General features: G+C 40.7%; 1 protein-coding gene across 2 annotated transcripts; it reads left to right on the plus strand.

The window, feature by feature from the left end:
* The first annotated feature begins 2,881 nt into the window (after nucleotides 1–2,881).
* Nucleotides 2,882–31,101, plus strand: TIPARP (TCDD inducible poly(ADP-ribose) polymerase). 2 transcript variants are annotated; one of them, XM_063442577.1, is made up of 6 exons: nucleotides 2,882–2,926; nucleotides 11,165–12,123; nucleotides 22,264–22,432; nucleotides 24,088–24,269; nucleotides 27,585–27,860; nucleotides 30,400–31,101. In XM_063442577.1, exons 2-6 carry the CDS (start codon nucleotides 11,183–11,185, stop codon nucleotides 30,845–30,847), a joined length of 2,016 nt encoding a protein of 671 aa, XP_063298647.1. In that variant the 5' UTR covers nucleotides 2,882–2,926; nucleotides 11,165–11,182; the 3' UTR covers nucleotides 30,848–31,101. The 2 variants fall into 2 exon arrangements, with proteins under 2 accessions (XP_063298647.1, XP_063298646.1); XM_063442576.1 differs by lacking the exon at nucleotides 2,882–2,926 and adding an exon at nucleotides 8,818–8,993.
* Nucleotides 31,102–72,089: the final 40,988 nt, after the last annotated feature.

A 72,089-nucleotide genomic window follows, 5' to 3' on the forward strand; every position in this document is an offset into this window, starting at 1 on the left:
TCAGCCAATAAGTGGCACCCCTGCCAAGCGGCACTCCGCGCTTCCTAAATCTGAAAACTCAGAACCCACCTGGAAGGGGGAGTGGACATTGAAAACGTTTTAACCCCTTAAGGTAAGAGTGCCTCCAGAGGCCTCCTGATACCATAACAACTTCATTAATTTGACGTTGTTTTTGGAGAGTCCCTTTAAAGGAACACTATACAAACATGTATTCCTAATGCTTAAGTGCTGCAGTAGCTGTTGAAGTCTCACCCACCTCCCTCTGTTGAGTTACAGGGTAGTCAACTAACCTTTTCTCCATTGCTGCACCAGTCTTACCATAGCTGGCCCCTCCTCCATGGCCAAGAAAGTCAATCTTGATGATCCCAGCCAATGCAGAGCATAGAAAATCATTAGGAAGCTATTGCGCATCTGCACCAGTATGTCATGCTGCGCCAATCTGCATCTTGGATCAATGCATCTCTATGGGGAACTTCAGCATCTTCATGCAGAATCCGGAGACACTGAACAAAGGTGTTGTACACAGTGCAGCACTGAGATAGGAAGCACCTCTAGTAGCTATCTGAGATACTGCACCTAGGGGTGTTACTAGGCAGCAATATAAAGGTTGCCTTTTCTCTGAAAAGACGGCATTTACATTGAAAAGCCTGCAGGAACATGTTATAGACAACAGAACAACTACATTAACCCCTTAAGCACCGGCCTGTTTTTGCGATGTTGTACGTTAAGGACCAGAGCAGTTTTAACACTTTTGTGGTGTTTGTCTTTAGCTGTAATTTTCCTCTCTCTCATTTACGGGTCCCATACAAGTTATATATTGTTTTTTCAGGACAAGAAGGGCTTTCTTTACATACCATTATTTGTATCATGTCATAGATTTTATTTAAAAAAAATAATACAATATGGTGAAAAATGTAAAAAAATGTTTTTGGACTTTTACTTGAAAAATATTTTACTTATCTACAAAAGCTAATGAAAAAAACTGCTAAATATAGATTAAAAATTTTGTCCTGAGTTTAAAAACACCCAGTGTTTACATGCTTTATTGCTTTTTTTGCAAGTTATAGGCCTATAAATACAAGTAGGAAATTGCTGTTTCAATATATATATATATATTTTAAATTTATCAATAGTGACATTGTATCACCGCTATCTGTCATAAATCCCCGAATCACACCTCACATGTACATATTTTTTTAAAGTAGACAACCCAGGGTATTCAAAATGGGGTATGTCCAGTCTTTTTTAGTAGCCATCTAGTCACAAACACTGGCCAAAGTTAGCATTTATATTTGTTTGTGTGTTAAAAATGCAAAAAACTTTGGCCAGTGTTTGTGACTAACTGGCTACTAAAAAAGGCTGAACATACCCCATTTGCAATACCTTTGGTTGTCTTCTTTTGCAAATGGTATGCCATCGTGGGGCTAATTCTCATTCCTTGACTACCATACGCTCTCAAAGGCAACCCAACCAATCTGACAAATTTCAATAAAAGAAAGTAAAATCAAGCCTTATATTTGACCCTGTAACTTTCATAAACACTATAAAACCTCTACATGTGGGGTACTTTTATACTCAGGAGACTTCGCTTTTTACACTAATTGCTTTATTTTGTAACTTTACTTTTGATTTTCTACTTGCAGGCAGACAGTCCCCCTGCAGGCAGATACACAGACACCTATTGCGGTCATGTGATCGAGTGATCACGTGGCCGCAGGGTCCTGATCTGCCGAGGGGAGACTGCCCGGGCAGACAGGCAGTCCCCCTGGACCGGGAGGAGCGCTGATCGCCGCCAGGGCACCGACGGCGATCAGGTAAGTAGCCCCAGACCGTTATGACGGTTCAGGACCGTCATCGGTCCCCAAGGGGATTTTTCCGATGACGGTCCTGAACCGTCATCGGTCCTTAAGGGGTTAAGCTCTAGTGGTTCTGTGACTATAGTGTCCCTTTAACTATTCTAAACATATCCCATTTACCTGAGTAAATGCATGAAAGTATTGTTTCAAACCATTACTTATTTAGGAATAGGTACTTAATAGTGTGAGGTATTATACAGTCCTTAGTATGTATTTTCATAGGTTTCTTTCAGATTTCTTATAATATCAGATATTTCTCGTTTATATTGCTAGAGTGCATTGCCATTTAAAGTAAAACTGATGCACATCTCATTTTAAATTAGCTAATACTTTTTTTTTTAAACACCTTTTAAAAAAAATAATATATATATATATATATTTTTTTTTTTCTATAACCTTAAAAGGAATTTCCAATCCAGGACGCATACAACATCCTGTCAGGCAACACATCTGCACATGAAGTTCTAACGATATGGCCTAAGATTAGAAGGGAAATCAATGAATCAATCAAGGTGGGACACAAAATGAATTCCTTTGATTAACTGATTTCCATCTCACAGCATATATGAAGTCTTTATACTGCCATGAACATTACAATGAAGAGATTAATGTATTCAAGAATAATAAGGTTATTTACTATAGTGAGAATTGCCAGGAATAAAAAGTGATTACAAAGTGAATGTCAAATTTTAGACCAAAATAGCTGACTTGGAGAATTTTTCCAGTTCAGCTAATTTGGCCTTACATTTAAAATTCACCTTGAATGCCCAACAATTTATCCCTCTAGTAAATATCCCTGTAAGGATAAGACAAACCTAACTTCTTGAACATTTTTAATGGAAAAATAGAAACCCTATTAGCAGGCTGGGAGGAGCCATAGCTTTGATTCTGAAGTTCCATAAACGCAGAATACGCCCCATTTAATTCCCAAAAGTCTACAAGAAGAGGGCAGTGCTAGGCCCAGAAATAAACAGATCTGGTTAAGAAGCAGGTAGAAGGTAGGTTTTGAGAGTGGAGCTAAATATTCCTCTGAGCAGAGAGTAATTATTTGCAGTCTGACAAATTCCCAGGTATGTGGGGGGCACTTTGTTCCTTACAGTTAACTAGTTATAAAAAGTAATAAGTTAATAATGTAATCGCAGAGAACTGGCATATATTGTAATGTTGTAACCTTCTCTGAGGAAAATGTAAGTTTTATGGAACACATAACATAAGAGAGCGGGCGTGTGTGGGTGTGTGTGTTTGTTTGGGGGTTTTTGGGCTGCAAAAAGCTAAAGTTCTAAGCACAAGTGGCATTCTATATAACTTCAAACTCTAACCACTCTATTCACTCTACGTCTCTCTCCTAGATGTGTAGGCTGCAATTCATGTGACCTGGTTTTACCTTAGAAAGCCCTTGTTGAAAAATAAATCTTGAGGGGCAACAATGATGTTTAAATCAGAATGTTTTTCCTTAAACCTGTTTAGTTAAAAATAACCCATCTGCAGCGTACCATGGCGTAACTTTCCCAAAATACACTGCTTGGCCTAGCGCAATCCCTAGTCTCCCCATTACACTATGTTTAGGATTGTTGTCCACAACCCTCGGTAAAGGTGTATGTTAGCGTATTTTATCTGCCGTTTCGTTCAGGTGTGATTTAAGCAAAATAACCAACTCGTATAATATTTGTCTTACCTAGAATGTGGGGGTAAATGTGTAGTTTAGCGTATTTTATTATTTAAAGTGAGTTATTTTGCTTATTGTGCCACTTAATCAATCCTGAACGAAACGGCAAATAATAAAATACGCTAAAATAAACCTTTACCCCACCCTCAATATCCGCCAGACACCATAAAGTATCTAATAATTTATTAAAAATGTTTCTGCTGTGTTTTAGGTCTGCAATTTTAAATGGTCAGAAAACAATAGTTGATCCAATCCAAGGTGAATTTTAAAAAATGGCACTCTGTCTCCAGTGCCAGGAAAACAATCCGTTTTCCTGGCACTGGAGGTTCCCTCTCCCTTCCACCCCCCAATCCCCGGTTACTGAAGGGGTGAAAACCCCTTCAGTCACTTACCTGAGGCAGCGACGATGTCCCTCGTCGCTGTCTCCTCCTCCGCTCCGCTCCTCCTTCTTACTCCGTCGGCCGGTTGGCGAGACTGATCCCGCCCACCGGCCGAGGAGACGTAATGCGCATGCGCGGCTATGCCGCGCATGCGCATTAGCACTCCCCATAGGAAAGCATTGAAAAAGATTTTCAATGCTTTCCTGTGAGGAAATGAGCGACGCTGGAGGTCCTCACACAGCGTGAGGACGTCCAGCGACGCTCTAGCACAGATAATCTGTGCTATAGAGCAGGAAGTTCCCTCTAGTAGCTGTCTAGTAGATGGGCAGAAGTGGTCTGGGTGCCTGGAGTGTCCCTTTAATGAGGCACATAACTGATCTGTGGATTGTGCTGGTGGAATTTCAAACAAATGTGTACAGTAGCAAAAAAAGTCAAATACTGTGACATCTCTATATAAATGGATTGCTATTGTATAAAAGTAACTTGCCTAGGGAGACACTTGGTGATGTAACAGTACAAAATGTATAAACGTGGCTGTTTTTGGTGTATAGATCATGTTTCTGCAGTCTTACTGCTCAGTTCTGTCATTTAGGAGTGAAATCACTTTGTTTATGCAGCCCTAGTCACACCTCCCTGCATATGATTTACACCGCCTTCCTAAACACTTCCTGTAAAGAGATCTAATGTTTAGACTTTTTATTGCACATTGTTTAATTTAGAATCTCCTGCTCTGTTTATAGCTTGCTAGACCCTGCAGGATCCTCCTGCGTTTTATTAAAGTTCAATTTACAGACCAGGAAATAAACCCTTCTAAAGTTAGTTGGGGGAAAAAATTTCCCCATGAAGCCTGTGATAAGTGTGGTTAGGGTTGCATAAGCAGAAACAAAGGTGATTTAACTTCTAAATGGCAGAGAATTGAGCAGTGAGACTAAAGAGGTATGTTCTGTACACCAAAACTGCTTTATTAGATGAAAATTGTTTTGGTGACTGCAGTGTCCCTTTAAGCAAGCCTCACTAATAAAAAGGTGATGTATATTAAAAAAAATAATAATAATAAAAAAAAAAACTTATCTGATGCTTGTGATCGGCTCCTGTGATATCCCATTATTTTTTCGGCAGTATACCACTGCTTACTGGACACCACAATATTGCAAATACCCCCCCAAAAATCACTGTTTAGGATTTAGTCTATATACACCCAATTAATAAATATATTCCCAATGAATATATCCTAAGCGCTTTTGGAAGTGTTCTACTCTCTCCCACGGAGGAGACTTTAATTCAGCAGTGCCCAAAAGGTAGATCTCCAGATTTTTTAGAACTACAGCTTCCATGATGCTTTGCCATTCTAAAGGCATTTCAAAGACATGCAAAGCATCATGGGAGTTGTAGTTCTACAGCATCTGGGCATTTACCTTTTGGGCAACCTTGCTTTAATTGAGAACAAATTATATTTTTGGTTTTTGTTTCCCTCATAGGGTGGCAAATATTCTTGCACAGACCCTGAACTACCTTCTTCATATCCAGGGTTTCATGGAGTAAACAGTCCACTGGATCCTCAGCCCCTTGCAAAGGGTTTGGAGGGTATTTGGTTATAACGACATGCCATTATAAAGAGGCTTTGATAATACTACATTGGAAGAAACCTGCTCCATTACGCTGGTACAATGCATTGTCTAATTTCCTTTTTTCAACATTTTGAGTGAATTGGAGCTTGGTATCAGCCTAAGCAGGGCCGGATTAACATAGGGGCTGATGGAGCTGCAGCTCCAGGCCAATGCCCATAGAATAGGCCTATAAAGTTAAAAAAAAACAATTACTGACTCTTTACATGCTCTTGCTTAAGTATGGAAACTTAAGGGGGATGTAGAGGAACAAAGCTTGTGTGGACTGGCTGACAATGAAATTAGTTAAGGTAAAGCTGACTTTGCACACTGTGCAAATGCTCTTGTTGCTGCAGTCTCTCTAACATTGTGGCCTTTTCCCTTTGTTCTACACTCACTACATACATCTTATCTCTGCCCCAGACTGTATCACAGGAGCTTATGCCTGCTAGTAACAAGGTTAGGAGAGGATTGGACCAGTGAGTGCTAGGAGACAGTGCTTAGAAAATGTAGAGCTAGCGCATCATTCGATGCATTTATGCCAGGCTCAGGGTGCTGTCTGCATAGTATGTACAGTTTGCATGATTGGCAGGAAGCCTGACATGCATGCATTCAAGGCTGGTCTTCCAATTCTTCGGGCATACACAACCCCCTTATGGGCATATTAGCCCCTTTGGGAGGTTCTGGTTACATGATTTGCGTCAGTGGGCCCCCCCTTTTTACTCTGTCCAGTGACCTCTTGCTTAACTGGACACTGTTAGGGGTATGGATTTACTTGAAAGATGAAAGTGAGATATTAGCATAAGGTGTTTTCTTATAGCTATATCCTGTGAGTTTCCCTCCAGAACCAGATACATGATGCTTGGGAGGTATAACTTTTAGTATTTTCTGTCTGTAAACAGGCCCATCATAATTGTCAGAACCAGGCTCAATGGGCTATTAATCCAGCTCTGAACCCAAGTTATAGTAAGCGGTTGACTTAAGCTGTCATACACCTGTTCTTGCGCTACAGCTCTCATCCTCCCGAAGACCATAATAACGTGGTGTAGTAATGACCATTAACACAAGGAGTTATTTACTAAAATCAGAATTCCATGTGAATTTCATATTTAAGGCCACAGTAACCAAACAAAGTTGGCATAGTTCTTTTTTCCCCTCTTGGCTATTTTGACCTTAAATGTGATATTCACTTGGAATTCTTATTTTGGTAAATAACCGAGAGAGTGTTGTTAAAGCAGAATTGTAATAATTATTGGTCTCCCGCTCAGTCAGTAACGAAGGCTGTGCCAGTGGCATCTGGTACGCCAACTGTTGTGCCTTAAAGCTCAGACTGATAGTATGGCTAATCCTTGAGGGAAACATTGTCCATACAAGCTGGTCTGCTTTGACAAAGTGCTTGTTGTCTCACAGGATTATTAACTAAAACTGACAATTGTCATATATTTTAAATTGGGAATCTGATAAACTAGAGAAAATAATGGCCTCTCGGGTATATTTTCAGTTCAGAGTGCTGGCAAGAGCGATTAAGGACAATTAAGCCCCATGGAAATTCAGTATGGGAGATGTGGCAAGGGCGATGTGTACCGCACACTGTTCTTTTGTGGATTAAAAATAGGTTCATTGGGCTATCTATCAGCAGAGCAATGCAGGAGTCAGGGCCGGCCAGCAAGAATTGTGCAGGGCTTTTACTAGCCTGGCGCTGTGCGGGTTTGTGCAGGGCTTTTACTAGCCTGGCGCTGTGCGGGTTTGTGCAGGGCTTTTACTAGCCTGGCGCTGTGCGGGTTTGTGCAGGGCTTTTACTAGCCTGGCGCTGTGCGGGTTTGTGCAGGGCTTTTACTAGCCTGGCGCTGTGCGGGTTTGTGCAGGGCTTTTACTAGCCTGGCGCTGTGCGGGTTTGTGCAGGGCTTTTACTAGCCTGGCGCTGTGCGGGTTTGTGCAGGGCTTTTACTAGCCTGGCGCTGTGCGGGTTTGTGCAGGGCTTTTACTAGCCTGGCGCTGTGCGGGTTTGTGCAGGGCTTTTACTAGCCTGGCGCTGTGCGGGTTTGTGCAGGGCTTTTACTAGCCTGGCGCTGTGCGGGTTTGTGCAGGGCTTTTACTAGCCTGGTGCTGTGCGGGTTTGTGCATGGGCATTTACTAACCTGGCACTGTGTGGGTTTGTGTACGGGCATTTACTAACCTGGCGCTGTGCGGGTTTGTGTACGGGCATTTACTAACCTGGCGCTGTGCGGGTTTGTGTACGGGCATTTACTAACCTGGCGCTGTGCGTGTTTGTGTACGGGCATTTACTAACCTGGCGCTGTGCGTGTTTGTGTACGGGCATTTACTAACGTGGCGCTGTGCGGGTTTGTGTACGGGCATTTACTAACCCGGCGCTGTGCGGGTTTGTGTACGGGCATTTACTAACCCGGCGCTGTGCGGGTTTGTGTACGGGCATTTACTAACCCGGCGCTGTGCGGGTTTGTGTACGGGCATTTACTAACCCGGCGCTGTGCGGGTTTGTGTACGGGCTTTTACTAACCTGGCGCTGTGCGGGTTTGTGTACGGGCTTTTACTAACCTGGCGCTGTGCGGGTTTGTATATGGGCTGGTGCAATCACAATCTTAATCTGGTTTGGACAGGTGCACCAGAATATTTCCTAGGGTACAGCAGTGTCTGGCATGTGCTAGACATTGTCTAAGTTTATATATTTATATATAAAACACCATCATACACTGCAGTGCTGTATGGGGGTGAGGACAGATGGAGTGGGGTAGTACAGTATAGACAAATACATAAAGAATAGAGGATCCTGAGCTGAGATCTAGCATTTACAGCCTTGTATGCATTAAACAATTGCCACCGCTGGTGACAATGGAGTCACAGGAAGCAAAGGATTTGTCGCTTAGGCATTCAGCACTATTTGTGAATGATCAATCCTGCTCAGGTCATGAGGGTTACAGGAATATATGATGTCACACCTCACAATTCCATAAGCCTCCCTTTGTCATATAGTAACTGCTATACACGACTAGGACATGAGTTCCAAGGCAATTTATTTGTACTTGTCTAAGGTTAACAGTTGCCAGTCCATTGTCCTCCCCTAGTTAACCATTTTTAGTAAATACTGTGAGTGTTCTATATAATAATAATAATGCCATTCTGCTCACCTGCTGCTTCCCAGCTATAACGCAGTGTTTCCACTAGGTGGCAGTGCACCCTCTGCTTGCTGTGAGTCCCACTCTCCACCCTGAGTCGTGCAGGCTCCTCTGGGAGTGGCTCCAGGAAGCGATATTTAAAACAAGCTAATGTAACATGTGAGGGGCAGGCAGAGCTCAGTGCTGGAGCTGCTGAAAGCAGGAATGGGTCGCTTGTCACGTACAGAGCAGCAGGCGAGAGCAGGCTAGGAAATCCTGCACCCCCACCTTCCCAGAAGCTCATCCACCTCTCATTACTGGAGGCTGTTGCTAGTCCAGGACCTGCACCCAGCTCCACTCTGTCTGCCAGGCAGGTAAGTGCTCCTGCCCCAGGAATCTTGCTCCACTGCTCCTTGCTTTATACATAAAGTGCTGGATGGGGAACTTTTTGTCTTCACTCTGGATTTGGGATTATTTACAGCCTGTCTGGGTATTACTGGAAGAATAGGGGATCCTAACACATCGCCAGCATTTCTGATGGACAATTATTTATTTTGAATATTGAAATTTTTATTTTGTTAAAAAAAAAAATGTTTTTACTTTTTTTGTGCCCATTGTATATGTGTTCTGCAGTGCTGTGAAGCTCTCTGGTGCTGTGGGGCTCATTGATCTTAACCCTTCTGGGTGCCCAGGATTTTGTGCGAAGGAAGCATTTTATCGATCAGCTGTACTGGCATTGAAATGATTTCTAGAAACACTATTTTCTATCAGTGATTTACATTTCTTACAATGACTGTGACTCTTCTTGTCAGGAGAGTATGTAGTGCAGGGATACAATGTATCCCCCACTCCTGGTTCCCTTGGGTACTGCGAAGTTTGCCTTACATTTTTTTTTCTCTTTTCTTCTTTGTGTGCTAATCACAGTGTGTTTGGATCTGATAAGTAGAGTTTTAGCATTTTATTGTCCGATAGCCCTGCTGTGAACTCATCGAATTCACACCGGCAGAGCTTCATTCCATATGGTTTTATTGTAATCACTTGTCATTAGCATATTTACAATTACATCAGTTTTGAAGACCCCCTTCTCCCTCTGCACAGCGACAATGGGGTAGATGAAACTATAAAATCTGCATTGTGAGATTGAATGTCTTGGAGATCCTGTGTGATATTGTCTCTTGTGCTTGCTTTACTTTTACACCATGGTGTGTAATGGAATTAAGAGCTCACATCAGCTGAATAAAAGATTCTCCTTGAAAGGTTGTACATGGGGCTTGCATATTTATGGAAAATGTCACTGTTTGCCTAATTAGTGGGTTTTTTTTTTTTCTATGTTATATTCCCTTCCTTGTAAATCCTGTTTGCAGTGCTTGTGTGCAGATATAGATAGGAGACAAAAGGTAGACACTATAGCAGTTGGTCACACAAGGATATGATGGGATACATTAATTTGATTTAATTATATATTAGCAATATTCACCGAACGTGTAATTTATTTTAGGTGAAATATAGGGAATGCGGGCGAGCAGCTGATAAAACAAGATCACTAACCACAGAAAATATATTTTTATTTATTTTTAAATTCTGTAACAAAGACATTGCTTTGTGCTTGCTATGTCGAGATAACCCTTCAATGTATGTACAAAGTATTTGAAGTCTTTTGGTTGCCAGTGAGGAATGTGTTAACTGCTATTATGGAGGAGTTATGTACATTCTGTTAACATGTGTGCACATCTCAATGTTTTTTTCAATTCATACCAAGTCCTTCTAGTTTTATATAACTAGCAAGGACATTTAAATAGCTTGGAGGAAAGTGTTGGCTTGGGAACAATATAAATATTTAGCATTGTAAAATATGACCACTTCCTTTCACATTCCCCTCATTTTGTTCTTCTTGATGCAAGCCTGTAGTGACTTTAGATGTTTTCAGTTTTACCTGGGTTTGTTAGTTGTGATGTCTTGTGATGTTTTTGGTTTTAGACCTTGTGATTTGTTGCAAACTTGTTTTTTTTGGGTGGTCCCCTGAGTAATTCGGTTCTTTGGAACTTGCAAGTGTTTTGTTGTGAGGTGATATGTGGTGCAGGGTGTGTGTGCGCGCAAGTCACCTTAGGGCTGAGTGGAAAAGCGAAATGGCCATGTGAATGTCAGACTGGGTGTGTGTCAGAGCACAAGATAGTGAGTGAGACAGGGTGTGTACCCATGTGACCTTAAGACTGTCTGTAAATCTGTTTAAGCCTGTGTAGTTTATCAGGCCTGTTTGTGTATAATACACTGAGCCTTCTAAGATGCCCCTACACAAACTAATCTAGCTATGAGATTGAAAATGTGCTTGTGGCGTAAACCATGTTGCACAGCACTATGTGGGGAAACTAAACAATCCTGTAAAATGTATATATGAATGTGTGCTCCTTATAAAACCGAATTTTCTTATTTTCATGCCTGGGGCTGCCAAGGACTGCATGTTAATAGATTCAACTGTTGTGCTTACATGAACAATGACTTTGCTCAGTTACATCTTTCCATTGAGACTTGTCTGTTTTCTTTCCAGGTTTGATTGGCTATTTTTATGGTCCCTGACATGGTGGAAGAGTCTTCAGAGATGGTTATGGATACAGAATCTGAAGACCCGAGTTCCAATGCGACGCATGCAACAACCATTTCGGACCGGCACTTTTTGCGACACTCCGACAAAATTCCGCCAGTAAAGCCATGTTTCAAAAAAAAGCAGACTTCTAAACTACTAGACGCAGACACGCTTCATGCATTGCGGCCAATATTTAGTAGTTTTTTAGGATCAGGGACTCTTAATGAAATATTTGTGCCTGGGAATGCTAATAATTTATGTGACCCTCATGTGAAGAAGGCATTGGAGGTTGAACAACAAGATCCTCAGGATGACTCTCTAATTTCTGCAAATCAGAGTCTTGATCCAGCAATGGATCATACACCCTCTGTTTCTTCTACACAGAAAGACATTACAGAAGAACCTCCAAGCGTAATTGAAACCGAACCAGCCTTCCCCACTGAAAGCTCTAGTGTAATTGCTGCTAACACTGCCAACGAGGCTTTCGAAGATTCTCTCTTGCAGGCAAACCCAAGTGATTCTGCCAGGCCTGACTGCTTGGATAAGACCGCTGGAACCTGCTCCGAAGGGTTATTTCAGAATATCGCCTGTCTGGACCAATACAACTTGAACCAAGCTAATTCAAACACTGGAATATTTCAGGACAAAACGGACGAGGCTTCTCTTCTTTTAGTATTTGAGCTTTTAAACCAACTGCAGTACCATGTCCATCTGAAAGATGGGATAGAAATTTGTGTGGATTTCCTACAGGGATTATGTTTTTATGGTAAAGATTGCCCAAATCATCACACAGTATTACCGTATCACTGGCAGGTTCGGAAGAGCGACACCGGCGTCTGGCAGAGTTTGAACGATGATTCACAAGAGCATGTAGAAAGGCTATACTGCAGTCCTGACAGTGACCGAATTAAAATGAGATATCAGTAAGTATCTGAAGTGTTTTTATGTAGTTATAGTTGTTGCTCAATTTTCTGCATAGCTAAGATATTTGTTCCAGAATAATTTGCACTACATTTTAATGGCTTATTGCCATTATTTCCCCGGGGTAGGCTGGGGGTAGTTCTGAGAGAAAGGAATAGAATGTGTGCTTTGATTTCCTTGGGGCTCTGATAACCTTTAGTATGCACTGTTCTATCGTATTTCCATGATAAACCTTCCTATAGTCTCCCTGCGTAGTGCCCTTTCCGTAGATCAGCACTAAGTAATCAATTAGCTACTCAGTGTTTTTAAGACCTGGCTTCTTTTCCACATGTAAAAAAAATTTTAAAAAAATACAACAAACTAGGAGCATGTCATAGGATCGTTTATCTGTGGAGAATAGACAAGGCACATTTTTTAGGCTAAAATAACAAACATGAACTCTTCAGTTTGGCTGCCCTTAGCTGAAATGTGCATGTTCCCAGTAAATTGACCACTAATCCTAGTTTAATAGAAATTTACCCCGTTTTAAATCTCCCTGATGTTTAAAGCTGATCTCTCAGAGAACACTTGATGAAATTGGCCGCAGTGTGGCTTTTCGCAAGGAGGATCAAGTTCTGGAAGTTATTGCCCCTTTGGGAATTTCTAAAACTGTCTGTTATTTCAGCCTCATTTCCCTAGAATAACAAGCTTGTAATTGGATTTTCTACCATCCTTTTATTGTACATCTTAAAACAAGGCCCTTTGGATTGTTTTGGTGGGGGGAGGGGGGAACCTGTACATTTTAATGGCTCTTTTCACTGCTATAGTTATAATTTTACCAAACCCCAAAAATAATGATATCGATTTTCTTCTGCATTTGTTGTCATTATTAGCACAATGTTGGCTAACTAGGAAGCGTTTCGTCTTGGTTGGTTTAGTATCTAGTCAAATGCCAGGCATAAATTTACTTGCATTTCCTCATACGTTCCATTTACATCAAGGGGGGTGTCACGAGCTATGCACCCTTGGGGCCCCAAACTCATTGGTTGTTGTCAGAACTAATGAACTGCTGAGTTGCACCGTTGAATAACACTTAACTGTGGACACTGTTGTAAATCAGAGGTTAGTGATAAACTTTTCTTCATGGTCACTGCAACCTGTGTTTCAAAGCACTGTTATGTCTCCAGGCAACAAGGCATGGATAACAGAATGCTGATGCTTTCTTGGTGCTGCACACGATTTGCATGGCAACTACTTTCTTTAGCCAAAGCCATTAATCTCGTGTGGTCAGATTAGCTTTGCAGACCTGTCCATACACTGCACACAACAATGACTTGTCTGTTCTGCACGCCATTGAGTCAGGAGAGGTTAAACAGAGTTAGCTTCACTAGTGTCTTGGATATATCCATTTATTTTTTTGCTTGGTTTTAAACGGTTTCCTTGGTGCTAAATGCAGTTCATGTCTCGGTTGTCCTGAATATCTCCTTTTTGTTATAGAATTGTGTAGCATGCTGAAACAGTAGCTGGACTTGGTGGGACAGGGGTTGTCTAGTTACAGCTTTGGATTCATTTAATGCTGGCTTGGCTAAATGGAAAATACCAGACTGAATTCAAAATTAATTTCATGTAGAAAAATGACCCAAAAACACATGCCTTTTTTCCTTAAATTTATACACTATTTAGTATGCCTCCCCTTTAATGTATACCCGTCTCGTTCAGATAAGTGTCAGAATTCTATTCTAGGATAGCAATCACTCTTCAGATGATGTTAATGCATCTTTTGCTCTTTGTAACTTTTTTTTTAATTTTTTTTCATGTATTCCTAAAATATTATTAGAGCGAATGCTGCCAAAACATTATTGCAGGCACCTTTTTAAGTCTTGTACCTTTTTGTTTTTCATTTCTATGGCAATACGTTTAATTTGGCTAAGTGTTTAAAGTACACATGCCATGGGAGAAAATGACCTTGTGTCACTTTGTTTGAAACTAATTTAATCATCAGTCTAAGAAGCTTGGAATGTGTTGGGCATCATGTAGGTTTAGCTACTGTATACAAGGCATGTTTCCTCTTGACTTTGAAGAAAATTCCCTCTAAGTCTATATATAGAGGACTTGTCTTGGTAGCTGAAGGTGAACTTGCTGTAGACCTGTCTTATGGGTGCAGAGTCGAGCTACAAAAAAACGTCCATTTTGTAAGTGGTCCTATGGTGGTGTATATTTTAAGAATGTGTGGGTTAAGGGACCTGGGACTATGCACCCAGACCACTTCAGATAATTGAAGTGGTCTGGGTGCATAGTCCAAGGTCCCTTAACCCAGCAAAGGTAATTATTGCAGAATTACCTTTTTGAGGGTTAACTCCACCTCTAGTGGTTGTCTACTAAACAGCCACTAGAAGGACTTCTGGACCGTTAGGCGACTTTTGGTCACCTGACACTGGACATCCTCATGCTATTCATGAGGAAATCCAGTATCATGTAAAACCCCAAAGAAAAGCATTATACAATGCTTTCCTATAGGAAAATACTAATGCGAGTGTGGCCATTGTGGAGGAGCGAAACCTGAGCTAGTGCCAAAGGACATCAGTGCTAGACTCAGGTAAATGTTTGTTTTTTAACACCTTCTGTACCGTGGGGGGCTATCGTGCCAAGAACACAACGGTTTTCCTTGCACTATAGTTTCCCTTAACTTCTGGAATAAAAGGGAATCATGACATGTCACACATGTCATGTGTCCTTAAGGGGTTAAATGCTTTTTACTTTGAGCTCAGCATTACTCTAGTGTTCCAAACAGAGATTACAAAACCTACAAAATCTTTTAATAAGCAGATTTGAAGGTTGACTTCAGTCTAAGGCTAAACTGCTAGTGAAGTAATGGTTCCCTATGGAAGGATTTCTTTATTTACACTTGGTGACCTTAGAACATCTTTGTCCTAGCAAAACTCAAACGTGCGGCACGCATCGAAATGCTCATAGGAAACCATAGAGTTCAATGCTTTCCTACGATCTGCATCCTCATGTGACCAAGTCTTACTGTGTTGTAGAGAAAGCGTCTCTCGTGGCTACTGGTGGACAGACACAAAAGGTGTATATTACCCTGCAATGTAAGCATGGTTTCTACAAAATTCAGTGATGTGGATTTTTTTTATTTTTTGCAGTGTTAAAACATGGCCACTGCACTCAGTCCACATCATTGAGATGGGTAACTTTAGTGGTATTTTAACCCATAATGTAAAACGTTGCACAGGACCCCAGAGCATAAAGACTTCATTGAGCTATAGTAATTATGGTGTGTTTTTGTTTTTTTGTGATTTTAAATAAAAAATTAATCGTTGTTCAATATTGGTTACCAGTTTTCATATCGGAAGCCATATTTTCTTTCATTATTTGCATGTATATTGCTCAGTAAAAACAATGGAAACTGAATAAACCTGAGGAGAGTTGTCAAAGTTAACAAAAGTTGTTTGTGGAATGTGTGGTGGTTTTTAAATGTTTGAATGTATAACATTTGGATGACTGAACAATGGGAAGGTGCTGTGAAACCTTCCAGTCATGTGTCAAATATTTCAATGGTATTGTCACACTTGACCTATCCAGCTCGAACATATTTTTTTTTTCTTTGCACAGCTAGCAATAGGCCCATTTTTTCGATCTGTTTACTGAGGGTGGTAAAAGATAACATTCCTGAGTTCCTGCTATCAAACCTAGTCCTGTAATAAGAAGTTTAATCATTTATTATGCCAGATTTCAAGAGATGAGAGCAATCATGCCGATGACTTATCTTTTTAAAGTTCTTACATGAGAGAAATGGGGGGTGGGGGGAGACTGCTTATTGACTAAAGTAAAATAGTAACTTTATCTAGGATATATAAAGACTTGTGCATAAAAGGAAGTTTAAGGTCTTTTGTTTCCCAGTGATTCTTCTGAACAGCCTGTTTGGTTTGGATGAGGGATGGAATACTGTAAATTCCAAGCAGTATTCCCCCACCACCACCCTCTTGCATGTACTGAAAGGACTGTTGTTTTGATGGCACAAGTTCTAAAGATTAGATCTGTACCATTTAAAGAAACACTATAGTGTTGGTAATACACATCCGTATTCCTAATGCTAGACAAACGCCAGGTTGCCATGGCTACTAGGAATTTTGTCCTGGCACATGGGATTTGTCAGTCCGTTAAGCAGGGGTGGCCCGGCGAGGGTGAATGCAGGCGGCAAGGGTAAAGGATGCTACCCTCCTGGAAAAAGTGCATGCCTTCTGTCTGCAAGTCATCCTTGCTGGCCTCCCTAAGGCCACTTAATCACCCACTCAGGATGTGCAGAACGTATCTGTTAGGCTCTTTTCATGACAGGGAATGAAAAGCATCCCCCTTACTTTAAAACCTGTATTATATGAAATGGCTTGCATTAGTAGATATTTTTATTTTTTTTCCTCCTTTACATGTGCTCAGTTCTCCATTTGTAATCTAAATGGAATTAATTTCTGAAGTCAGACGTCAGAATCTGTTGTAATGCGTACAAGGAAAGCCCAAAGGTTCACATAAGGTCTGTTTACAACCAATCTACGTATATTATGCTGTAATTTCTTGATTGGATTGTCTCCCTTGAGATGATGAAGTGCGTGTAAGCTAGTTAAAAGAAACCTTACACCCTTTTTTTTTTTTCTTTTCTTTTTTTAGAGCAGTGTGCTTGTAATATCTTAGTATGATGAAGAATGGAAAAACCAAACCATTAACAATCATTCTCCTTTTCTCCTTTTTGCACATAAAGCAGTTATTAACTTCAGTTAATTACAAGCTATGTCAAATAAGCCATGATTACCATTTGGCTGTTTCGGCCTGTATTTTGCAAACTATTTTGGTTTGATGTTTTTAAAACTTTGGGTTTTGAAGGACCAATAAAGTCACCCAGGCCACTTCAATGAGATGAAGCGGTCCGGGTGCAGAGGTTCTGGAAGTTGGTCCATTCAAGGTAAGACCTTGCTTTTCTGACAAAACAGTAATGTTTACATTAACCCATTAAGGAAATATTCCGTCATGATTCCCTTTTATTCCAGAAGTTGTGTCCTTAAGGGGTTAAAGGATTAAACACCTCTCCAGTGGCGGTTACACTGACTGTCCTATAGAGAAGCTTGGATGGACTCTTGCACATCATGTCCCCAATGCTTCTGAGGAGGATGGGACATTATGAAAGAGGCAGTATCTCCTTCATGACATCGTGGCTGAAGGAGAGGCAAGTTGCACAGAGTAAGCCTTAGAAATCTAAATTGACATACACACTAGGGGCAGGCGTACTAAAACAGAGTATCTTGGCTTTTTACTAGTATGAATGCAAACTCAATCTGAATTTGTTGCAAAGTCAATCGGTATTTTTCTCCCGTCTGGGAATTTTAGTCTAAAAAATTGCTTTGAAATCTCTGCAACTGAAACTCCAGGAAATAAGCCGGTCACTGTTTAGTGAATGAACTCTTCTATTGGTTTGTCCATTTTTAAGCTACTTTTTACAGATCACACGTTGGACTTTTTCTAATTCAATTTTGTTCTAAAATGAGCCGTTCACTTGTCAATTTTCCAGTTTTATTTTTAATGAGTATCCTTGCGTGGACATGTAATGCACAGGTTTCTATAAAACCTGCTTGTGAAATTTAAAGTTTTTCTTTCTCTATGCTGTGAGGTGTACACCTAATTATTAAATTACCATAAATTTATACGTTAGAGTTATGTGAAAATATTCCAAATAACCACCTGAGAAATTAGAGCACTGCCAGTCTGGTGAGAACTTATATATTCTAAAGTACGGTAGCTACAACTTGTTCCTTCGATACACTAATACACTAGCTGTGATGTACAGTACACTATGCTCCCTTTTCGTGGGGAAGAAGTGTTCGGTTTATGGATGCCTTGCCTGTTTTGGTTTTAGTGGTAGTGTTTACATCTACTCGTTTTGTCGCATCACATGTGTGCCTCTGTTTACCAATCACTTTCATTATTTTTACAGGGTTACAACATATCTGTCGTAACCCACAGTACGCTTCTTGCGCATTCATGTTGTACATTTATCACAAGAGATGCAGCTTTATTATTTAGGACTAGGGTTGACAAAATCACTCATGGGAGCCGCTGTGACATGTGATTTAGGAGTTAATCAGCTCACTTTATATCTGAAACAATTAAAGAGTACAAGACATACTGTATTTGTGGCTTCTTCCTGTTCTACACCAAAGTTCAGTCAGATTCGTACATGTTGTAACTTATGCTAATGATTATAGAATCTAAATTTGTATAGGTGGCTTATGACTGCATACTTGTTCACAGGGGAGGTGTATGTATATGACACTATTTTGTTTGTTTGGGTTTGTTTGTTTTTTGTTTTAGTTTTTTGGCGACACAATATCCATAGGGACACTTAGTGGGCTGATAGGATTTTTGATTGGACAGGTGAAAGAACTGGAAAATGAAGAGGGCATTTTAGAATTTAGGATATTTGTTCTGGTCTGTGGTGCTAATTGATATAAACCATCCGAAGATGGAAATGTTTTTTTTTGTTTTTTTTCTTGTTTTGTTTAATTCCCTAAAACTTACTGAAATTCTTATAGCAGAGTTGGAGAATCTGTCCAAATCTATTTTAGCCTTGATCTTCCCATGCAGAGTTTAGTGGATATCCCTTTAAATTATATAAAAATGTCACCTCAGCCTTTAATGCTTTCATCTTGGTTACTACTTCATTTAAAGCGCGAGAGCCACAAAGGTTGCAAACTTTGGCAACGATCTCTAGAGTACACGTTTGTGTTATTTTATTTTTTTTGGGAGGGGGGGGGGGGAGCAATTTTATATTTTTTTTGCCTAAATTTTAGTGTGTGTGTGTGTGTATATGTATATGTATGTGTGTATGTATATGTGTATATGTGTGTGTGTATATATATATATATATATATATATTTTTTTATTTTTTTTTTTTCTCCATTCAATATCCCTGAATAACCAAGGAAGCCATAAAACGTCCTGTGTGGTACATTGCTGTCATTTACATGTATTGAACAACCTAATTATACTTCCAGTCCTGTTATTCTAGATGTGTGCTAGGCATGAGGATGCAAAATAGTACCAGGCACGTCACCCTTTAAAAGGACTTAATGAATGACTATCTGAGACGTCCCACACCCTCACAGCCCTTTCTTCACTCTGCCTGCTTAAAATGCATGTGTCCTTTTTTATGTCACGCAGCAGCCACAGTAATTATGGGCTACACTCTGGAATCAGTGTGGGTGTTAGTTCACTATGCATTGATTAAAAGGTTCACTATAAGATCGCATTGCATTACAGTCAGATTCCCCAGTTGGTAGGAAGACAGCCATGTAATGAGGCTATAGCAATTTCTTTGTGTTGGGATTAGAGAAAGGCACTCTGTGTAGGGTTTTTTAGATCTTGCTAGATATTTTTTTTTTTATATATATTTGTTTATATGATGCCGTGGGCACAATCCACAAATGAGCACAACCTAGATTTATTTTGCAAGCACTTTTATTTTTCTTATTTTTTTTTTCTCTGGCTTTAGCAGTTGGGTAAATAAAATAAATTGACACTTAAATGTGTTCAACTAGTTTCTGTTTGCTGGAATACATGTTTAAAAACATCCTACGGGCTTTTGAGTTGGTAAAATCCTGGAATCTCCTGTATGCTATGTGACAATGTTACATTGTGTATTTTGGTCAAACCAGCCTTACAAGATCTAGTTGAAACCTGCTCTTTCTCGCGTTCCCTGTATACCCTACATTTTAATTTTCTTGTGTGAAAATCTGATCCTCAAACAGATGACTACGGTATATATCTAATAAATTGCAGAGGCATATTCACTAAACTCTAAAAATTAACTTGTTCAATCTGGAAAAAATATCAGCTATGACGATATAGCAGAGTTGGAGAATCTGTCCAAATCTATTTTTAGCCTTGTATCTTCCCATTTAAAGTTTAGTGGATATCCCTTTAAATTCTATAAAAATATATTGTCACCTCCGCCTTTCTGCTTTCGTCTTGGCTACTACTTCACTTAAAGCGAGTGAGCCACAAAGATTGCAAACTTGTGGCAAGGATCTCGAGTACACTTCAAAATAATGACTAAGCAGCAAATTGCTAAATTAGACCTGGACCGTTCTGCTGAACACTTGTTTGAGTAGTACGAGGAGTGCTTTTTCAATGAGGTGTCCTATTTTTGTGGATTGCTATCTCAAGTTATATGACCGCTTTGTGGGAAACAATCTTCATAGCTTCCTGTCAGAGATCACATTCCGATTTGTGACTATTCTCAATCAGCTGACTGTATTTTCATATCACGACCACTGATGTTCTGTACCTTACATGGCTCGATGCTTCTGTGACACTTTTTTTTTCCCCCTATCATGATGGATCTGTTTAGGGCTGGCAGTGTTGATTAAATTTGCATTTATTGGTATATTTTGAGGTTTTTATTTTAACCCTTTTTAATGCACGGGGGTGAGTTAATGAATTGCCCTGAAACTGACACACTGGTATTTCACGTCAACACTACATTCTTTGCTATGGAACCTTCATTTTATACATGACCATAATGACCTGATCATAGAAGTATGTGTCTATTTCGATCTCTGAAACCTATTTACACAAATAGAATTTTCCAGTAAAATAGTGGTTCAGCTACGAAGAATTGCCTACATTGCAAAATATACAGCTGCTATTTAGATCGCATGAGACCCCTTCTGCATTCATTCCTTGTGTAGATGTGAATGGTAAACAGTGACTGTAGCTAGGGCAGCTACACATGGAAGTTCACAACTTCATTGTCCTTCCGTGGACATGCCTATCTTTTCTTAAAGCTGTAAGCGTGCCCATGTGTTCTGGGTGTATGATGGGGAGTTCAATACGGTTTTAGGTGTCAGTGTACAGGGCATAAAAATGCTTACCACGACAAACTAGTTTATTCACTAAACGGTAAATGGTCAGCAATTAAGTGATTCTTTTTTTTAGGCCCTAATTGCCAAATTGTAAGTAAGCTGTTGGATATTTGTCCTAAAATTGTAACTTGATGACAATTCACACTTAACCCTCAAAGTTAAACCTCAGTGTCTAAATATAGCAGTAGCTGTACTCCGACAAAACATTGGATCGCATTAAAAACCCGTTGGAGTATTTGTTAAAAATTGTATTTTTTATTTTTATTTATTTTGATCCGAAATAGCCAAGCTTCCAAGATGGAAGAAAGTTTTGATAACTTGTTCAGGACGCTTCCTTTTTTGCCGAACACTTTGTGATTCTATTGTAATTTCTCACATTTGCATTTTTTTTAATAACCTTGCGAGTTCTAGAAACTCTGCTGGTTTTTCTGCAAATAACAATCTGGCTCCTAGAAAATCAGATTGACACTCTATAGCAGTGGATGGCAGAATGTAGACATTAAGTATGTCAGCTAGTGCAAATACCTTTTCATTTCCTAGGGTTTTTTATTTTTTTTTTTTTTATTTTTTTTTATTACTTTCAAAGAAGTCTATTAGGGTGTTTATTTTTTTTTGTTTTTTCATTTAATAAAGATGTTATTGAGTTTTATATTGTGAATAGTTCACCTAATCTTGGCTTGAAAGGTGTCTGTATAATATATCTAGCCATCTCCGTATTTGAGTTTGGTGTTTTGTTTCGTAAAATCTCTACAATAGAATACAGCTTTGTACACACAATCAACACAGCAGGAGGTACTGTTTATTATACAGTTATGTTTTGACAAATGTGTTTATAAAACAGAACAATCTCCTTCCCCCTCCCCATTCTATCCCTTCATTTTTAATCAGTTTTGATTGCCTGAAATATTGTTGCTGGTTTGTTTGTGTATGGTGTATTGTGTGTCTTCTATATTGAATGGCAAGGCTAGTAAGTGACATCACTGAGTTTGAACCCTTTAAGGTGATAAAGTTGCGTTTTGACCTAAATTGGGATCGACTGTGTTTTGGGTATTTCCCCCTTACCCTAAGAGAAGGCTTTTGCAAATTTATTTTAAATGAACCGTCCAAAGCATAATAAATGACTGTTCTTTTACATAGTTGTCAATCATGGAAAAAAAACTGATTTTGGTTTAACAAAATGTAGTAAATTTATGTAAATGTGGTTGATGTTTCTTGTAATTGTGTTTTTATTTCTATTTCCAGGGGACATGAATTTATAGTAGACTTGAACTGTATGAGCATTTATGAATCTCTTGTATTTGACCAAATCAGACGACTGTCAACACCATGTACCTCTACTGAAATCAATAATTACCATACTGTGTGGAAATACTTCTGTCGAGACCACTTTGGATGGAGAGAGTATTCTGAGGTACAGTTCAGGCTTTAATTAGGGGTTGAATGGGTTTGCTGATAATGGATGATTTAAATGGGGATTTAGATTCACAAGGGCCATGTCTTCAGCAATGTTGCATGTCCTATTCATCCCATGCTTGTGCATAATTCAAGAAGGGGGAAGCGATTTTTAACCCCTTCATGACGGAGACGAGTCAATAGTGCACGTTCTGATCAAAACAAAACGTAAACAAAAACTGGAATTTGCGCTATATGTCTGTTCAACCGTAATTCACCGCTGTCACATTAAGTGCACCCACACTTTTTATTATATATCATTTTGTTCAGGAGAAACGGGGCTTTAATTTTTCAATAACTATTCATATATGTAACATAATTTAATTTGAATAAAATGTAAAAAAATGTGAGAAAATACGATTTTTTTTTTTTTTTTAAATTTGTATTTCCATCTGCTATTTTAGCTGTGAATGTCATAATACTGCACATATTTGTAATCCGCGATGTCTCACGAGTACAACAGTACCCCCCATTAACAGGTTTTATGGTGTTTTGGAAAGTTACAGGGTCAAATATAGAACGTTCCATTTTCAAATTGAAATTTGCCAGATTAGTAATGTTATCTTTGAGACTGTGTGGTAGCCCAGGAAAGAGAATTACCCCCATAATGGCATACCATTTGAAAAAGTAGACAAGCCAAGGTATTGAAAGTGGGGTATGTTTAGTCTTTTTTAGTAGCCACTTAGTCACAAACACTGGCCGAAATTAGCGTTCATATTTGGTTTTGTGTGAAAAAAGCAAAAAACGAATATTTAGCCAGTGTTTGTGACTAAGTGGCTACTAAGAAAGACTGGACATACCCCACTTGCAATACCTCGGGTTGTCTACTTTTGCAAATGGTATGCCATCATGGGGGTAATTCTCATTCCTGGGCTACCATACGCTCTCAAAGGCAACATAACCAATCTGGCAAATTTCAATGTGAAAAAAATTAAATGCAAGCCTTATGTGACTCTCTAACTTTCCAAAACACCATAAAACCTGTACATGGGGGGTACTGTTATTCTCGGGAGACTTCGCTAAACACAAATATTAGTGTTTTAAAACAGCAAAACATATTACAACAATAAAATAGTCCATAAAAGTGCCGTTCGTTTGTAAAAAAAAATGCAAAAAACATCACTTTTACTTAAAATATCATCGTTGTAATACAATTTACCAGTTTGAAACACTAATATTTGAGTTCAGCAAAGTCTCCCGAGTAAAACAGTACCCCCTATGTACAGGTTTTATGGTGTCTTGGAGAGTTACAGGGTCAAATAAAGTGCTTGTGAATTAAATTCTCTGCACTTTCTCCCTGTGTTGTCAGGCATGTCAATCAAATTTTAATTAATCAAATCACATAATTATGTTAAAAGATTACTTAAATATGCATCTAGAATTTTAATATATATATGTATTTAAATTCTACGTGTATACTAATGTAATCTTTTATGTAATTATATGTATTTAAAGCGTGACGGCATGGAACGGCGTTAAGGGGTTACGTGGGATTGAGCACCATTGTGTGTGTTTTAACCACTTTGTTCAACTATCTATTTTTCTTTTTTTTTTTTTTTTTTTTTTTTTTTAAATGTCTCTATTTTTAAACTGATCTTTTGGTCTTTTATACAGCCCGTTGTGAAACTTATAGAAGAGGCAAATGTTAGAGGACTAAAGGAAGTGCGTTTTGTCACGTGGCACAATCAGTACATACTGAACATTAAAGATGGCTTCCAACAGAATGCGTGTTTCAGGAAGGAAATAAAACGGAGGCCGCTCTTTCGATCTCCTGTACTGCTTTTGCCGCATTTACAGTAAGTACAATTATTTAAAATTCATTTTTCTGACAAATCTACAAAAAATGGTTTAGACAGGTTCATGGGAATTGTAGTTTGCCAAGAGACAGGCATTTGAATACACATCTTATGTTCTGTAAACATCAGTGAATTCCTACATTCAGAGCTCATGGTGATCGGCATTCAGTGTGCTGTAGTTTAGTTCAGCGCTGTCATGTGAACCTTGGTCCAGAGCAGATAGCGTGACTTCCCTCTGCTATAAGATACTTAGTATTGAGGAAGTGTAGTCAGTTATATAATTGCAATTTACTGGCATGCGTGCTGAACTTGAGGCTGGCATGTTTTTCTATTGAGATTATCCCTCTGGATAACAAAAAAGAAATTGTGATATTTTGTTTTATATTATATTTCATATCCGTGGCTTACTGCTAAATAATCTCCCTGGAAACCAATAGAATGTTCTTGTTTGCTCCACTCTTTATTGAGGCTTCTGCCCCAGTGTTGCACATTCTATCCTATTGCCAGTTTCCATTTTTGATGTTTCCATAAAATTAAATCCATTTTGTGAGCCGGTGTAACTGCTGCATGCAATTTCTTATTTTAACTTCTATGTGGTGCTATGAAACGTTTAATTATATACCAAGGGCAACCGTATCTTGGCACACAGACAGCAACACAGGGGAAATATGCTTGTTGGGATGGAAAAAATAGCATCCAAAACAGGATTTGTGGCTTTCTTTTTTTGAGATCTTTAGTAATGGTCACAAAGATGAATGATTCATTGAATTCCTGCTTAAAGCAGCTGCTTGCATTTGCTTTACTGTCTCCTTAAAAGGAGCCCAATGAAGTGTATAATATTACGATGTATGACTGTTCACATGGCCAGGGTCATGGTTTTGCGTGGTAGTGATCATGCTTTTTCTTTGTCAGGAAGCCGTAAACAGTTGTATTTTTATTTTTAATTGGAAGCACGAACAGGATCAAAGTAACTTTTTGATCGAAGATACCTTTTTAACATTCGGCTAGTAAGGTTCATGCTGTCAGGCAGATGTGTGCATGTAACCCTTTGAGTACCAGAGGAGGTGGTTATGCCCTACCTCCAGCACTCAAAAGGTTAATTGCAGTTTTTATAAGTTTGACACAGTCTGTGCTGAGTTGTGTGCTTGGGTTTTATTTTTCTTGTTTGTAGCACCCCATGCACAGCTGGAAACATGATTGCAGAGCCTGGTGTTTTTAGGAACATGTTGTTCTCTCGGTGTAAAGCAGGAAGCTGATGTTCTGACAGCAGATCTACATGCTCAGACTAGCTAGAGATTTAACTGCTTTACTCAATTTCCCAGCGGCAAAAGAATGCGACTCTCTGCACATATGGCATGAAATGTCCAACTTTCAAGTGTGCAGTCGCATGATTAACTGACCAGTGTTAATCCAAAATGTTTAGACTATATTGGGATTTGTTGAACCATTTAATGAGTTGGCATGTTAACTGGCAAATGTTGGCTCGGGAAAGGTTTACAGTTGATAAAGTTATTGAGGAAACACTCAAAGGTTCAATTCCTGGTACATCAAACATTGTGACTGGTATTCTTACATTTTATTACTGTATGCATTTGCTAGGTCTGAATGTATGATCAAATTAAATGGGCAGTGATATATTCCCCCACCCCTTGGGGAGGAGCTGTATACAAATGTTTTAATTTTGGGAGGTGGGGGATAGGGATCAACTGATATTCATTTACTTTCATGCCGATTGCCGATAGCATACCGATATTCTGTACATTTTTAACTATATATTTTTTTGTTTTTTGCAAATCTTTGTGTGTGTGTGTGTTAGTGTGTGTTAGGATCTCTTCCCCCCCCCCCCCATTCCCCTTAATGTTCCTCTCTCAACCCTAGTGTTCTCCCCCCACCTCCCCTGTCCCATAGTGTTCCTTACACCCCCACCCCCGTCCCACATTGTCTTATCACCCCCGTTCCATAGTGATCTTTACAGACCCCCCCCCCTCCTCTCTTTCCCTTCCTTGGTCCCTGCTCCCCGGTGTGTCTCCTGGTAGCATGGCCAAGAGGAGCAGTGTGCACAGCGGTTCTGGAGATTCAGTCTCCTGTACCCGGCTGGACTGACAGGAAGTGCTCGCTCAGTGAGCACTTCCTTTCAGTCCGGCCGGTTACAGGAAACAGAAGTTCCTGTACCGCGGTGCGCACTGCTCCACTTGGCCACGCTACACCGTGCATGGCAGGAGGGAGCGCTATGCGCCCACCTCCTGCCAGTCTCTCCGATCTAGCGCCCTAAGGCAGCAGCTTATGCTGCCTTCTGGACACACCGGCCCACCCATTCATGATCGGTATTGCTGATGATTATCTGGATAGCGGCAAAACTGATAATCTGTCGATCCCTAGTGGGGGACTTTACAAATCAGACATGCTGTAAAACAAATAAAATAAATAAATACATTCTCAGTGAGACTTTAAAGAACCATGAAACATGTAGTTAATATGCCTAATAGTGCAACATAATTTCACAACATATATGATGTCCCCGGTTACTTCTCACACTTTATTTATATTTTTATAGCACCTTACCTTGTTCACTGTTAATTTCTAGTAATCACTAGATGAGCATATTGCATGTTTAAAGTATCCTTTGATGACTATATAGGGATGAGATGACAGGTAGAGGTCAGTGTGATGGATACAGAATACACTCCTCTTATAATAATATTGAGGTTTGCAGAGCTCTCTCTCCTTTGTGCATGTTCATAGGCTCGCAGACACACCCTACTTATTAATTCAGTTTATGCTGGCCCCGCACGTATTGTCTTGGTCCATGCGTCATAGCACAGTGTAGACGTTTCGTTGACGTGTTTTGTTGAATGGTTACATTAGGACAGATGGGAACCGAGCTGCTCGCCCAGTTAACTGCAACTAGTTGTTCCAGTTATGTGTATATTGTGCAATAAGTGTTTCTATAACATAGGCGATGGCATCTCAAGCTTCTCACATGCTCCTGTTTTAGTAAGACTCGGGCATTTGGCACATTAAAGTAAGCGAAGGCTGCAGTTTAGATCATTTGTTCTTAGCATTGATATTTCTCAAATGTCTAATGTGCCAATAATTGGGCGAGCAAGAGGCACAATTGGTTATGTACAAAGTACTTTAAAGTGGAGCAATCCCCATGGAAACTGTGGAACCAGAAGGAACATTCAGTTGTTGACCTGTTTTATATGCTATGGATGTTATGTATATAAAAAAAATGCAACTGTCATTTGAGTATCATGTTTATACCCCGTTGCTTGTTACCTTGTTAGACTGATGCATTGCTTTGTTTTATTCTAGGACACTTGGTGGAGTAGCACCATTAAACACCCAAATGAATGACTCTGCTTCTACCCAAGTCCTATCTCCTGTTGCCATCACATTTCCAAACTTCTATCCAGAAACCTGGATCCCTATGGATTCTGCTCAAGAGTTCACTCAAGTGCCTATGTCCAAGGAAGACAAGAGCTACAGAACAGTTTACGCCCTTTTCCACAAAAGTGTTCCCGAGACCAAATTTCAAATTGTAAAAATACTGCGTGTTCAGAATCTCTTTCTATGGGAAAAATACAAAAGGTAACTTTTATGTTTTGAGCTTTCCCCTTAGACTGACCCCAAGAATACCTTGATATTTTTTCACATAGGAATTCTTCAATGTGGACCTGAATACTACACGTCTGGTGAGAGTAGCCTGTTTAAAATGGGTGTATGCAACTTTTCAGCCCTCCAGATGTTGTGTACTACATCTCCCAGAATGCTGGCAAAGTGTCAGGGTAGATGTAGTCCACAACAGCTGCAGTGCCAAGATTGCCTTACCCTGTGTTTAAAGCTTTACAAAAAAAAGGTTGGTGTGCACAAACTACTAATCTTGTGCTAACTGCTTTTCTATCGTCTTTTGTTTTTGTTTTTTACATATTAATGGGGAAATGTGTCAAGGCTAACACAGGTGCTCTTCTTCGGAAAAGTTTTAAATAAGAAATAATCTCCATGGAGATCAATTAAATGTCTCTAAACATGTAGCCTGTTTTGGCTTGATACATCCCTGCTCCCCTCCATATGTGTTTAATTTTTTTTAATGCAAGCCTTAATTTCTGCTGCTCGTAATAGCCAGCATCCAGTACCTATGTGTCTGCATCAGTTTATTGCTGTTCCACAGATAAAATGCAAAAATAAAATTTCCAGATGTGTGTAGGTCGTCAGTCTCCCCCTCCAATAAACAATCTGATCACTTAGATTCTTTTTATAAGATGCTTAGTGTCTCAATGTAAAGTGAAAGGCATTCATTTATGCATGAATTATCAGTGAGCACCTCAATCGTTGAATTGATTGGTTGATAAATCCGTTATAAAAGTAGCATTGTCTGTAATGATGCAAAGTATAAACTTTGTGTAACGGATCACCTGGCACCCCGACTGGGTACCTCCGTTAATGGATGCTCCTAGTGCTTCCTGAGGGCTCCAAGCACTCTGGCAGACACCATAATCACCGAATCCAAGAAAACTTTAAATTCTCCCAAGCGTATGAATGCTGTAGACCATTGAATAGGAACCATACGAATAGGCTTGTACCCCTAGCAGTCAACTGGAACAGCATACAATAAATCCTTCCCCCAATAATGAGACGACACATCACTTTGAGGTTAAAACAGGAACTCTGGACTGGCTCATCCAGCCTGGCTTTTATTACACTAATCCACATACAGGCCACACCCAGGGGGAGGCATAAAATAACCAATCACATACATGGTTCAGCCCACACATCCCCTCCCCTCAGATAACATTAAACTCAATTATCCGGTACACTTTTTCAGCCAAGTTCTGGATGTACCCCAAAACCCGGGGGTACACCTTTAAATCCAGCATCGCTGGATAGCCCTTATTCAGGGGGACAACATATCCAAAATTCAAGTAATTCGGATGAATGGTTCGTGAGATATGGGGTTCCAAAGATTTGACCGACCGCATGGGTAAAGTATCCGAAAACAGTTCCATGCATTTTGGCCCTGCGGTCGGTCACAAACAAGGGAATGAAAACAGGCGAATTGCCTGTGTTATAGAGCCTGGAGAGGGTTTGAATGAATTCCCTTGTTTGTGGGGTTCTTTCTACCGAACGGCGGGTCATTCGGTAGTTTCCATACGAATTTCTGGAAGTATGGAGGTCTCAGCGGTGTTTGCCTAGTCAAGTGTCCGATTTTAGTTCCAGACACTCGACGGCAAAACACCGCTGTTCGGTAGTTTAAGATGGCCGCCGCCACGTGTTTGTTTCCCGAATGGCGGCCACCCAGAGGACAAAGAATACATTACACTGATTGCCAATTACCCGTTTGCAACATTGTTGCAAACTGTAATTGGAGGCACACTTATTCCTGGGTGGTCTGGTTGTTCGGTAGTTTCACTCAATATAATAAATGGAGTGATTCTACCGAACAATCAGATGAATGCTGCATACATATCACCCAGGCTAAACTTAACACATGAATACATATACAATATTACAGGCAGCACACTAGAACATGCTTCACAGTCTTAAAGGGACAGTAGTCCCAAAAGTCCCAATGTGTCCATAGATGCTGTTAAAAGGGCCAGTAGCAGCAATATACAGTACAATATGCCCAAATATAAATCTTTAAGTGTACCAATTTTCCAGGGGCCATAGTCAGCAGGTAAGAGGCAGGCAGCCAGGCCCCTCCAATGTCCAGTGGCGAGGTGGGTTCCGCCACACTTTGTTTATCCATTAAACAGTTCATTGTGGTTTATTTAAATTATAAAGACCACCTTGCATTAAAAGCTTGTATTCTTGTGAAATGGGTGCAGGCAAAAATATCAATTTAATCCCTAACCTGAGGATTGTACGTGGAAAAACTTCCATGTGTTTATGTAATGTCATGCATAACCTAAAGAGAAACCTGGGTTAGATTCCCTAAATGTTTGGACAAAATTGGAGTGTCTGTATGCTTTACCCTTGGTCGAAAATTGGGGGGGGGGGGGGGCACTACTTGCAGTAAAGTAGAGATGAATAGACCGTTCTTTTATTTCTTATGCTAGCACGGGCTATTATGCATGTTTTGATTTGTAGTTTACTTTTTTAAAAAATTTTTTTTTTTTCTTTCTTTTAGGAAGAAAGAATTCATGACAAGGAAAATGACAGGACTAGACAAGATAATGAATGAAAGACATTTATTCCACGGGACCTCCCAGGATGTTGTTGATGGGATCTGCAAACACAACTTTGACCCCAGAGTGTGTGGCAAACATGCCACCATGTTTGGACAGGGCAGTTACTTTGCTAGAAAGGCAAGTTATTCCCACAGTTTTTCAAAGCGATCCCCTAAAGGAGTTCACTACATGTTCCTGGCTAAAGTATTAACCGGAAGATATGTAGTAGGAAATCATACAATGAGGAGGCCTCCCCCTCTGAATCCAGCAAGCATAACCAGTGACCTCTATGACTCTTGTGTAGATAACTTTTTTGATCCTCAAATTTTTGTTATATTTAATGACGACCAGAGCTATCCTTATTTTATCATACAGTATGAAGAACTTAGTACCACTGTTTCAATTTAAAAAAAATATTCTGCTGCTTACAAGTTTCCTAGGAACTGTTTGTTTGTTTGTTTTTTTTAATTGTGAATGGGAAAACGGTGAGATGAGAAAAAAAAGGAATTGCATTTAAAAACCAAGAAAAACAAAACTGTGAACATTAAAAAGAAAAAAACAAAAAAACTTGTTGCTATATTATGTGCATATTGTAAATAACTTTCATTGTTAATAAATTGTGTGACCTTGTTAATAAAACAATGTTTTATTTAAGCATTTTACATTTTTGTCAAGTACTTGGTTTTGGTTTTTAGGGATTTTTGTTGTGCGTATTTTACATGAACATTTAGCAAATGACATCACAATCCATTTCTGACAAGGCAAATTCAGGGCAACACTGCCAATGATAGAAAGGAGATTTTTTTAAAACATTTCTGTATCACTTCTTTATGCAGACTGCCAGGTGCAAAGGACAATGCTTATAACAATGATTTGGCAGAGAGCGAAGCTGGAGACTCCCAGTTGCATGATAACGAGGTGTGGATTTTTAAATGTTTTTCACACCTCACAAAAACGAATTTGTTAAACAAAAGAATGAGTAAAGATTCATAAATATAAAAAAACAACTCTATGGCAAGCCTTATATTTGATTGCAGGGGTTGGCAACCTATGGCATGTGTACAATGCACAGCACTCAAGGCTACCAGAGCCAAACAGGCTTTTGCCTATCAGGAGTCCCACTGGAACTTCATATACCTGATTGCAGGTGGTGAGGGTCCATTCTCAAATTGCAGCACTTAGAGGAAGTGATCTCCGAAAACATTCTTTCAGCTCTTTTGAACGGGAATATGTACTGTAGTAGAGCAGCCCACAGCAGCTATCGTAGCTCCTGTCCTTGACATGTGCCTGGTCCCCACTGGACCCCAGGAAATCCAACTACATTGCTAAATATACACAGCTGCAGAAGAAGGCACCCTACCCCCCGCCCCCTCATATATACGAGCCCCTTCAAGCACACCACCACTGACAATCCACATACACACACGCAGCATCTCACATGCAATACCACAAGCTGCCCCATACACAGCCCACATTCAGAAGTGTTTTACACAATACCACAAACTATTCATGCACATACACAATATACCAGCCCAAATACATACAACCTTACAAAGCAAGATAATCAAACTTGAAAATGTAAACTGTTGCATTTCCTTATTTGGTTTATATTGGAATAAATGTTGCAGTTGGGTCATCCACCTAGTAAGGAAACCTGTGGAAGAGATTTAATTTATATTCCGATTTTTATTGCACATGCATGCTCTTACTTGACTGATTTCATGGACAGGTTCTTAGACATGCTGTGCTTTGTTAGAGAAGGATGCATTTGCAGGTTTGTACTGTTCTAGCACTATAAGATCTCGTCAGAATTAAGACCGGATTAACCCATTTGCAATGAGATGATGTCCTCTCTGGCAGCACTCGGTGTTTTTGCAGAGAGGCTGGCCCCTAACAAAATGAATGCGAAAAGAACCTCTAAAGTTTGATTTATTTTCTGTTACTGCAGTCATAAGTCTTAGTTTTAGTTTATTTTTTAGTATTAATCGCACTGTTTTAATCCAGCTCCCACCACAGCTTTTACTAAAATTTAAACTCCTCCTGTTCGGTTTTCAGTTTTTAAATAATTTTTTGTGTAACCCCTCGTAATTCCACCACATTCTATATTTAATTGGTTAAAATTATAAATGCATTTGGCAGGGCTCTTTGGTGTAAAATACAGGTTTGTTTTTTTTGTTTTTGTTTTTTTGTGGTAACTGAAGTTCATTGGTACCATTTTATGGTAAACTATGAAACGGTTTAAGGATAGTTTGACACTTGCCTGGCTCTGGAGTACAGTAACAGATGAATACAGGCAACACTCCAAGACATAAATGGAAAGTTTATTCAAGGGTAAACCTCCCCATAAAAAGTGCAATGTTTCAGCCTTAAACTTGCTTTTTTAACTGTTCCTGCACTACTTTGGTGGATTTTGCAGTGTCCGCCGTTGACACTGAGCACCTCCTTGGCAGAACCAGTGTGCAGGGTTTGTTGTTTTTTTTAGGGGGGGTACACTACTTACCTGACTGTCAGGCCCCAGAGTTCATATTTCAGCATTATCGTACCAACTCCTACCAAGGATACATCTACCTTGTATTCCATACCTCTGTACACCCCAGTATCTATTTTTACATATAATTGGACTACTTAGATTTGATATGCTTACTAGTTCCTTGTGATCGCTTAACGAAAGAACATCTTGCCTCCGTTAACATGTAATTTTCACACAAAGATCTGATCTCTACTCTCTAGTAATTTTACACCACACTACAAGACATTAGTCTTGACAAATATAGTAGCAATGTTTCATGCTTTCTGGAGTAGGAACATTTTTATTTGACTTTTCCATGTCTTACTGCTTTCATCTGCGTGAACCGAATACATTGTGTATTTGGTAGAATACACCTGATCAGATTTAAATAGCAAAGTTTTCAAACTTATGTTCTACAATATGGCGATTTGCAACCTAAACTACAATATAACTATACTTTGTAGGAGGAGCATCACTGTATGCCACCACACACAGATTATCTTTTTGAGAACCAATGGATTTCATGAACTGTCCAAATATTTCACGGTACTATAAATTTGGATAATTGGACAGGTCACTGCTGATTAGCTTGAAAAGTCTGGCGCTAGAACCACATAAAAGATATATATATATAGAATTTCTCACACTCATGGATAGTGTCCACATACAGTGCTGTATAAATCTCAATTGGAAAAGTGATTGTGATAAAAAGTGAAAACTTCCCTTAGCAATATAGGATATGCCCAAAGATTTACTCCCATCTTCAATTCAACATGTGTATGGTATAGGGCTATTCCAAGCAAGGGAAATAAGAAAAATATGGCATAGTGCAATACTGTATATACTATAATTGGATATATGGGCAAGTGACAAATGCTCACTCACACTTTAACATCCCAAGAAGTGCCTTCATGAAATATACTTGGTGTGTCTTCTTTGCTTCAAATACTTGGTAAATGTGAATCTCACATAAAAAAAACAAAGAAGACACACCAAGTATATTTCTGAAGGCACTTCTTGGGATGTTAAAGTGTGAGTGAGCATTTGTCACTTGCCCATATATCCAATTATAGTATATACAGTATTGCACTATGCTAGAACCACATAGCAGATCAAGGAAATCACATAGTCCTTGTCAATACTATCACAAAAAAATATATTCAATAAAATAGTAACAAGAGACAGTGTACACCCAATAAAATGACAAATGTTTTGTTTAATTGTATAAATAAAACCACATACATGTACCTAGTTTGTGTTTAAAGAAAAAAGTCAACACTTAAACTGATTAATGATCACATGTTTTAGTAGGAACATATTAAAGTAAACATTGATTTCCGGCTTGGAGCATTCAGGGTTGGACGATCTTAAACATGAGATCTGGCCGAATCACAGAATTCAGCAATCTGTATCTGTGTCGAACAATGCAGTTCTCAGAGAATTTGCAGTTCTGTCAGTAGACGAATAGAAACAATCCATACCTCTTGCTTCCCTAAAACCTATTTCTGCAGAGTAAACTTACAGACCTGGTGTTAAAGCATTTGCTTCCTCACTATAAACGCTAGACCAGTAAATTCTCTGAGGAACATGTGACTCATTGATCAGAACTGTTTGTTCTGGGTTATAAAACTAGATTTGAGTTGCAACCACAGGCGATAAAAGGATAGTCACAGTGAGTTAACACTGGATCTAACCGCAGTTTTCACAGCCTGATGCACCTGAGAACAAGCTCTAGGGAATTTAATTTGGAATCTGATGTTCTTAAATCAGGTTGAACTAGATGAAAGGTTGCCACATTGCCTTATTAACACTGGGATAAAATGTGTTCGGACAAGAAAGCCACAGACTAAAATCCACATTCCTAATGTTAGTTTCCTCATGCCTCGTCGGTGTGGAAAGAGTTAAAAACGATTACCTTAATTCCAGGACTGAGGTCCCTCAGTGTGACTTTCCTCCTGTTATCTTGTGCCAATGGAGGACCATGTGTGGAGAGCTCCACATGTGCATTACAACTTTCCCTTAGGAAAGCATGAAATGGTGAAAATTCAGGAAGCACCTCTAGAAGCTATCTTGAACCCTGCATTATTGGTTTGTTGTGAAATATTATGTAATTGGTCCTCAAATTAATGTTCATATATTCCATACTGCTGCAGGTTTAGAACTGTATCTGCCATCAGCTGACTTTCCTTTTGTATGTCTTTGGTGGTTTATCTTTGGTTTTATGTAGTAAGCTGGTTTGCTTTGGTTAATCCTTAAACTTGAACTTCTCTAGACCCTATCACACCTAGCAGGACCGAGGTAACATAGAGGATTAGAGAAAATGACCTAATGGACAAATTTATGGCTCCCTGGACCGACTTTGGGAACAAGAACACTAGTGGGCTGGGGGGATGGCATGGGATGAGGGTTCCCTAGTAACCTCACTGATACCAATTACAGCAGACATTGGCACGACTGATGCTATTAGTTTTATTAATATGTTTTGTGAATTACTTTATTCTTTTGACTTTAAACAAAAAGAGGCAGCTTTACAGTCCATGCCTTATAGAAAGGCAATCTATTGTGAGGGTGTTGTGTGCCGTAATTGTAACTGTATACTAATTTTCTTTTTGCACAAATGTCTTCACTACCATCTGTACATTGAACAATGCTGTGGCTAAGTCATGCTCTAAGTGTAATGGGTTGTATGCCTATGAGCTTTTCTGTGCCTTGGCTGTCCAAAAATAAAGATTTTAAATAGCACACAAAAGAAAAAGCACAACTTGGTGGCCTTCTGCCTGGTTAACCAGCCTTACCATAGTGTATCCATTACTAGGTGTAGACAATGGACAGACTGACCAGCTGGGTGTTGGGTGTGTATGCTGGATGTAAATCCCCTCCAAGAATTCTGCCTCTTTGCACAGTTTAATTATGGCACAGTAGGTGCCTACTTTGCCAAAATGTACTACTTGGCTCTTTCGTGGGTATTTATATTATCCCTTTCAAGGGAGGTTTTCATCAAGAGCTATGAACTCCTTTCTAAATTGATGTTAGCTGGTTAAATATGTTATCAATATTATTTTATTATAATTTGACAATACTTCCCATTACACCCAACCAGTCATTTGTGACTAGAAGCCCCTGAATTCAATGACTAGAAGCCTCCAAGTGGTCATGGTGTTTGGAGTAACCCAATAAGGTTTAGGTGGGGTTTGAGACAGCATTATGGTATCTTGGGATTACGTGTGCAGTTTTGTTGTGTATCCATGGAAATGGGACAAATGATTGGACTATCCAAATAGCAACTATGAAATAAGCAGTCTGATTCAGTTAAATCTTACAGGCAGGATGTTAGTCATTGGCATGCATACATAGAGTGCCAGGTGTGCCCCGGCACACCCTAATGCAAGGCTCATTTGCCCACACTGCCTCCATTTAGGTTACTACCTGCACGCATGTGTCAATTTAATTTCTTCATTATCTAGTTAAAGATGAAAACAATTATTTATTTTTGCAAGTAATGTTTAACACAAGTTCAAACTGTTTTAGTTTTATTTTTGAAACGTGTTACCAACTTGGTAGAATATAAAATTAGTTTAGAAAATTAGAAAAAAAATCGATACACAGGCAGACTCTAATAAAACTGCACATCAATGAGGCTAGTACTGTGCTATGCCCAGCAGCAATAAGAGAGAGTCAGTACAAGCCAGTCCCAGCCTACATTCTCTGCTTAGGACAATACACTTGCTGTGCTTTCCCAACATTTTGCTCATATGATGGTTTGCACAATGTTCTGTAGCTAGAACTAAAGTATATTTCTATTACATCATCATGCTCTCTGCCCATCACTCAGGACTTCTTTTCCAAACAATGTTTGAGAGATCCGCATATTGATTACTACCTTATTTAATAATTAAATATAAAGTATCCCTTATATAGTTAGAGATACAATGTTTAAGTAAAGCAAGTGTGTTTCCGTCCTGTAATGTAAGAATTCATCAATGTTCTCTCTGCTGAACAGGGTTTAATAGGTGAACATTGTCCATATTGTCACTCTGACCCTCTTCCCTGATTTTCACGGCCGGCTTTTAGATACTGGATGCAGATACCATTTTCTATGCTGGGGAATTACATAGGATCTTCGTGAGTGTTTTTATTTTACCTTAAGGCAAACTTTAGTGGATATAGAACTCCTGTTGTACTATGAGGCCTGCATAATAAAATTCAGTATAGCAATATTCTGTTTTAGTCTAAAACCTCCCCCACCAAAATGTTTTCTTCTCTTAATAAAATGTACAGATATTTCTTATATTCTAAGTATTGCATATTTTTATTCACTTTAAATAGCAAAAACAGGGGAGAGAGCCCTTTAAGGAATTTGTTTGGGTCACCATTTACTTCTTATATTAAAGCAGCACTGTAACCCCTCCTCCCCTGGAAAATGAGTAGTTCATAAATATATTAGCGTTATAAAATGCTCATTATGACTGTGTTGTAAATTCACTGAAATTCTAACCCAGTTAAAAGATTAAGTAGAGGCTACTTTTTTGCGGAATATTTCCTATGCCTGACACTGGGCAGCGCTACCACCATCAAGAAGTGTCAATCCTCCAGACGGTTGCTGGGAAATTGGCTCTATCTCCCCCATAGACGTCAATGCTGTACCTTTAATGCAGTACTCTTGCACATGCTCTCCAAGATGTGAACCGGTCAGAAGAGGATGGACACGCCCTCTAGAGCCAGGTTCAGGGCCTGGTACTCAACTTTTCCTGCCTCCCTACCGTCCTGAAATCCAGCAGCTATGTCATGGTGTTACCTTAATCCAGTGCACTGGTGACCTCTCCTTCAACGTCAGCTCCCGAGTGGTGCTTTTTTGACGCTGGAGGTCCGTAGGGAAGTCCAGCGTCAAATAGGTGTGATTTACTCAGTGTGAGTAAACCGAAACAACTAGATTTATTAGCCATTACTATTGTGAGGCATGTCTGTTGTGATCATAAATAGGGGAGCAAGACTTACAAAAGCAACACCTCCCACCTTAATTATAGCTCCCCAATAACACAGTGGGATTTCATTACTACAAAATAAACTTTCCCAATTTCACTCTGGAACTGACACTTGGGAGACGTCTTACAGTTATATTCACTAAAGTTGTTTCACTAAGCATGGGATTTTTCTGAGTTAAATGTGAAATGCAATGGTCAACCTTTGGAAATGATGATATGACATTAACCCCACTGTATTTCGGTCGTATCCTATATTAAAACAGCATATAAGACTTCCTCAGCAGTATGGTCACGGTAGTGGTATAGTGATTCAACCCAAGTCCATAACAACAGACGTCATAAAATGATCTGTTACTGGTCAGAGTAGCATTGGATGTTTTCACCTTAAATTTACCAGAGATTGAGACTTCCTGAGTACATTTTCCAATGGTTTAAACAATCTACGCCATCTTGCCTCAAGTATGTGCTAAAGAATGTAGTTTAGAGGATAGATAAAAAAAAAGTTTAAAGTTCAAACATACCTTCCAGCGTTAACAATGTCTGGAATTAGGCAATAGGAATAGCTGTATCCTGCGGGGTCAGGCCTACAGTATACAGGCAGGCAGAGCTAAAGTTACATAGAGTAAGTAACAGATTAACTACTTATAAATGTATACCTTACTGGTAAAAAAAAACCTGTGCAAAGTTATACTCCTTCACTGCAATATAGAAGCAGGACAAGGTCCCCGACATAGAACATTTGTTACGATATTTGGTGGACTTGGGCTCCTTTAAGATTTAGCATGGATTAGATTTGTGGAAATTGTTAATGTGTCATTTATAGCATGCTGTAAAAAGCCATCATGTTTTGCAGATAGCAGGAATTCTACATAACCCAGGGATAATGCATCTGTTTACGTTGAGCCAGTAAAATCATTTGGTTTACATTACTGATAGACGGGTAGCTTCAGCTTAAACCAAACCAGACATGACGACTAACTGCGCCTGACTAGACACTGGGAAATCATCATTATATCACAAAACACAGAGAGGACATGTGAAATACAATGTGTTCTCAATGCAAACAGGACTTTGCAGCTATAAATGTTTGTGGTAAATCACTTGGCAGTTCACTGGGATTAAATGGATGAGGCCGGGTTTGGAAATGCTATGGCCCTTGACATGCTTTTGTAGTACAAATCCCAACACCTCCCTCTGCCTTGCAGCGATGGCTCTTGGTGAGAGTTGTAGTCCAGTTTTATCCAGATTGGAGTCGTTAGGGTCAGAGACTGTAACCTTTTAATAAACTGTTTGCTTTTTCTGTACACTGTTAGAAGCACATGTTCCCATTCTACAACTGGATTAAACTGACCCGAAATGTTAGCACATTTTACAGGGGAAATGTCAACTTTGCAAAGTTTTAATGGCCTTAGTTTAGTTTATCTCCCCGAGGTAATTCTTTAAGACATCAGTGATAAAACAAAGAGCGTATAAGTTAAATAATTAAAGGGTTAATGTAAGCACTATAAACACTTTGCATTGTTGTAAACTGCCAGACAAATAAGGGAAGCGGGCATGACGAGTAGTGCCAACTAGGCGTTAAAAGGGAATTGTGAAGTTGATGGTTACTAGGGGGCAAATAAAGGGAAAGGAAATATTTGTATTTTTTTGTAAAGTATTTGTAATGTGCTTGATAAAGAAATAAGAAGGAAAGAGATACAAATAAAAAAGATTACAAATAAAAGATAGAGAGGCCAATGAGTGACTATGAGTGACAATTATGTGAGTGATAGAGAGGGATGGCAGATAGGAAACCACAGGGACAGAAACAGATAAAAGAGGGACAACTTGAAAGGACTGAGAGGGAAACCAGCTGGACATAGGAGTACCCAAAAGGTTCCCCAGATGTTTTAGACTCACAGTTCCCACAATGCTTCCGTGCACACATACTTACAGCATGTGTCAATTAGAACAAAATGGGAACATTGCACCCACAATGCACTGTAATCTTACATGATAAACAAGGGTCCTATCCTGCTTGTAACAAGTGATCTAGGTAAACTGGATAGCATTTTCTAGATTACATTTAGAGGTGGGAACTATTTTCTCCCTGTGTTTTCGAGTAAATGTTCACGCATTGTTGCAGAAGTAGATGACGTGCGCAAAATGCATGACAGCTATGCAAATTCCATATACCTGACAGATTGGTACCGGTCTGGCTGAATGCTAAAACAACCATATGTTAGAAGAAACATAAAGCAGACATTGCTGTTTACTCACATTTAGTTCTATTGCAGTAAATGTATGCTTATATTTGAGCTGTCAGATTTGCTCTGGTTGTCACTGAGGTCAGGGCCTCCTTTCTTATAGAATTCTGATACCTCCATGAACGAAGATCAGACTGTGTTCTGGGTTCTTGTTTAAAAATTCTCCAGCAAATTGTTAAAAAGTTCAGGTGTAAGTGGAATGGTGCTATGTACACCACTAAAAATAAAATATGTGTTGACAAAAATCTATCTGAAGCGTCCTATTGCTCTATAGGTAAAATATTCAGTAAGGAACATGTCTGGGGTATCTAAGTAGGGCAGAAAGCATTGAAGGTATTTATGGTCTATACCTAGTTAAGGCAATGTGGGAGGGAGGTTAGTGTCTATAAAGAGATAAAGAAAGTACATTTACCACAGAAAATGCATTGCAGGAGCATGAATCATAGTGGCATCAAAGAGATAAAGGATCAGGCACAGTTAAAGGGACACTCCACACGCCTAAAGCACTTAAGCTTTCTGAAGTGCTTTCTGTATGAAGTGTGTCCTGTTTTTTCATTTTACAAAAAAGTGCAGATTTCAATATAAATTGGCACATTAATAAATTAACCTTGTTACATCCCCTTGGTGATTTTTTTTTTTTTTTTTTTACTTGGGCAGTGGACTGTCCCTTTAATATTCATTACCCAATCTGTATACATAACCCCTTTTCGGACTTAAAGGAACACTATAGTCACCTAAATTACTTTAGCTAAATAAAGCAGTTTTAGTGTATCGATCATTCCCCTGCAATTTCACTGCTCAATTCACTGTCATTTAGGAGTTAAATCACTTTGTTTCTGTTTATGCAGCCCTAGCCACACCTCCCCTGGCTATGATTGACAGAGCCTGCATGAAAAAAAAAACTGGTTTCACTTTCAAACAGATGTAATTTACCTTAAATAATTGTATCTCAATCTCTAAATTGAACTTTAATCACATACAGGAGGCTCTTGCATGGTCTAGCAAGCTATTAACATAGCAGGGGATAAGAACATCTTAAACAGAACTTGCAATAAAGAAATCCTAAATAGGGCTCTCTTTACAGGAAGTGTTTATGGAAGGCTGTGCAAGTCACATGCAGGGAGGTGTAACTAGGGTTCATAAACAAAGGGATTTAACTCCTAAATGGCAGAGGATTGAGCAGTGAGGCTGCAGGGGGATGTTCTATACACCAAAACTGCTTCATTAAGCTAAAGTTGTTCAAGTGACTGTAGTGTCCCTTTAACATTGCAAATGGTTGCTCCATCTGCGTTGAGTACTGAGTGCCCAGAGTCTCTGCTTGATCAAGAAATTGATGCAGTACCTCCGCTCATTAATGGAAGTCCACGACTAATAAGGAACTGCAAGGGGAGGAGTTGGAGGAATATTTCTCAAAAGGTAATACAAGTAATTTTGCTTAACATGGCTCGACTTATGTATTCACATGACACACTCATTTAGAACACTGAAAATTACTTTTGCAGAAAACTAATTGTATTGCCATCTGTATAAAGAGTTAACCATAATGGAGAGGTGGAGAAGACAATGGACCATCCTGCTGGCCTTGGGTGTCTACTGGTGCAGTACTATGCAGGCGCTGATAAGTTCTGGTCATGTGATGTTTAAAATCAGAGCGGACCAGGGTACAGGAGCTTATGTTTCCTGTACCCCAGAAGTGCTCTCTCAGTGCAGCCGAGTATAGAAAACTAAAACTCCTGTCCCGCGGTCCATTACGCTTCGCCACACTACAAGATAGGTAGGAGGCACACCGGGGAGGGGAGAGGACCAAGGGGGGGGAAGAGACGGGGGTGCTAAGGGATGAGGGGGGGCACTAAGGGGTGGGGGGGTGACCACTAAAAGAGAGGGAGGGGAGAGGAACATTAAGGGGGGGCACTAAGATACATGGGAGGGAAGGGAAAAGGAACACTGGGGTAGGGTGGGGGACCACTAAAAGAGAGGGAAGGGAGGGGAGAGAAACACCAAGAGGCCACGCTACACTGAGTGACTAGCAGGAGGGAGCGTTGTGCGGGGGTGCTAGATTAGTCCCTTTAAGTGCTGTAAATAGGCACTCCCTACAGAACAAGTGTCTACTCCGCCTAATGGGAAATCTGGCCTCCCCTCCACTCACTTCGCACACTGTGTGGAACTCCAATGCTGGAATAAACCTCATCCTATGTCCTGGAGAAGGGCCTTTTGGCACAAATACATTTATATTATTAAAACCTCAAAGTAATTAGTGGCAGGTCTACTGTTTGCTGTGAAACCTGCTACATGTATATTACATTACATATTTATTTTATATAGTTGTTACATAGTGTAAAAGAAAAATATTTAATGCATAGTGTTCCTATAAGTGATTTCCAGTGAATTCTCCAGGGCTGCACCTCTTGTGTGGAACTCCCTTCCCTTTCCATAAGACTTTCACCCGGTCTCCACTCTTTCAAAAAAATCATTGAAAACTCACTTCTTCAGGAAAGCATATCAATTAAACTGTTTCAGATTTTCATCCCCTGTCCCCAATGACTCCTCTCAGATAACAGTCCAAAATGACCTACTAAGCCCTCAGTGAATACTTTTCTAACAACCTACTTCGTACCCCAACTTTTACCCTTTGTGTCACTATACCCCACTCCCTCTAGAATGTAAGCTCATTGAGCAGGGCCCTCAACCCCTCTGTTCCTGTACGTCCACTTGTCTGGTTACAATTACATGTCTGTTAGTCCACCTATTTACAGCGCTACGGAATCTGATGGCGCTATATAAATAATAAAATAATAATAATTTCATGCTTGGCTATTTTGAAGTTTCTTAGGTATGCCAAATGTTTATTATTATTATTTTTTGTATTTTTTCTAAAGTTATTATTATTATTAGCATTTATAAAGCGCCAACATATTCCATTGTGCTTTACAATTAGTGATGTCGCGAACATACAATTTTTGGTTCGCGAACGCGAACGCGAACTTCCGCAAATGTTCGCGAAACGGGCGAACCGGGCGAACCGCCATAGACTTCAATAGGCAGGCGAATTTTAAAACCCACAGGGACTCTTTCTGGCCACAATAGTGATGGAAAAGTTGTTTCAAGGGGACTAACACCTGGACTGTGGCATGCCGGAGAGGGATCCATGGCAAAACTCCCATGGAAAATTACATAGTTGATGCAGAGTCTGGTTTTAATCCATAAAGGGCCTAAATCACCTAACATTCCTAAATTGTTTGGAATAACGTGCTTTAAAACATCAGGTATGATGTTGTATCGATCAGGTAGTGTAAGGGTTATGCCTGCTTCACAGTGACAGACCAAACTCCCCGTTTAACGCACCACAAACAACCGCAAACAGTCCATTTGCACAACCGCAAACTCCCCATTTGCACAAGATTGGATACCAAGCTAGCCATGTCCCGTTCCTTGTCCTCACTGATGTCCTCCACCCAGCCACGTACAACACCAAGGGTCCCCGAAAGGTGACAACACCTTTTTTTTTTTGTCAATCTCTTTTTATTGAAATTTTGTTTTAATCATACCCATGCGGGTCATGAAACACAAGAAACATATAATACACATAGCATTATGAAGCATATCATGACATAAACATTTGCGCTACTGCACAATCATGTATTAGGGAGAATGGACCTGCAGAGGTACGTTATCAGGCGTGTGTGGACTGCTTCGGGAGAATGGATGATTGGCGATAATGGTCTTAGGGTAACCCCAACGGGTTTTTGAGTTATGGCCTTCTTCTATATGTACCCAGATCCCAGGAGGGCCTGGGGGGGGGGGGATAGGTAGGTTTGGAGCGGTCGCTCCCTCTTTGCAATGGGGGGAATGGGTGGACTAGGTGTGGGTCTGGACCAACTGGTAGTGCGTAGCTGTAACTGTGTAACATAGTCCATGTTAGGTATAGTCTCTGTTGTACCTGGGGAGATCAGGCCTCAGGAATGGGTCACTGGACGGTGTCCTGGGTGGGTGCGGGGATGCCCAGTGCGTGACAGAATGTCGGGAACTCCGCAAGCGTGGAGAGTTTGTGGACAGTTCCGTGGTGTGTGACCACCAAGAATCTGGGAGACCTCCAGTGGTATTCTATTCCCGCTTCTCTGAGGGTGTTGGTTACTTGCTTCAGCGATCTACGCCATTGTAGCGTTGATCTGGCGAGGTCTTGATAGATGGTGAGCTGTGCGCCTTCAAATGTTAGTGGCGTTTTGCCCCGGAGAGCAGTCATCAGGATTCTCTTGTCTTGGGAGGTAGCACAGCGGACTATCACATCTCGGACCAAGTTTGGAGCTGTTCTGCCTGAGGGTGGAAGACGGTACATCCCGTCTGTGTTAAATTTCTTGGCCTGTGTGGGTGGCAGGGTGGCCGCCACTAGACGCCTCAGGTAGTGGGGCAGTTCGTCGGACGAGACGGCGTCTGGCACTCCCCTTATTTTTATGTGGTTGCGTCTTGTTCTGTCGTCGAGGGCGACATAATGGAGGGAGAGGGCTTGTTGTTGGGTCTGAAGGGCCATTACGGTGTCTTGCAGGGTTGTTAGTCCCTGTTTGATGTTAGTGACATCGTCCTCCGTGGTCTGCACCCTGTCTGCAATTGCCTGCACATCAGTTTTAATAGCTGCTATGCTAGTCGCCAGGAGGTTTTTTTATTTCCCCAATTAAATGCTGGAAGTCCCGCTGGGTGACTGGGGCAGACCCATCTGTGGTTCCCCCGGGCGTTTGTGCCTGTTCTGGAGGTTGGGCAGGCGGAATGGGACCCCTTGGTACCTGCACGGTGTCATGATCCGCCGCTCCCGCCATTTTGACTGGCGGGCGTTGTTGCTGCAGCATGGTGCCTATGTCCCTGGACCCTGGTGCCATCTCCGGTGGAGGTTTTTGGGACCGCCGGCCCATCTCCGCCTGGTGAGGTAAGGGTGCTGTGTGGGGGTCGTCCACTGCAGTCTGTGCCAGTTCGTCCAGGAGTGCCGACCAGTCGTGGGCTGCTCCAGGCTTGTAGGCCGCGGGTCTGTGCTTCCGGCGGTTCACCCGTGCCGGGTAAACGAACGGCATGGGAGGTTGCAGGGGTGAGTCCAGACGGTGCCCCCGGTCAGGAGTGGGTCTATTGGGGGTGTTAATCCCCTCTAGTCAGGCTTTATTGCAGGTTTCAGTCGGGAGCCGTGCTGTGTTGCGACCGCTCCGGCTCGTGGTCAGGCTCCGCCCGACAACACCTTTTTTTAAATGTACACTACTGTTACACCAGATGTGAGTTGCACTGGTGTGACACTGTGCCCTGGCAGGCCCTGAAACGCACACGTGTGAAGGAAACTGACTGCTATTATTTCACAGTCAAATTTCTAGTTTTTTTTTAATGTACACTACTGTTACACCAGTGATTGGCCCACGTCATGCCTACGCCCCCAAAATGTTCGTGTGTGGGGGTGCTGGAATGACGTGGGCCAATGGGAGCCTGAATCAACTTTTGGCTCCCACTGCCCCTTTAAGAGCGAGCTCGTGACTCGAGCCGTGCTCCTAGTGCCAGGCGGGCCACGTGACCGATCACTGCGGTCAGTGCAAGCGGCTAGGTCAGAAGAGGAGATCAAGCCGCATGTGGCTCGTGTAGAGGCAAGAGTGAACCAGCCACGCGCGGCTCAAGCTTATTAGCCAGGTCGGTCCCAGGATAAGGTAAATACAGCCACAACCACTTATCCCAATCACACACCTTTCCTAACGTCCTATCCCATTAAAAGCATATTACCACGTATTTAACCCCTTTAGGACAGAGCTTCAGAAGCTTGTCTTTCACTTAATGACAACAGCATTTTTTGCTGTTTGCGTTCAACTGCAATTTGCATTTTACTAATTTATTGCACCAACGCATATTATATACCGTTTTTTAAAGAACAGAAAGGGCTTTAATTTGATGTAACATATATATACATAAATGCTTATTTATTATTAAAAAATACAGAAAAATGCAAAAAAAATAAAAATTTTGATTTTTTTTTTACAGTTTTTGCAATAATAATGTGTGCACAATTAGTGCAGGTTAAGGAAAGTAATTAAAAATAAATTAATTTAGTTGTTCTGATTTACAGAATATATAATGTGTCTGGGATTTTAAGTTTTTTTTGTAGTTACAGGTCACAAAGCACAAGGAGTAAAATAAACTTTTAATGTGGAGCGATTTTAGAATTTGGTATGTTTGTCTTGTAAGCTTAATAGCCATAAAATAAAACAAAATTGCCACACAAAAGTATATATTTATATAAAGTAGACACCACAGGCTATTTACCTAAGGTTGTTTTGACACTTTCTACGTAGCCATTTCACCGCCAACCTCTGCTAAATATTGGAGTAAAATTTTATTTTTGGGGGGTTTTGGCACACAAACTTATAACAAAGAACTTCTCATGTGTATTTTGTAAAGTTGGTGTGTGCTATTCCTGTACAAAGTTTTATTTTGTATTCAGTTACATCTGCTGAGTAAAATGACACCCCCATTGTATGTCTTTGGCACTATTTTGTGAAGCTACAGTGCCATATAGGAGACCTGTCCTTTTCAGTATTCACAGTTGAATTTTGAGAGACGGATTTAATGAGCTTATGCTTCCATTTGGGGTATTATAGTAGTTTGACTGTTCAAAAAAAAACCACAAAGGCCTACCATTTGTAAAAGTAGACACTCCAAGGTATCTCATAAGGTGCATATTGTGCCTTAACATGCCCCCATTATTTCACCAATATATGACAAAGTATGTGGTAAAAAATAATTTTGTGCATTTTTTACATACGGATTGCATTTTTGCTGGGCATTTTGTATATTTCATATGTGCCACTAAGTTCAAACCCCTCAAATTATGCTCAGCTAAGTCTTCTGAGTAAAAGGACACCCCCGTTGTATGTCTTTGGCACTATTTCGTGAAGCTACAGTGCCATACAGGAGACCTGCCCTTTTTAGTATTCACAGTAGAGTTTTGAGAGACGGATTTAATGAGCCTATGCTTCCATTTGGGGTATTATAACAGTTTGACTGTTCATAAAAACCCCACAAAGGCCTACCATTTGTAAAAGTAGACACTCCAGGGTATCTCATAAGGTGCATATTGTGCCTTAGCATGCCCCCATTTTTCCACCAATATATGCCAAAGTATGTGGTAAAAAAATATTTTGGGCATTTTTTTACATACGGATTGCATTTTTGCTGGGCATTTTGTATATTTCATATGTGCCACTAAGTTCAAAACCCCCAAATTATGCTCAGCTAAGTCTTCTGAGTAAAAAGACACCCCCAATGAATGTCTTTGGCACTATTTTGTGAAGCTACAGTGCCATATAGGAGACCAAGCCATATCAGTTTTTACCGAACTTTGAATTTTGACGCTGGGCCTATGAGCAATTTCCAAGCATCTTCGCAGGTTTTAAATTCAAACTACACCACAAAGGCCTACCATTTCTTAAAGTAGACACCCCAGGGTATTCCAAAGGCATATTTTGAACCTTAGCGTGGGATCATTTTTCCGCTAGCGTGTACCAAGTGTAGTGGTAATAAGCGTTTTTTCTGCCTTTTTGACACACAAAGTGAGTTTGCACAGTATATTTTGCAAACCTTATGTGTACTACCACTGTATAATACTTCATATGTTGCTCAGCTATGTCTGCTGAGTACAAAAATACCCCCGTATGTACCTTTGCCAGGTATATGTGGACATCGGAGGGGCACATTTGGGACACAGCCATTCCATTTTTTTCAAACTTTAAATTTTTACGCTGTGCCCATGTCCCATTTTAGAGTATTTTACCAGGCTATATAATCCAAATACCCCATAAAGCCATACCATTTCTTAAAGAAGACATCCCAGGGTATTTCAAAAGGCATATTTTGAACCTTAGCGTGGGATCATTTTTCCGCTAGCTTGTACCAGGTGTGGTGGTAATGAGCGTTATTAAATGTATTTTTTTACTTTTTAAAACTTTTTTTACTTTTTAAAACAATTTTTTAAACTTTTGTTTTGCTTATTAATTTTTTTTAAGTTTCCTAAACTTTCATAAAACTTTTTTTTACAGATTTAACATTTTTCTAAGCTTTTTTTTTTTACCGTTAACCCCTAACTAGCAGTAAGCAGCACTAACAGTAAATTCCCCATTTTCCCATAACTCCCACCCACCCCAGCTAGCAAAATATTTAATTATACAATATTTAAATTAGTTAATTAAATAAATTTAACCCCTGAGGGTTAAAAAATAAATAAACGTTAATCGTCAGGGGTTAAAAAAAAATTAGATCACACTATAATACTGTGACCTGTATTTTGATCACTGTAGGCAGTGATCGACTGGCAGGGAAGGGGTTAATTTTTATTTGGACTGGGTAAAGGGTTTATTTTTTTTTATTTCTTACTTAAACGTTATTAAAACTTTTTTTAACTTAATTTTTTTACTTTTTAAAGCTTATTTTAAAACTTTTCTTAACGTTAACCCCTAGTTAGCCTAACACTAAATCCCCCAATTCCCCACTAACTTCCACCCTCCCCAGCTAGCTAAATTTATAATTTTAAAATATTTAAATTAATTAATAAAATAAATTTAACCCCTGAGGGTTAAAAAAAAACAAAAGAATTAACCCTCAGGGGTTAAAAAAAAATGAGATCATATTAAAATGTAATCCCTGCCAATTGATCACTGTAGTCAGTGATCAATTGGCAGGGAAGGGGTTAATTTTTTATTAAAATGGGTAAAGGGGGTGGGATTTTAATTAAACTTTATTTTTTTTCCACCAGGGGGCAGGATCAGCACTGATCCGTCTCCCTGCACTTCACACTGAACCCGGAAGTGTAGGGAGGCGGAGGTGAGTATACTGAGCACATGTGCCCGCTCTGACATGCTGTCAGAGCGGGCACATGTGCTGGGGCAGCACTATCGGGTGCTCCCGGTCTGCCTCTAATACAGAGGCAGACCGGAGCTCCATTAACCCCACGATCGCCGCGATTGCGGCGATCTGGGGTTAATTTTACCGCGTGACGGACGAGGTCCGTCACTCGTCATTAAGGGTTTCCCCTGAGTGACGGACCTCGTCCGTCACTCGTCCTTAAGGGGTTAATAAAACAGATAGACCCCCTACTTCATCCAGGTTACTGATCGATGGTTCGATATTCTGAGCCCTCTCTGATTTACTGTACACGACTATTCGATATTCCCACAAATTTTATATAGCATTTTATGTTTGTTTGAGACCACCTTAAAAATATTGGATATCGCTAAAAATCATGATCACTATATACTTTCTCTACAAACCTCTAAAACGATCCAAACTACTCATTAGACTTGGGCACTTCAGAAATTTTCGTTTCGTACGAATGTATTCGTACGAAAAAGAAATTAGTTTAGTCAGAACCGAAATTTGTCAATTCTTCCATTCGTTTTCGTACGATATTCGTTAATATTTTTGTTTCGGATAAACTCATTCGTTCATTCGGCGCGATTTAATTGAACCAAATTAATTGAATACATAAAATACATTTGAATACATATGTTCCCTAATCCCTAACTACCGAATAGCTTCAACCGAACTCAGTATAACCATTTGTTTCAAATTTTGTACATTGATCTAACAGCATGGCATTGAATGCTGTATGTCGTTTTAATTTACGCCTAAAACTCCCGAACTAACTCCCGAACCGTCAAATGCGCGAACGCTGCCAATCGCATGAAAATGCATTGGCACTATCAGTAAACTACCGAACACCACTTACTATAGTCATTCGCATGTCGACTGACTTTCCTATGGATGCTCTGCGCGATGGATGCGAAATTCGCATCCAGCGTCGCAGATGCGCCTCTAGCGGCTGCCCGGAAGACAGCCACTAGAGCAGGGATAGGCAACCTTCGGCACTCCCGATGTTTTGGACTACATGCCCCATAATGCTCTTACACCCGTAATGCTGGCAAAGCATCATGGGAGGTGTAGTCCAAAACATCTGCAGTGCCGAAGGTTGCCTATGCCTGCACTAGAGGCTGGATTAACCCCTAATGTAAACATGTCAGTTTCTCTGAAACTGCTATGTTTACATCTGAAGAGTTCAAACCTGAGGGACCTAGCACCCAGACCACTTCATTGAGCTGGAGTAGTCTGGGTGACTATAGTGTCACTTTAATCATCTCCAGGTACAGAAAATATTTACATTTCTTTACTGTAAAAAAACACATTAAAATACATAACTCAAATTTCACACAGCTGGACCCCCACAATCAACATATCCCCAGATAGCTTGGATCTGAGCGCTCAATCTATCCGAACAGCACTCTGATCCCATGAACACAGTCGAATCGCCATGGAGTTAAAGGACCACTAAGGTGCCAGGAAAACAAACTGGCACTATAGGATCTTTAGGTCCCCCCCACCCTCAGATTTTTTTAATATATATCTTTTACTGTGTGTGTAGTAAGTAACTGTGACAAAACCCCATTTCTGTGGATACAAGTGCCCTTTTTTTTTTTTAATATGCCGTGCATTTACCCCTATTTATTTATTCCCTTTTATTTTAGTGACGGTGACGTGACATTTTTTTATTTTACTTACAGTGACGTGGGTGCACCGGAAGTGACCTTGGTATAGAAATCTGATAGATACAGATTTCTGATAGAGCACAGAAAGTCCCTTTAGTGCAGTGGTTCCCAACCAAGTCCTCAAGTTCCCCCTAAGAGTACAGGATTTAAGGATTACTCAATTGTGTCTAAGGTGTTTTGGGGGAAAAAACAAAAAACACTTTAGACACAACAGGGTAATCCCTAAATCCGGGACTGGTAGGGGGTACTTGAGGACTGGGTTTGGAACCCCTGCTCTAGTGGCTGTCTGGTAGAGAAGGAGTTAAAGGAGCACTATAGTGCCAGCACAACAAACTTGTTTTCCTGCCACTATAGGTTAATTAGGTCCACCCACCCTCAGGGTCCCTGTCCCGCTGGGATGAATGGGTTAAAATCCCTTCAGCCACTTACCTTTCTCCAGCGCCGGACTCCCTCTGTGCTGGGGAACTCTCCAACCCCTGCCGATGTCAGATCCGAATGTGCATGCACACATTTAATTTGATTCATAAGAAAGAAAGGAAAAAAGATAGAAAAAGGAAAAAGTGAGATAGTAAATAAAAAAAGTAACCACACATGGTAAAGAGAAGTGAGTGGGCAATTGGTGACCCACTCACCTGTTTCATCCCCAGGGCAGAGCATCCAAACTCCTTCAGTCCTTGGCATGGGGAGCGGACCTCAAGAGCTCAAACACAATGCCCTAGCGTTAACTGACTGCGCTGGCGGAGGTAGCAGGCGTTGCCACACCGCTGTCAGACACAGCCAGAGGGGAGAAACCAGTACCACTTTAAGGGAGATTTTAAGGTATTGGGGGGAAGGGAGAAAATGGAAGAATAAGGAGGAATGAGAAAAAAAAAATGTTTTGCCACCACCAACAGCAAAATAGAAAGAAATAAAATGGTAAAGAGGAGTGAGTGGGCAATTGGCGACCCACTCACCTGTTTCATCCCCAGGGCAGAGCATCCAAACTCCTTCGGTCCTTGGCGTGGGGAGCGGACCTCCAGAGCTCAAACACAATGCCCTAGCGTTAACTGACTGCGCTGGCGGAGGTAGCAGGCGTTGCCACACCGCTGTCAGACACAACCAGAGGGGAGAAACCAGTGCCACTTTAAGGGAGATTTTAAGGTATTGTGGGGGGGGGGAGGGGAGAGAATAGAAGAATACGGAGGAATGAGAAATAAAAGAAATATTTTGTCACCACCAACTTTATATAATTAGAAAGAAAGTTGAGAAACCCTAAGCTCAATTACAGTCAAAGTGTACAGCAGGGTACCCCAATTTAGGCAGATTGAACTTAAGAAAGGCAATCTGCTCCATGAGATGAGGTGACATTTGTGAGCGCTTAATGTATAATAAACACAGGTTACTGGCTATGGGGGGGATAATGTATAATAAACACAGGTTACTGGCTATGGGGAGGATAATGTATAATAAACACAGGTTACTGGTTTTGGGGGGTAATGTATAATAAACACAGGTTACTGGTTGTGGGGGGATAATGTATAATAAACACAGGTTACTGGCTATGGGAGGATAATGTATAATAAACACAGGTTACTGGTTGTGGGGGGATAATGTATAATAAACACAGGTTACTGGCTATGGGGAGGATAATGTATAATAAACACAGGTTACTGGTTGTGGGGGGGTAATGTATAATAAACACAGGTTACTGGCTATGGGGGGATAGTGTATAATAAACACAGGTTACTGGCTATGGGGAGGATAATGTATAATAAACACAGGTTACTGGTTGTGGGGGGATAATGTATAATAAACACAGGTTACTGGCTATAGGGGGGATAGTGTATAATAAACACAGGTTACTGGCTATGGGAGGATAATGTATAATAAACACAGGTTACTGGCTATGGGGAGGATAATGTATAATAAACACAGGTTACTGGTTGTGGGGGGATAATGTATAATAAACACAGGTTACTGGCTATGGGGGGATAGTGTATAATAAACACAGGTTACTGGCTATGGGAGGATAATGTATAATAAACACAGGTTACTGGCTATGGGAGGATAATGTATAATAAGCACAGGTTACTGGCTATGGGGGGATAATGTATAATAAACACAGGTTACTGGCTATGGGAGGATAATGTATAATAAACACAAGTTACTGGCTATGGGGGGGATAATGTATAATAAACACAGGTTACTGGCTATGGGAGGGATAATGTATAATAAACACAGGTTACTGGCTATGGGGAGATAATGTATAATAAACACAGGTTACTGGCTATGGGGGGATAATGTATAATAAACACAAACACAAAAAAACAAACAAAAAAAAAAGAATGCAGCTCTGGTAGGGAGGGTCTGGGAGGGAGGGTCTGCTGCTGATTGGCTGGAATGTGTCTGCTGACTGTGGTACAGGGTCAAAGTTTACTCAATGATGATGAATAGGGGGCGGACCGAACATCGCATATGTTCGCCATCCGTGGCGAACGCGAACAAGCTATGTTCGCCAGGAACCGTTCGGAACATCACTATTTACAATTATAGAAAACAGATATTTAGAGGGAAAAAGGCAAACAAGCTAACAATCGAAGTCCAAATGATGGATTTCCTATGGAGCAATAAATACTCAGTGAACTATGACACAGGACAGCAGAAGCGATTTGTCTTTTAGATGGACCTGCAACAATATCAGAATTCAAACTAACTAGATAAATAGATAAACACATGGACAAGCTTAAAGACTTAAAGTCTAGTGTTTGTTATTTGGTTTGGGAAATAATGATACGCCTGACTTCAAGTATTTGTGCTTTTTCCATTTTGTTTTCTGTGGAATATTGAGGCCTGAGGTGAGAGCTAAGACTTTATGGTACCTGGATATATTATCAAATTAACAAATACATTGCCATCTTGTGGGTGAACACATGTTATTAGTGTATTCATACCTCCCAAGTGTCCCTATTTAGGAGGGACAGTCCCTATATTGGGTCCATATCCCTCTGTCCCTCTTTTTATCCTTATATCCTTCTTTTCTAGAAGCTCCACAGTGTTGGTGTGTTTGAATGTATAACAAATCTCCCTAGCAATAATACTCACAGTAATGTGTCTTAACTTCTTGCTGGTGTTAGGACGCATCATTACATCCTGAATAACATGGGCTCTAATGACGTGCCAGTGCAGTCCTACCCCGAATAATACTTATCTCACCGGATCCAATCAGGGAGACTGCCTCGCACTCAATGAAAGCCCTTTCTCCTGAACAGAATTATATATAATAATTGTGGGTGCATTTAATATGAAAACATTAAATTATGGCTAAACAGACATATAGCTCAGGTTTTTCTTTTGTTTAACACTTGGATAGCCTCCATCCTTAAGGGGTTAAACTACATTACATGTGTTTAGAAATTAATCTGTGAGGGGGCGTGGCTTGGCCATCAAACATGGTGGCTGCTTTTTAAGAATGACACTGGGACATTGGGCTTTTATGCCCTATGTTACTTTAATAATTTCACCTGAAATTCATGTGGATTATCTCCCGAATTGCTTATGAACATGCAGAAATCGTCAAAAAAAGTTGATGCTTGAACTACAGCTACAAAGCTTTCCAAGACCCCAGAAAAGCCGGGGGGCCACGGCACATCTAAATTGTCGGTGGCCCACTCTATTTTAAACAACAAGGAAGGGAGACAGGAGAAGGGACAGGATAAATGATAGTGTGCCCTGCAGAGTGATAGTTGCCTCATTATAGAGGGGTGACCTTAGGATAGGTTGGGCTCGGGGAGATCACAAAAGAGGAAAGATAATTAAAACTTCACTTTTAATGTAAATAGTTAAAAGGGGGGTTTACTAAATGTTTTCGTTCAAATAACTTTTGTAAGAAATCCTCAAGTGATACAGTTACACTTCATTCAAATGACTGTTGTAAGTAATCCTCAAGTGATGCAGTTACACTGCCTGTTAACAGAGTGAAATGCCACTGTGGGAACAACAGTTACAAATTAGTAGTGTCAATAATGTATCGATATACCAGTATCCGGGCTCAAGATAAAATAGCCAGGTCCCAGTGAGCTGCAGTGAAGCTGTTAACAAAGCTGATAACAATATTTAACGAAACTGCAGTGTCTGGACTCCAAAACAAGCTTGAGAGTGCCAGTATACTGCAGAAAATAGCATCTCAGAAATGATGACAGGGTCCTGTGTTAAAGACCGTGAGAAATAGTATCTAGAGGTATGTGCTGGCGGGAGCATCTGCAGTATGGTAACTAGGAGATACAAAACTGCAAAATGTTGCCTGGTAGATTTGGCAGGAACTGGCTTAATGACCCACAGGCTATGGGAAGAGAGGGGTTAACTACAAAAACTGGAAATCCTAGTGTTATGGTATGTGCAGGCGGGAGTATCTGCAGTATAGTAACTAGGAGGTGCAAACTGCAAAGATATTGCCTGGTATATTCTGCAGTAACTGGCTAAATAACCAACAAGCTTTGGGTAGAGAGGGGTTAACTACAAAAACACTAGGAATCCTCCTATGCTTGTGGTCCCTAAGTACTTGTGCCTTCGAGGGCACCCCCTTAGCCAAAAACCTACAATCTCATATGGAAATACAAATAGAAAATCTCCCACCAATACTGCTACAATGAAAGAAGTGTGCTGGAAATGACTAGTCTTTGTAGGCTGCTTCAAGTGCTGCTGGGTAATGGCCGAGCCGATGCCGATAGAAAGCTCTAATTGGTATGGTAAGTAAAGAGGTCACTCTTAGTGGAGTGACAGGTCAATCTTAGTAAAGTGACTGGTGGATAGCGCCAGTGATGTTTCCCCTGATGCGCGTTTCACCTCACAGGTTCATCAGAGGGCACTCTATTTTACCTACAGAGAAGTTTCCCACAGCCTCTGCCAAATCATGTGCAGCTGTTGTCTTAATCCCAGCTGCTCATGACTGAAAAGACCCTCCACGCAGCTTCAATCGGGGGCCGAAAGAGTTATGGAGGTGGAGCGGCCTGAGGATGTTGTGGGCCCGTTCGTGGCATCTCCTGTCAAGGACATAAGAGGTCGACAAAAGGAGAGTGCCGATCACACCTCGGAAAACCGAGGCTCCAGGGGAGCTGAGGACGAACCTGCAAAGTCCAGAGAAGTAAGTGCTGTGAGTGGGCCAATAAGTGCCGCTCGTGCCACGGCCACAAACGGAATGGCAGTGGGAAAGGCGGGCTGGGCGACAAGGCGTGCAAAGGAAGCAGCAAAAATAAAAGAGAGACCACGTTCAGTAGATGAACGGATCTCTGAAGGGGAAAGCTCTGAGGATGCCGCGAGTGCGTTCACCGCATCCTGAGAAACAAGCACAGAGAGGAGACCCCCAGTTATCGATCGTGCCAGAGCCACGAGCGATATGGAAGTTACAGATACAGCCACAGCACCTACATGCTGGGCGACTTTGCGTGCAGTAAGTAGTGAAAGACTTGCCTCTGACACTGAAACAGTTCAGAGAGCTAATACAATACATGGTCAGCCTGCTACAATAAATTTGCCAGGATTTACTTCATACCTGGCACAAGAGAAGCTGCAGGGACCTCCAGCTGCTATTGAACTTATATGGGAAATGCTTCAATCCATTAGAAGCAGAATATTGTTACAATTGGCAACAAAGTATCTGCACTAGAGAATAAAAATGTACAAATTGAATCCACTTTGCAACAACATGCTCAAACACAAGGTGATTTAACCCCTTAAGGACCGGACTGTTTTTGCGATGTTGTACATTTGCGACCAGGCATCTTTTTACACTTTTGTGGTGTTTGTGTTTAGCTGTAATTTTCCGCTCTCTCATTTACTGTTCTCATACAAATTATATATTGTTTTTTTCAGGACAAAAGGGGCTTTCTTTACATACCATTATTTATATAATCTCATGTAATTTAATTTTTAAAAAATGAAAAAATATGATGAAAAATTGAAAAAAATACATGTTTTTTTACTTTTATGTGAAAAATATTTTACTCATGTACAAAAGCGAATGAAAAAAAACTGCTAAATAGATTCAAAATTTTGTCCTGAGTTTAAAAATACCCAGTGTTTACATGCTTTTTGCTATTTTTTTGCATGTTATAGGGCTATAAGTACAAGTAGGATATTGCGGTTTCAAAACATACATTTTTAAAATGTATCAATAGTGACATTGTAACACTATTATCTGTCATAAATCGCTGAATAACACCCCACATGTACATATTTTTTTTTTAAAGTAGACAACCCAGGGTATTCAATATGGGGTATGTCCAGACTTTTTAGTAGCCACTTAGTCGCAAACACTGGCCAAAGTTAGCGTTCATATTTGTTTGTGTGTGAAAAAAGTAAAAAACTAAATTGAACGCTAATTTTGGCCAGTGTTTGTGACTAAGTGGTTACTAAAAAAGACTGGACATACCCCATTTGCAATACCTTGGTTTGTCTTCTTTTGTAAATGGTATGCCATCATGGGGGTAATTCTCATTCCTGGGCTACCATACGCTCTCAAAGGCAACGTAACCAACCTGGCCATTTTCAATGTAAAAATATTTGACCCATATATTTGACCCTGTAACTTTCATAAACGCTATAAAACCTGTACATGGGGGGTACTGTTATACTCAGGAGACTTTGCTGAACACAAATATTAGTGTTTCAAAACTGGAAAATGTATCACAACAATTATATCATCAGTAAAAGTGCTGTTTGTGTGTGAAAAATGCAAAAAAGTCCCTTTCACTGACAATATCATCGCTGTGATATGTTTTACTGTTTTGAATCACTAATATTTGTGTTCAGCGAAGACTCCCGAGTAAAACAGTACCCCCATGTACAGGTTTTAGGGTGTCGTAGAACGTTACAGGGTAAAATACAGTGATAGCAAATTAAATTCTCTGGACTTTCGGCCTGGGTTGGCAGGCAGGTCCCTTAAATTGCAATCAATAAAATAACTTAATTATGTAAAAATATTACATAAATACGCACGTAGAATGTAAATATATATGCATATTTATATATTTGAAGTCTACGTGTATATTTATATAATTATTTATGTAATTTTGTATATGGACATATGAATAGTTCGTATTCTTTTTATTTATTTATATATATACATAGATATATATACACAATTTCATTCTAAGTGTATTTTGATATAAATATATATATATTAATATCAAAATACAGTTAGAATAAAATTTCGTATAGATATATATATTTTTTTTAAATTTGTATTATTATTTTTACATGTTTAATTTAATTTAAATTACTTATTATTTGTATTTTATAATAATATATATATACAATATATATAGTTATTATATATATTATATATATATATATATATATATATACGTGTGTAATTTAATTATAAGTGTATTTTTATATTAATATATGTACATATTAATATAAAAATAGACTTAGTATGACATTATATATATATGATATATAGACATATATTATATAGGTATAATATATGTCTATATATCATTTATATATATACACATATATAATTATAATTTTTTTTATTAACTTTAACTTTATTTTTTCTTTGATTTTACAGTTGCAGGGAGACTGCCTGTCAGCACAGACAGTCCCCCTGCAGGCAGACACATGGACACCTATTGTGACCATGTGGTCACCCTGTTGAGCGATCACATGGCCCCAGGGGTCCTAATCTGCCATGGGGAGACTGTCTGGGCTGCAGGCAGTCTCCCCACAACGGGAGCACCGCCGATCGCCGCCGGGGGAACGACGGCAATCGGGTAAGTACATCTTAAAGTTAGGACAGTTCAGGACCGTCAGCGGTCGGCAATGGAAAATGCAGATGACGGTCCTGAACCGTCCTCCGTCCTTAAGGGGTTAAATGAAAGACTGAGAAATCTTGACCTCAAATTCCAGTCTGAAACTGTCTATCAGTACGCTAAAGTAAATGAACTGGAGGTCAGGAGCAAACGCAACAACATTAGGGTTAGGGGGTACCCTGATTCTATTCAGCTAAATGAGTTGGCTGATTACCAGAAAGCTGTAATGCGGTCTGTTCTTCCTAATTTGAGTGCTGACGATCTGAGAATAGTTCTGCTCCCCTAGATGCTCCTAAAGACGTAATAGCCTGTATTCATTTATTCACTGTAAGTGAAGATTTTCTCATGGCATTGTGTCCATCTTACTTGCCAAATGAATACAGGCAAATTAAAATCTTTCAGGATTTCTCTCCAATGACGATGCAAAGGAGAAGAGAATTCGGCCCATTTATGGTGGAACTTTGCAAATTAGACATACGGTACCGATGTGAAGATACTCTTCCGTCTGGACAGACAATAATATGTCTTCATAAACCTGAGGAAGGTATGGATGTCATCCATACTTTAAGAGGCTCTCATCATGAAACTCCACTGCCAATATCCAGATCTCCATCAACTCCACTACCGCCACTACTGCCAAGGAAGATTAGATGAAGGGATGCGTTCATTTTGTTGCTTCCCCGCTAAATGTCTACTGATTTTGCTCCTAGCCATATTCAAAATTATTTGGTTCCTGCTTCATCCAGTTGGGATTACTGCTATATTTTATTACTTTGGTCTTTGGTCTCGGCTGCTTCTTCATTCCAGTCTATCGGGTGTTGTCCGGGTTCCTGAATCCTGTTTCTGCTTTGTGGATTACTTACAACTTTCATCTCTTGATTCCTACCTGCTGCTTTGTTTATGGGACTTACAAGTGGACTCAAGAACAAGTGCCTGTTTTGGGGTCCTGATCCTGGACTAGTTTGTCTCTTATCTTATACATTGCAATTTTTCGGTCTTTCTTCTTGTAATTCCTTTTTGTTCTGTGAATTTTATTTTAGTTTTATTTTATTTTCTCTTCTCCTTTCCTTTTTCATTTTTTTCTCTCTCTTATATTATCATTCAACTATCTTATCATTTTTTTTTATTACTATTTTATTACTTTTCTGGCGTATTTTGTTTTGTTTTGTATTCTTTCTTAATATTATTATTAATATTATTTTCTTCATAACCTTACATTGTCTTTGTTTTTTATTAATCTTCATATTGCCCATATTGCTTCTTTCCCCCCCAACATAGGCCTGTACATTTTTGTGAGATGGAGGAATATTTTGCTTCTCCTCTCATGGCCTTATTTTTTTATACATGCTTTATTTTTTTATTTATTTTTTTGTAAATCTGTTTATTGGGTCATGAAAGTCAGCGAAGAGTTGGCTCGCAGGCCAGAAAGAAATACAATATTTCCGGTATAAGTCAAAGTAAACATGAAACAACATAATACAACATAATACAATTGAACATAACGTTTCAAGATCTGAAGCTCTGAATACTGATTTATTTACAAGTTCCGTGTTTCCCTTCCCCTAAATGGAAGTGCAGTAGATGAGCTGCATCCTAGCATGGTGCATCAATGTATGCGTATATGTATGTGTGGCTACTCGCAACGTACCACTACTCTTGGTTTTAACACAGCAGATGTTCGAGACCCACCTGTTTTAAATAAGACTAAGTGTATCTGATGAACAATCGCCACCTTAGGGAGTATAGATTAGGCCGTATAATAGCATAGCAAAGGAGAAGAGACCAGTGAGTCTCGATGCTAGCGTCATTTAAGTTTGAGCGAGTGAAGATAGGATGGTGAATTATGGCCGGGAACCCCGCCGAGCCGTCCGTACATGTCATAGTGTCGGAGATGTGACCTTTTCTGTGTCCTGGGGTGTGCGTGTAAGGAGCTTCCGTCTGTCCTATGGCGCTTAGGTACCCTTTTCTGTTTAAGTTATAAGCCCATCACTCACCACTCCCAGGTCATGGAACTCCTAACCGCCCCCTCAGAGCTATGCTAAGTGGGCAGTATGGTCCCCCTATAGAGCGCCAGCAATGAAAAGACTTACAGATGTCAGTTGCTAGGTAGGTGAAATATTTACTAAAAGAGTCTAAGGTACCCTGTCTGTTTCCAGTGAAACCCGGTATTCCCCAAGTACCTCCCCATTTCAGAGCGCCTCCGTACAGCTCCCACCCATACCACTCCGGTTGTCCCCTGCTGGCCTGTCGACCTAATATGTTAGTCAGTGACGGACATATAGCAAGTGTCAGACCCCCCCGAGGTGTGAGCGCGTAGGAGAGCCCGTAATTGTGGTCCCCTGTTTCAACCTGAGACATCCCTCTGGAATCCTTACTCCGTATCTATTTATCTCAATGCTCTGCAGTGCTTATCTCGGTCATTATAGTGTGTATTGTCCCGATCAGTGGGGGGGGGGGGGGGAGGAGAGAGGGGGAGAAGTGGGGGGCCCGAAGGGGGAGAGGGGGGGAGGAAAGCCCGTGCACCTGTGAAACCAAATGTGAGTTAATGTTAGTGGGCGGGCTCCTCATGGGGCGGTCGTGTGTGTGCAGGCGTTAAGAATAAAATAGTAGTGAACATCATGGGAATGTACCCTGCAGCATCTATGTAGACATCTATGCTAATAAACGACCGTATATATCGGAGTGTCCATATCAGTACATGGCAGCAAACAATTATGAGCAGTAGAATTAAATACAACCATTCCCCTTCCCCCAGTTCCTCCCCCACCCCCCAACAAGGCCGCCACCCACGTGTGCCCCGGTAGGGAGTCCAGTACCCCTCCAAAGTCCCAGTAGTAGTGAGTCCCAGGGTGTTAGCAAGCAAATTGTCACGGAAAGATAGGCTGTATCACTCCCCCACCTCCCCCCACGACGCCCCACCCAAGAACCTGTCAGCTATTCATACAATGGGCATTGTCACGGATCTGGAAACCAGGGGTGCCATTATATAGATTGATTGTGGAATCCACAGGCAGGGCCGTCTTTAATTTTGATTGGACCCTGGGCAAGCATTTACTTGGGCCCCCCTGACTACATATAGATACACACAAATACACTACCTGACACACATGCAGATACACACTGACCGCATATAGATACACACAAGAACATACAGATACACACAGACACTGACACACACATAGACACACACACAAATACAAACACTGACATACATGCAGATACAAAAGGTACACACACACTGACATACATTCAGACACACATGCAGATATACAGATACAAACACTGACACATACAGATACACACACAAACACAAATGGACAACATACAGATACAGAGACACATTCTGACAGACGTACTGACACAGACAGCCATACTGAAACACACATACACAAAGACATACTGAACCACACAGACATACAGATACACTGACAGACATACTGGCACATATACACACAGACAGATGGACATACTGAAACACACATACACTGACAGACATATTGACAAACACAGACATACAGAACCACACGGACATTGACAGACTCACACATAGACATTCTGTCACACATACACACAGACAGACATACTGAAACACACATACACACAGAAACTGACAGACATACACATATACAGACATTTTGACACTCACAGACAGCCATACTGAAACACACATACATACTGAACCACACAGACACTGACAGACTCACACACACACACAGACATACTGACACACTGACAGACATTCTGGTACACATACACACAGACAGACAGACATACTGAAACACACATACACATACAGACATTTTGACACTCACAGACAGCCATACTGAAACACACAGAGATACAGAACCACACAGACACTGACAGACTCACACACACACAGACTCACACACACACAGACATACTGACACACTGACAGACATTCTGGTACACATACACACAGACAGACAGACATACTGAAACACACATACACACAGACACTGACAGACATACACACATACAGACATTTTGACACTCACAGACAGCCATACTGAAACACACAGACATACAGAACCACAAGGACACTGACAGACTCATGCACACACAGACATACTGACACACTGACAGACATTCTGGCACACATACACACAGATAGACATACCGAAACACACATACACACAGATAGACATGCATATATACTGACACACACACACACTCAGACATTCATGCAAAATTTGATAACCACCCTCCAGTTTCTTACCTTTTCCTGGAGGGTGGATTCCCTGGGGTCCAGTGGGCTGGCTGGGGTGGCTGGGAGCTAAGCTCTCACTCTCTCCCGGCCTGGCCCCCTTCTGAGCAGCTGGTCCTCCTTCCTCCCGCGCGGTTCCGGTTTCTGTGGGAGGAAGTGACGCGCGGCGGTCACTTCCTCCCAGACGGCTGCCGAAAAGCAAGGGCCCGGTCGCGCTGTTAAAGCGCCACAGCGCCCGACTGGGCCCCTGCTGACATAGGCCCACCGGGTGGCCCTAAGTGCATGGGCCACCCGATGGGCCCCCATAGTTTGCGGGCCAGGGCAAACGGAGCAGCTGTCTTGGGCCCCCCAGCAGGGACAGGGCCCGGGGCAGCTGCCCCGTTAGCCCCGCGTTAAAGACGGCCCTGTCCACAGGTGTGAGAGTCCCAGCCATGAGCCCACCTGTTCTGATACCCCCCACCCCAAACTCCAACAATATGCCCCAAAGTACCTGAGGGCTTGCCGTATGCCAGTCTCGCTCATCACGGGGTGGTCGAGGTGAGTATGGGTCATTGTTGTCGTTCAAAAGCAGGAGTCCATGTTGCGTGGTCAGTGGTGGTGTGAGACATTAGCCGGTGCCGCCAGGGAGTGAGAGTTGAGGAACTCCAAGCGGTCACCGTCAGTATAGGTAGGGAGCTGCAGTTATTCCTCCGGGGACGTCGGCTCCCTATATCTTCCAGCTTGAGAGGCAGGAGGAGCCCTCACAGCCCGCTGCCTTGGTTCTCTCTGTGGTCTCGGCGGAGGGCCCAGCGAACTCAGGATCCAGTTGGGGACTGACTGTGACGGGAGGCCTAGTTTTCCCAAGAACCACGGTACCTCCTCCGGCCATCTCAGGGTAATCCACCGGTTCTGGTGCCTCGCCATCAGGGCAAAGGGGAAACCCCATTTGTAGACCACATTATGGTCCCGCAGCGTTGCTGTTACAGGGCGAAGGGCTCGCCTGGCTTCCAGGGTGATAGGGGACAGGTCATTATAGAGCGAGACCTGGGCCCCTCCAAAGGGCCAGGATGACCGTTCCCGGGCTTTCACCATGATGGCATTCTTCACCGGGAAAGAGCTCAGGCAGCAAATGAGGTCCCTCGGTCCATCCTCCGCATTTCTGGGTCGCAGGGCCCTATGAGCCCTCTCGAAGTCAATCTGTGGTGGCGGTGTCAACTGCATGATAGAATGGAAGAGCTCCTTGAGGGTGTCCGTCGCATCCTCTGCCTCTTCAGCCTCTGGGACACTGCGTACGCGGATGTTGCATCGCCTACCTCGGTTATCCACATCTTCGAGGTGGCGACGCATGGTCAGTAGCATCTCGCCCAGTCTAGCAACTGCAGTGTCCATGGACGCCATGCGGGCAGCGAGGGCCGCATCCGCCTCCTCCATCGCGGTAATGCGGCCTGCGTGCGCGGCAAGTTCAGTGCGGAGCCCTGCAACTTCCGTCCGCAGAGTTTCTTGTATAGTCGCTGCTATGGCCTGCAGATCAGCGTTTGTGGCCATAGCAGCAGTTAGTTCCCGGAGGGTGCCTTTAATCCTCTCCAGTGCGTTGTTTGCTGGGCCCTGGCTTGGCGCCGACGCCATCTTGGGGCTCGTGGAGTCGCCGCTGGGGGTTCCCCGAGGTCTGGGGGTGTTCTGGGCGTTTGGTGCGCCTCATTAAATCCAAAGTGCCGCTAATGATTGCTGTAACGGGGGTTCGGCGGAGCGGAGCTCTATCCTCACTCGGCTATCTTGGTCAGAGCCGGAATCACGCCCCCTACATGCTTTATTTTTTATCTTTTTTTTTGCCTCTATTTGGAAACATTATACTTCTAATTTCCACCGTACTAGAGGGTTTTATCCAAGTTTTTTTACTCTTTTATTATTTATGTCTTGTAAACACGAATAATGTCATCAATAATGTCATCCAGCTGAAGTGGTAGAGGTTAACACAGTAAAGGAGTTTAAGCATGCGTGGGATAGGCATAAGGCTATCCTAACTATAAGATAAGGCCAGGGACTAATGAAAGTATTTAGAAAATTGGGCAGACTAGATGGGCCGAATGGTTCTTATCTCCCGTCACATTCTATGTTTCTATGTATCTATGTTTCTAATAATGTGCGGTTTTATTTTCATGATGTAATAACCTTGTACAATATTTTTGAGATACACAGAGTCAAACATAAATTGGTCAGGTGGACTTTACTTACTCAGGTAAGATTGTTTAATTTTCAAATGTGTCTCGGGTTGTGTGGTGTGTTCAGATTCCTTCACCAATTTTTTATTTTGTTCTTATTTGCTATGTTTGAGCGATAGGAATGGTTTTAAAATGTTTATCATTTAATGTGTAGGGACTGAACACTCCGCACAAACAAAGACTTTTATTTAGAAAGGTGAAACGTAACAAGCCAGGGCTGTTGCTCATCCAGGAGACTAATTTTAAAACAGATAGCATACACAATATTCTGAAGAAAGACTACCCCACCCAGTATCTCTCAGCATTTTGTAAGAAATCCAGGGGCGTCTCTATATTCTTTAGTAAAAATGTAGCGTGTCACACAAATGATGGGACTTTAGATCCAGATGGCAGATACTTACGGTAATCTGGAAAGGTTAAGTAAGTAGTATTGAGTACACTTTGGTAAATCTATATTCCCCTAACTCTGGGCAATTTCATTTTCTGAAATCGATTGTTTCAGATGAGGTCAGAGGCAGATTGATTTTGGGTAGTGACACCAATTTTATTCTTGATTGCGAATATGATATTGTTAGATATGTAAATAGCACCGTTAAAAATCATAATAGTGAAGAAATTGGCTGATTCCTGTTCCAAATTATTTTTTTCTCAGGGCCTATTCGACTGTTGGCACATACAGAATGAAGGAGAGAAAGACTAAACCTACCACTAAGCAGTTTGTAACATGTATTCTTGGATTGACAGGTTCTTGGTAGGTGAGAATATTATACCCCTTGTTTTGCGCTCTGAAATTTAGGATATTACTTGGTCTGATCATGCCCCCATAACGATGAGTATTGAGGAGTCTTTCCAGTCGAACACAAACAGACAATGGAGACTTAGTGATTATTTAGTCACTGAGCTTGAAAACTAAACATTGGCTGAATCAGCAATTAATAATTCATTTAGGGAAAATTCGGCTCTATATTTACAGGATACTTTGTTGTGGAATGCTCACAAAGCAGTTCTTAGAAGGCACATTATTAAAGTTACTCATCCAGTCATGATAAGCAATATGTTTGCGGAGTATTACAAAAAGTTTTACAATTTGGTTTCCGATCCCACGACAATACAGCCCACATCTGATACCATATGCTCTTTTCTGAACAGGGTCTCTTTAAAAAAGATACCTATGGATAAATTGTATACTCTAAATTCTCCTTTCACCTCAAAAGAAATAATAGACGCCATTTCTTTGATTCCACAGGGTGCCTGACGGCTTTACAATTGCGTATTTTGTGCGCACATATAGTCACATTACCCAAACCTGGAAAGACACCTAATGTCTGCTCAAATTTTCGCCCCAATTTATTAATTAACAATGATACAAAAATGTACTCAAAAATCTTAGCAAACAGACTTAATCGACTTCTTCCTTTCCAAATTGACAAAGACCAGGTGGGTTTCGTTGTGAACCGCCAGGCTCCGGATGGCACCAGGTGTTTCATCAATTTGATTAATCATCTTAAATACACTCTTTGCTTCCTTAGGGCTGTGTTTGCATTATTCTGTCAACCAACGGATAGAGTAGCTGCGATTGGTTTTGTTGCTGAAAACTTTTCATTGTCCAATAGGACCAGACAGGGGTGCCCATTGTCTCCACTCCTGTTTGTGCTGGCAATAAAGCTCCTGGCTATGATGATACGATGCAGCACAGTAATTGAAGGCATTGTAGCTGGGGGAAATCTTTTATCTCTTATCAGGGCATTACCTATCCAAGAACCTGTCCAAGATGCATTCTTATAACCTAGGTAAGGTCTGGTCCGACTTTAGGAACGATCTTGGGAGGTGGTGTAGTCTGGGAATCTCATGGTTAGGCGGGGTTAATTCAGTGAAAATTACTCTCCTTCCCAAAATTGTATATTTTCTTAGAGCCGTCCCCCTTTTGATTCACTTATCTTTTTTTTCGAAAGGCAAATTCTGCTCTCTGGAAACTCATCTGGAATGGGAAACCATCTAGGATTACATTTTCCATACTTCAAAAGTTCAGGGTTAGTGGAGGTGGGGGTTTGCTGGATTTTATTAATTATTATTATGCAACTAATGCAGCAGTGGCGCTGAACTTCAACCGTGACCGCCCTCTTTGGCTTGAGATGAAGACTATCAAACTCCCTCCGCATTCACTAAAAGATATTTTATGGATGCTTCCATCTAAGGGCCCATGGTTGGCGGATATGTTTCTTACGACCAAAACTACCATTAAAGCCTGAAATTTACTATACCGAAAAATACATCCGTCTGCTATCTGGTCTAGAGCCACCCATCTATCAGTGTTAAAACTAGCTATACCTGAACTGGATGTAGACGATTGGTCCTCTCATTCGATTCATTGTTTCAATGATTTTTTTTTTTGTCCTCTAATTTTTACCATTTCAACAGCTACAAACGAAATTCCAATTAAGTGTTTTTGACACCACGGCACATGCAAATTTGGTTAAAAAAAAAATTAGTGAGCATTTGGGGATTTACAACCAGGATCTGAATTCCAGAAGATTGGAACTGTCAAATTTAGAAAAGGTTTATATCTCAGATCCTGGCAGGAAACTTATGCTATGCCTTTTTTTGCACGTGAGGTGGGGTTGAAACTAGCATTCATGACAAAGTGGGAGAGTGATCTGGGTGATGTATTCACAGTTGAAGAATGGCATACATAATTACTAGCACTGAAAGGTGTTACTCGTTGCATTTCACACTTGGAAAATCATTTGAAATTAATTTATTGGTGGTACTTCTCCCCATTTAAAATGTTCAGACTACACCTCTCCATTTCTAATTTATGTTGGAGAGGCTGTGGACAAATAGGTACTTTATATCATACTTTTTGGTCATGCCCAAAATTATCTGATTACTGGCAAAAAATATTAGAATTCATATTTGTTACTGAGTTCCCTGTCAATTTAACACCTAGATTGTGTTTACTTAAAGGGACACTATAGTCACCAGAACAACTACAGCTTAATGTAGTTGTTCAGCTGAGTATAATCATTATATGCAGGCATTTTCATGCAACACTGCCTTTTCAAAGAAAAGGCATTGTTTACATTGCCCCTAGGGACACCTCCAAGTGGCCACTCCTCAGATGGCTACTGGAGGTGCTTCCTGGCTCAGTGCTGCACAGTAGGCAGTTCTGCCATTCAGTGTCTCCATGCTCTGCATGAGGACGCTGAATTTTTCTGATAGATATGCATGGATTCAATGTATCTCTATGCGAAGGTGTTTGGCCCCACCCCATGTTGATTTTAGTCAATCCAATGCTTTCCCCATGGTAAATCATTGGATTGGCCATAAATGGGCAATTCTGATTATGTCACCAAGGGGGCGGGACCAGCGCCAGCGGACCCACGTGGAGCTGGTAATAAGGTGAGTTTTAATTGCTTATAAGGGGATACGTGGGGACAAGTCACCTAAATGGTGGGCTAAACACTATAGGGTAAGGAATACATGTTTGTGTTCCTGACCCTATAGTGTTCCTTTAAGCGCTTCCCTGAAGATTTACCAGCACACAAAATAACATGTTAGGCCACCTCCTTATCTCGGCTACATCATGCCAAGATATTGCAAATCTGTTACTATTCCCTCTGTTAAAGACGTTTTACTGTTTCTGTTTGAAAATAAAAGATGCAAACTGGCTCTCCGGGTACCATCTGCTACCAATGTACGTCTCAGACACAACTGTTCTGAATGGGAGAAAGCTATGAGGAGTAAGTACAAGCTTGACAATGTTCCCTCCTGACCGATAAAATAAAAAACAAAATAAAAAAACAACAATATACATGACTTAAAAACTTTCTATGTTTTTATACACAATTATTTGCATTTTTTTGGTTTATATCATAACCCCCCAGTTTTTCCCCTTTTTGTTTTTCTATTTTTTTTTAATTATGATCTTAATGCGGTTACTAAGACTATTGATAAAGTATCTATATTGAAGATATTTTTTCATTATGTCAACACTCATATATCATATTGTTTATACATTACCGCTTGTTAAAATGTTGACAAAAAAAGTATAAATGGTATTTCTATTATTATTATTATTTAAAAACAATAAAAGCATTTGAAAATAAATGAATCTGTGTAAATTAGATTGATTGTTCTTGTTCTAAATTGCATTTTAGTTGCATAAATTATTAGTAAGTCACCTAAAATTTCTCAGGACAGCCCCGCCCCTGGCCACACCCCATGCATACCCCTAAAATTAAAGTGTCCCTCTTTGTCCATTTCAAATTTTGGTAGGTATGATGTATTACAGGCTTTTCTTACAGATTTTACACAACAATTTGACACCATCCTTATATAATGCTTGCTAACTTTTATTAATAAGAATTTAACGTTTTCCTAATATCTATGTCCATGGCCCATTGCACTCATTTTAATCAGTTAGAGTCTCTAGCCATTCTTTCCCAAGTCTCATCTCTCTAGGTCAGCCTTCGGAAACTTAAAAGCTGCTTTTAGTAACTCACACTATATTGCGTGCAGTCTGCTTGGCTTGTAAATTACAAAGGAATCCGGTTTCCACGACAGATGCATTAATCTAAACCACAACGTATTACCCTGCAGTTAAGAACAAATAGATTTTTTTTGTCATTTTTAATATAGCATATTCAATGGTCAGTGTCATTGTTTACATGCACGTACTTTATTGCATGCGAATTGATTAAAATGTGGCTCTAATAAATAACGTACATGGATCTCAATGCCAAAAGTTGCATAATACTGTGGTTTATTTTTAGAATTCTTTAATAACTTAGCTTTGTAGACTAATATAAATGGAGAAAGAAAAATGCTTTTTTATGAGCACTGAAAGACATTAATATGAGACACAAAGAAACTAATTTGTGAAAGTTTGAACTTAGTTTAAAACACACTGCTCAATCAGTGGCTGCTGGTAAAGTTTTAAGATGGTGGGGCGCCAGACTCCTCACCCTGAATTTTACTCCTCCCTATACAGTACAGATATACTCATACAATACAGAGCTGTGCATACTACAGTGATGCCCATACAATAAAATAAGCTGGATACAACATAACGATATCTATAAAATACATAGAGCTGCTCGGTGCAATGCAGAGATAACCATACCACAAACAGAGCTGAGAAAAAAAATAGATATAATACACAGAACTGGCACAATACAAAGATACCGTATTTTTCACACCATAAGACGCACCTAGTTTTTAGAGGAAGAAACACGGAAAAAAAAATATTCTGAACAAACTGTCCCATAGTGTTTCTTACTATGGGACAGTTTGTTTAGAATATTTTTTTTTCTCCCCTGTCCCATAGTGTTCTCCCTCCTCCCATAGTCTTCTCCTCCCTCCCATAGTCTTCTCCTTCCCTCCCATAGTCTTTTCCTCCCCTCCCATAGTCTTTTCCTCCCCTCCCATAGTCTTCTCCTCTCTCCCATAGTCTTCTCCACCCCCTCCCATAGTCTTCTCCTCTCTCCCATAGTCTTCTCCCCCCCATAGTCTTCTCCTCTCTCCCATAGTCTTCTCCCCCCGCCCTCCCATAGTCTTCTCCTCCCCTCCCATAGTCTTTTCCTCCCCTCCCATAGTCTTTTCCTCCCCTCCCATAGTCTTCTCCTCTCTCCCATAGTCTTCTCCACCCCCTCCCATAGTCTTCTCCTCTCTCCCATAGTCTTCTCCCCCCCATACCATAGTCTTCTCCTCTCTCCCATAGTCTTCTCCCCCCATAGTCTTCTCCTCTCTCCCATAGTCTTCTCCCCCCGCCCTCACATAGTCTTCTCCCCCCCTCCCATAGTCTTCACCCCCCCCCTCCCCTTGTCCCATAATTACTTACCTTGTCTTTCAGGTTCCGGTTTCCTTGCGCACTTCCTTTCAGTGCCGCCGGAAACCGGAACCGGAAACCGGAAGTTCCTGTACCGCGGTGCGCACTGTTAAGCTGGTCCACGCTACAAGACAGGTAAGTAAACCTTCACATTCGCTCCATAAGATTCACAGATATTTCCCCTCACTTTTGAGGGGGGAAAAAGTGCGTTTTATGGAGCGACAAATACGGTACTTATACAATACACAGAGCTATGTAGACTACAGAGATACCCAACCAACATGTAGAGCTGAGTAAAAAACAGATAAATAGCACACATAGCTGGGTAAAATAAAGAGAAAACATAACTATCCCACAAAGCCAGAGTCACTGTCAGGGCCGGAGCATCCATAAGGTGGCACAGGTGGCTGTCTTATACTGCACCAGCCTGGTGGGCTCTAGATCTACCAGACAGCCACTAGATGGACATCCGGGTTGTCACCTAAATGATGCTGGACATCCTCACGCTATGCATGAAGACCTCCAGCGTCACCAGAATCCCCATAGGAAAGCATAGAATAATGCTTTCCTATGAGGGAAATCCTAATGCGCGCCCGGCCATTGCCCTGCATGCGCATTAAGTGTCCCCGGCGGATGAGCGTGGGCAGCGCTGAGACAGTGCGGAAAGAGATAGGTGCGGGACCCAGGTAAGTGACAGAAGGGGTTATTTTACCTTTGTGCACCATGGGTAGGGGGGGAGGGTGGGGAGTGGGTTGGAGACTTGACAAAGGGAGAAGCTACAGTGCCAGGAAAATGAGTTTGTTTTCCTAGCACAATAATTTCCCTTTAGTATGTGCCTTTTTTAGTTTAAACAGGCTGGTGAGGGGAGATAAATACCTATGTGGACCAGTGAGCCTCCTATGTTTGAGAGCAGACCTGCAGGGACAGTTATAGAGAGTGTGAACCCCAGTGTTGTCATAGTTCTTCCAGTGTCTGTGTGTTAAGCTGGGTAGGAAGAGGAAGGAATCACTTCCCATCTGCCCACTAGGAGCCTTTCACATAAACCTGCCTTGCAGGAGGAGCAGGGAGAGCACTGAGTGATGCACACTGTATAACAGCTCCTGGAGTTCAATTAATCATGGTTGGGTGAGTACTTAGTTCTTAAACTGCACATGCCTGTACTCTAAACAGCATTTTTTCCTTATCCCTGAATATAACCCTTTCCAAAACCTAAACAAACAGTATTACTTAGTCCCAAACTGAAGCACTCAAAGTGTAAACCCGAAACAACACTTTATACTTTAATCCTAGGTTAAACTCCTCTTAAAAACAAAATATCCATTG

Source organism: Pelobates fuscus, chromosome 2 (assembly GCF_036172605.1).
Source record: "Pelobates fuscus isolate aPelFus1 chromosome 2, aPelFus1.pri, whole genome shotgun sequence".
In the NCBI taxonomy this organism is placed as follows: Eukaryota; Metazoa; Chordata; class Amphibia; order Anura; family Pelobatidae; genus Pelobates; species Pelobates fuscus.

Bases quoted from the DNA above. Each gene is read 5' to 3' on its own strand.
- TIPARP (XM_063442577.1), top strand. From the start codon at position 11,183: ATGGTCCCTGACATGGTGGAAGAGTCTTCAGAGATGGTTATGGATACA. The intron at 22,433-24,087 runs GTACAGTTCAGG...TCTTTTATACAG, and splicing joins GATGGAGAGAGTATTCTGAG to CCCGTTGTGAAACTTATAGA. The intron at 24,270-27,584 runs GTAAGTACAATT...GTTTTATTCTAG, and splicing joins CTGCTTTTGCCGCATTTACA to GACACTTGGTGGAGTAGCAC.